Source organism: Copadichromis virginalis, linkage group LG1 (assembly GCF_057382275.1).
Source record: "Copadichromis virginalis isolate Kocher_CV1m ecotype Utaka linkage group LG1, C_Virginalis_male_GT1.1, whole genome shotgun sequence".
Lineage (NCBI taxonomy): Eukaryota > Metazoa > Chordata > Actinopteri > Cichliformes > Cichlidae > Copadichromis > Copadichromis virginalis.
This window is the reverse complement of record NC_140618.1, coordinates 10,521,556-10,593,644: the sequence shown is the minus strand read 5'-3', so window position 1 is coordinate 10,593,644 and position 72,089 is coordinate 10,521,556.

Sequence of the window (72,089 nt, the reverse complement as noted above, 5' to 3'; positions counted from 1 at the left end):
AAATGCTTTGCTTGTGTGTGCATAAATCACAGTTTATTCTGATGTTGTTGTGTCTTTTATGTTCTAGTCTAAACCAAGACCAAATTCCTAGGTTCTGTTGCCATTTACAGTCCAGCTTCTATGTGATTCAGTATACCACTTTGGCTCTACAATGAAAAGATATACACAAACAGCATTCTATGATTGTAGGTCAGAATAAAACAGACCATAACATTTTCCACTAGCAGATCAGTGCTGAGCTGTGGCCATCATAGGTTAAACATCTGTGTTTATTTAACCAACTCTTTCACTATTATTGCTCAGGAATTTTAGTCACAGTTGTACACTTTGTGCTTTTGTGTCAAATAAATAAATTACTAGTCGGGAAGAGACTGCTTAGCAAAAAACTAAACAAACAAATGAACACAAATTTGCTCATCATGAATCAAGGACATTTTCTGGTTACTTTATATCTCCCAGTACAGTTTTGTTTTTGTTTTTTTGAAAACAGAACAAATGTAGTCATTTGTGACCTTAGAGAATGCCTTGGCTTGGCCTGTTAGATCTTGGTGGAGATGAGGTCTACAACAGTGTCCCATTAGCTCTATCTTTTCTCTGCCCTCCCTCTCTGGGTGATGTTGGCTGTGTTCCAAATTGACTGGTTTTGATCTCTATGATAAAGTCTGGCCCAGTGATGGGCCTAATGACGTCTGCACTGTCCGTCTGTGCTCCCAGACAAATACAACCCATGAAGGGTCTTCTGCTCCTTATCAATCAATTACATTTAGCTTTGTCAGATTAATTGCATGCTTTGTTTGCTGTAGCTAGGAACCAGGATAGATTATAGATGGGGTTTGGCCAGGATGCTTGTGTGGCTGTTGGTAGGTCGCTTGTTACCCTTTACTCTTGTTACTCTTATCCACTTGTGTGTGTTTGGTTGGGGAGGGTGATAAAGAATTATCAGTAAGATGCAGAATTATCAGTTGTGTCATATACAAGTGAATGCACCTTCTTTGCTTATGAAAGGCTGGATTAATTATGTAATGTTCAGCTCACTGTAGCTAATAGCTGATAATGATGTGTGAGAGTTGTGTCAGACTGGAGAGCATACTGGACTGCCAAGTGCTGTTGGACCCAGGTCAGGCTGTGTTCATCTTACTAATGAGATGTCACATGGAGAAGATGGAGTGACCAGAGTGACTAAGCATCATTACAAACTACTTCCCCTCCCCCAGATTTGAATTGTGCAAACAGCCTGAATTCAGAGAGGAGCTTGTGTAGCTGGCCAACTGACGACATCACTCTAAGGGTTCATTTTTCAGATGGGTATTTGGCTGTAGAGAGACAACTAGGTCCGGTTTGGCTCAGCAGCTATGTTATTTGCAGTGCAGAGGAGCTAAACATGAGCCTGTGGTCCTTATTAGTCCAGTGACTGCAGTCAGTGATCCAGTGTCCCATCTACTCTTTAGCTCCACTCTGAGGAGATGAGATGAGGTTAAATCAACACTTGTCTCCTCCTTCTGAACATCTAAATCTGCAGTGGAGAAAAGTAAGATATTGCTCCTCCCTTTATCCACCCCCTCAGGCTAGCCTCACTTCTCTTAAGTTCTCTGCTGTACTGCCAGTGGGTCAGGTTGATCCCCCCGTCATTGAAACTCATTCGGGGGGCATTAAAGTGTAAACCAGATGAAAAAACAAAGGGCTTAGGCAAATCAGATGGCTCAAACAACAACAACAAACGCACACTCTGTAATCTGCTTAGGGAAATTAATGAGGGGGAGCCCCTTGGCCAAGGTGGATAATGATCCTGGACCACGGGGATGAGAGGCTGCAGTGGATCAGGCAGAAGGTGAGAACGGGAAGGGGGGATTATAGATGGACTCCCACCAGAATCAAACAGGACTCTGCCAAAGGGATCCCACCCCTCCTATGCCCAACTTCAAAAACTCCAGCCTAAGCTGGAAGTAGGTGTCTGTAATCCCCTCTGTGGCTGTAGATCTATGCGGCCGACTCAGACCCAGCTTTCATCCTGCAGCTTGTTCGGCATGCTCTCCCTCCCTGTCCTGGGAACGTAAACTTTTGCACTGTGGCCCCCTTACAGATCGCAGGGATCCGCTGGCTCATTACCTCTTCATTAGCGTGCTGCATCTTTGGCTACCAAGAGGATCAAGGGCATAGATAGAGTCAGGCTGCACAGACTGCTTGTGGGGGCCAGAGACCTGGACACGGCAGCCAGATGGACAAATGCATGCCACTGGAAACACGAGTTAGCAACTTATACATCTTTGCACCGTTCAGAGATTCCATGTAACCTGTCAATAAAACACATTTTAAAGAACCCAATTGTCCTTAACAATGTCAAGCAGTACTGTGCTTCAATAGATCCCACAAAAAATACCCCTTGATTGTCATTATACCTGTTTATTTCTCCTACATGGTTGTCTGATCTGATCATCTCAAATATGTGGAAGGATTTTTCTTAAATGTATATATACCCTCCTATTTATTAGGTTCTTAGAAACAGTGTCAGAACTGTCACTTACATCTTCTCAATATGTTTGAGATACCTTTGAAATGTGATTTCAGATTGAATTTATCTGCCTGTGCTTTTCTTTCTTGCAATTCATAGAATGCGGAATGATTTAAAGGGAGGTGTGGAATTGAGAAAATAAGCAGGCTTTGTAGTGCTTAATGGGGCCCAAAGCTCACTGTTGTAGCCCTCCCCTGCATCCAAAGCAGCCACAGGCAGGAACCAAGCTCCATGAAGCCAAGTCTCATCAACCACTCTGCCATCCTCTGGTGTGATGGTGGCAATACACACACACACACACACACATGCACATGCACACACTTGCAGGCACACACACACATGTATGTGCATGTGCATGCTCCATCTGCCTGTCAATTTGCTGCTGGAACATGTGAATTTCCCCAATGAGGGACAATAAAGAATATTTCTATTCAGAATTCAGAATTATTTTGAACTTGGCACTTTTCTAAATTTGTCAGAGAGAAATATCTTGTTTTATATATGTAGACTGTTACCGTGTAAGTTATTCAGTGCCTTATCTGACAGTCATTTCCAGGGCCATGCATGCAGCATGGCTCCACGTGGTTATGGTCAAGTGTAAGAGCTTGACCTCTCTGTAGGACAACAGAGTGACTTTCATTAGAGCACCCAATGGTTGCCTCCCACTCTTCTCATGCGTAGAGTAAACACTGTGTCTGCACCTCAAGTTGAGAGTAGTAGTGGATTTATGCTTCTGTGTTAAATCGACACCTAATGCAAGTGGCCACTTGCCCTGACTATGTTGCAGACTCTACATAGATTCAGTGCAGAAGTATAAATTAAGAGTTTGTAAAATCCAGTAATAATCACTAAGTTTATATATTGATTATTGATGATATAAACATCAATATCAAAGTTATCGAAACTTCAAAGTTACATAGTGAAAAATGCAAGATTTACCTTTTTAGCCTGACATAACTGACAGGGATCACCCTACAAATGAACAATGTCACACTTGGCCACAAATATTTCAACTGACAGGAGAGATTCAGTTTTAAAATAAGACTAATTTATTTATACGTGATTTACACCCGATTATTTATACATGATTCAAAACTCTATACTAACCTTGAAACAATTGCATCAGAATTCATCTATAATTTAATAACTGCAGAACAGAAATTCCAGTTCAGTTAAGACTTGTATGAACTAGCAAGTGTCCCACTGAACTTTAACTATGTGTATCAGATACCATCCAAACTTTGCAAAATTGGACAGTTTGTTAACAAATATATTTGTGTCTAAAAGCTAAGGTCACATTTCAGCTTTATTCCTCCAGGTCTGATTTGACTTATATCTGCTGAAATAGATTTTAGGTCCACCCGTGTGGGTCAAACCATGTAAAAAGGTTTTATGGAAACTTAAAACTATGAAACTGTACATGCCAAATCTATTTGTACTTTTTATGGGACAGTGCTGACAGAGTTCAAGGGGGACCTGTCTGTGATCCCACCACATTCGCCCAGGTTCCTGCAGAGACAGGCTTTTTCAGAGCAAGACTGAATGTCTTTGAAGGATCATGGGGAGTCTCAAAATAGTGAAACAGTAAAACAGCATAGGGGAAGTAAAATATGATGCACGTGAGCAAAAGAAGTCAGAGTTCAGAAGGTGCCTTGGCATAGACATGAGATCTGAACTGACTAGCATGGTGGTACAATGGTTAGGTCCCTGCTTCCAAACCTGGCTGTCTTTCTGTGTAAAGTTGTTGTCCTTGGGCCTGCATGGGTTTCCTTTGGGGACTCTGGCTTTCTCCAACAGTCCAAAGACATGCATACTAGGTTAACTGGTGATTCTAAATTGGTCATGAATGTGAAGTAGATAAAGTGCTTGAAGTGTTCAGAATAAAGCATATGAATGTATTGTTGAAGTGTGAATTGCAGTTAAAAGCTCAGTACATCTAGAAGAGTGTTACATAAAATACAGTACTTTTGCCACTACAAGCACAAACACTTGCAATGTAATATAAAATAAAGAAATCAAAATTAATTCAATCTAAGCTAACTGAGAGCAAAACAGGTCATACGATCATATAATAAGATCATAAGAGGGTATTGTGGCTGTTAGATTTTCATGTCTTAGGTAAAACAGAACATGGTGTTACTTGTTTTTCTTATAAACAAGTGTTAGTGTTACATTTTTTTCATAAACAAGTGGTGTAAATCGTAAACCCCAAACTTATTTTCTTTTTTTCTTTTACATTGGGCTCATTGGTTGTCCCTAATTCAGAGCTTCATGAAGACATATGGGCCTAAAGAGGAGTTGATGGGGTTGCCACCGCCTTGCTTGTCATCCAGAATTTTGCCTGCCTTAATCCCTGCTTTAATTTACTCCACTCTACACAGCAAGAGGTGACTAACACCGTCCTCAGGGGGCCTTTCCCTTATACCACGGGTGACAAGGAATATGCAAAGGCACAATTTCTCACCAGGAACAGTGACAGAGAGCAGTTACACTGGGGAGCACACCTCCCGTTTCGGAGCATCTTTTAATGTCACTCATAAGAGCACTCTGCAGTTGCAAACTATTCTTCAGAGAGCCCTTTATTACCATGTTGATCCAAGGGGTCATTAGGTGAAGATTGTTTGGTGCAGAGGATGCAGCTATTGATTTGCTGAGCGATAGACTTTGGTGGAAAGTTTGTGACAGTGCAAAAAGTCCATAGAGACTATTTTTTCAGACACAATCTAAACTGTTTTCAGCCTCTTTATCCTCTTCTCCTGCCTTATTTTTCCCACTAGTCTAATTTTCCACTGGAATGCCGGGTGAGAGAGAGGCCGTTGACGGGCACAAGTAATTGCTATCAGTCTGTCATTAGGTTCTCTATCTTGCTCCCTCCCCCTTTTTTTCTCTGTCTCCCTACACAGGCCTGTGCTCAGCATTGCTTACAAATAAGACACTTAGGAGACGAGTGGAATTTGCTCCCCAAAAGCTGTGATGTATTGGATTTTTTACGGTCAGAGCAGCTCCTCCAACTGCCTTTTCATTCTCTGTTGTCCTGAGAACCATTTTCTCTGTGTCTGCAATATTCACCCTCTCTCCCACTCTGTCCTCTCCTCTCCGCCTTTCAGGGTATCATTTGCAATTTAATGCTTACCTGGGGTGAGCCTTGACAATAGCTTCCACCATGAAATGGTCCAGGCCCTGCCTGCATGCCTAATGAGGTTGATGTTGAGCTATTTAGGTCATTGTCCCTTTACAATATCTACTTAATGCAACTCCATGGGAGTGGATTGTTGGAACGGTTAAAGATTCTATTAAGTCTTTACAAAAGCTATTCCATTCCGCTGTCCACCACATACTACTGGGGCACTGCTCTACTTCACTTTTGCTTTGTGAGAGGATGTTGCAACAAAGCAAAGCAAGGTGGTGCAATGTTAGTCTTGAGGGTCACTCGACTAATATCACTTGAATATTGGGAAGTGTTTTTGGAGGTGAAAAGGCAAACATCCAGTCAGTCAGCAGCCTATTTAGTAACATATGAAATCTGGATTGAGCTGGCAAATTCATATTAATCATCGCACAAAATGATATGCCAAAACAGACGGCCAACACCAACTATTAATCAGAGCAGAACCCGTGACAGCCTTTGGAATCGAAAGGGAAGGAGTCAGAGGGGGGGCCTCTTTGAGAGAGTACTTGATATGAAAACTGTGTTGTTGTGCTTTGTACCAGCCTGTGGGAGTTTTTAAACAAGCCCATATGGTGGTAGCCACCAGCTTTGGAGAAGGTGGGTGGGTTGGGGGGTTAGCCAGGGCCAGGATTTCACACAGTCAGTATTGAGTGGGATTGAGGAGGCGAGCTCTTAAGCTGTCTTTTCAGGCACAGCAAAAGCCCTCCATCTGGCCTCCTCTAAAACTCAGGGCGAGTTTACTCAGCTCCCTGTTGGCTGATTGGGCCTCCTGAAGCAGAAGTAACAGCATCAATAGTGTAAACCCTTGCCACTTGAGAGTATTACATTTCTTTTCATGCTTGACTTAATCAAAAGTGGGGAAGTGAAATTTACACCTTTTTGATGTTCTTTTTTCCCCGCTCACTAAGAAGGGCGATCTTAACCCATTTGATCTTCACAAGCGCCCACTAAATGGCCAAATATGCCAAGCAGACGGAAGCAGACGGTTGGCAGTTGCCAGTTTGCGCAGGGTCACTGTTGGAGCACTCCATGTGGTGGGGCAGGCAACCTCACAGAAGGCTCCAGTCTTAACAGAGTCCAGCCAAGCTTCTGTCTGGAGGCCCACTGTCTCTGTCCGCACTCAGCCAAAAATCAATCCACCCTCATGCTGATTCTCGCTGCTCTGCCTGAGCCAGTGTGAGACTTGTGTTGACTGTGCAGCATCAAATGAACACTGTAACTGGGGCTGTACAACAAAACGGAGAGACAAAAAGCACTAGCCAAGTGTCAATGGTATGATGTTTATATTTGATGGCAAAAGCGAAGCTGTACAGAGTCAAAGTCCAGCTTGCAACATGGGCTTCATGTACACATTGGTAAACTGAAATTTTACTAAGCGATAAGCAATTTAAAATTTGCTTCTTAGCGCAGATATAGTTTAGTGAGCAACGGGCTAACTAGCCTTTTCTGTTGAATAAATGTTTTGACTATAGTGACCTCTCTAATCCAAGCTGTTGACTGGTGCTGGAGCAGAGGGAGCCAACCTGGGAATGTGTGAAGATTCTCCTCAACAGGAATCTGGAGAGAGAGCAGTTGCCGGAGAGCTGCTAGCCAGTGACAGTTGCTCCAGGAGCCTGGCTTAATGAGTGTGTGATGTCTGGAGTCTTTAGCTCATGTTAAGCCCAGGCTATGGCCAGGATCTGACTGATGGAGCTCTAGGCCACAGTACTGTAGAGTTTTGTTTGCACCTCTTAATGAAGCTGGGGGCAAGCGACACTGCCTGGCCCTCAGCCTGCCCTTCCTCTCTCCCCAGGACCAGCGTTGTGCCAGCCAAGACTGCAGCGTAGACCCACTCCATTAGTTCCTGTTTATTTCCCAGGCTTCCAAGCCCTACTCCCTTAGTCATTGTGTACAAGCATTTTCCCCCTCCCCTTTCTTAAACTGTTGTTGGTTGTTCATTTTAGTCCAGTTTTCTCACTCACTCTCATACACAAGACGGGAGAAAAAAAACTAGATAATTGAATGCTTGTGCCCTGTGGAAAACAGTGTTTTGCCCCTCTTTGCGTTTAATATAAATTACCATTACAGTGTCTGGGCTGCAAAAAATGGTCTGTGTGTGTGTGTGCATGTGTGTCTTTGTGTGTAGAACGAGTTTACTTGGTGTCAGCATGAAAAGAAGGGGCCCCCATCCAGGCAGCCAAAATCCTGCCGAGGAACTTGTCTGGGATCGTGATGTTCCGACAGCTCCACTGTGACAAGATACATAGTTTCCATTCAGCAACAAGCTTCTTATTGGTTACTATAGTTTCACTAATGCCCAATTGAAGGAGATGCCTAATCTCGACAGAATGGGTTAAAAGGTGCCGATGTTCAGAGCCACAAAACCACATGTTGAGAGTCAAGGGACCAAGGCCCCACAAAGCACAGCTCCTCCAGCTTTGATGTGGCCCTATCAGGGGCAGGAGATTGAAGAGAATAGGGAAGAATACACAGCGACCCCCGCAGCATACAAACCCCTCGAAGGACTCATTGACAATGACAAGTCCTGAAGAGCGGGTCAGGGACTTGATAAAGGTGGGCCATCTCTTTTTTATGATCACTGTCATTATAATCGCCATTTCTCTTATTTACATAATCATCAACACCACCCCAATGATCAGAACTGCCCCCAAATGTGTTTAGTCATTGCAAAATATTATTGCATCACATGATTATCTCACTTAACCCAGCCTGCTACATCGCAAAAAATGTCTGTGCACTTGGCTATATTGCTATTTAGAATAGAAAATAAGAGACGGAGTAGTGAAAAAACGGCATATAATCAGGGAGATACACAGAAGATGATCAGTACTGAGGAGCTGCTAGTGTGTATGGTGAAATGGTAAGTCTCTCACAGCTCAAGTACTTTTCCGGAGTAGCCTGTGGAGGACAACGTGTATGCATTGGGGGTTGCTCTCTGTTTCAATAGACTGTTGCTCAGTGGCTCTGAGGAGTAATTGAAAAGCTAATATTGTTCAGCATATCCCAGGGATTACGCCTTATTGTAGTAACAAGTATGCAATACTGCAATGTTTATTTTTGGTCAGGCTTTGTTGCAGCCACTAATTGGTGCTGAGTGTAAAAATGTGGGGTGCACATTATCGTGGCTGAGTCATGACAGCAAAAGCAGTTCCAAACTAATCGCTTGCCCTGTGTTATCTTTGGAACGCATTTGGATTAAATTCAGACCCATGGCCAAAGACACAACTGATGGGCATCGTTTTACAAATGTCTTGAAAATGAATGTCTGAATATGTTATTATGTGGTTGATTCTGGGCTGATAGGAAAAGCATCTGCGTTTGATGTTTATCACACAGACACAGGGACAGCTGTTTGCGAGTCCATTTATTTATTACACAGACGTTAACGTTACTGTTTAAAAAAATCTCACACTGCATTGCTCTATCACTGAGCATTGCCATATCTCCACTCATTGTGTGGTTTATGGCAGATTTTAAATCAATTAAGTCTGTAATTTGTAACAACTGCTGAGACTGGTTCAGGCCTAAACAATGGCAATGGGATAACTGCCCTTTAGTGAAGCATCAATGGGCTTACAATGTGCTGAATTAGCTGGCATATTAATGACCAGCCGCAATACCCCTCCATTCTCCTCACCCAAATCTGCTTATGCAAATGGCCCATGAATCTAGTTCAAAGGAGTCTCTTTTAAGTGAGGCCTATACCCATCCACACTTGGGGCTGTGAGAGAAAGTGACGTGAGAAAAGTTAGGGACATTTTTTTTTCTTTTTTTACTTCTCATAGAACATGATCCAGTTAGCATGCATCTCTGCTGGTTACTAGCATGGTAGGGGTTGCTGAGTCCATAGGATTGGTCCGCACAAGGGGGGACAGTGAGTGGGTTAATCCAGCCAATTGTGACTGTGTGTTTAAAATGTGGTGTTCAGCAGGAGGGAAAGCAGGGCCCATCCAAGTTCATGCCCCTGTGTGAAAGAGAAGAGAAAGGCTGTGGGGTTTGACGTTGAAGAAATAGAATAATCCCCTTCACATTTGTTAAAGGGCCACTGGTCTTTTGTGTTGGCCAAGACAAATTTAAAAGGCGATGTCATAATGGTTCAATTGGAATGATATCTTTGAACACAATAGATGTGGCTTCTTTCCACGAACAACTTAAAGCCCCATTGTTCCTATTATTGGGTGAGATGTTTGGATACATGCGTATACTCTGAATGAGAATAAGTTGTTGTATTACAACCTGTAATAAAATATTGAGCATGATTACACATGTTGTGGTCTCATGAATGATACAGACACAGTGAGACAGGAAGGGGGGTGGTATCTCTTTATGGTGCCTGCAATTTATTTCCTCATACAATTTGCCAACAGCCAATGAGTAGAATTAGTTCACAGAAAAAATGAGAGATTACTAGTTTGAGTGGACATGAAAATGTGAAATGTATTCATATGGAATTTAGTTTTGTAACTTGAGTGAAAAGAAAATTGTTGTGGTTGAAAGCTGCAGTAAAATGTTCTTATGAAAAAATATTTCAATAAACTCATTCTTGTTCTTCAAAAAAAAAAACAAAAAAAAAAAACTTTTTAGATGAAACGTCTTTGAACTTGTTTGGTTTTCATGTTTGTTTTCTTTGGAGCTTTCGGTTACTTTGTACCTGAGATTAGTGATGATCTATATGTTGGATCTAGGAGTGGACATTTTTGCTAAAGTTAAAAGGGCCCTTGTTCTCACATTTCCATTTGGGGTGAAAGTACAAGCCCTACAGTAAGCACTTTAATATTCCAAATAAATAGGACATTTATCACCACTAGCTGCACTCCTGTTGTAACAGCCTTTCTTTACAATTCCTGACATCATGTGTTTGCCTGCATTTCCCAACAACTGTTGCCTGTGTATTTTGCGGCTTAATGCTAAGTTTATCCATGAAGTGCACATTCAACACACTGTTAACTCTCACAGGGAGTTGCCAATTAAACACAAAGCCTTAATTTATAAATCTAACTCTCTTAAGTACACATAATACCCATTTGAGAGGTATTATTTATTATTGTAGGATTTTTCATGTGCTTGCTGGGAACAGTCCAAGTTTTGAGAGGCTGTGTGCCAGCAACAGAAGCAGTGACAAGACTGACATCCTGATGCTCACTGCTAGAGAGGGAGGTCATTCAAGAAAACATGAGCAGCAAAAATGCAAACAGCTGTTAAGAAGCAGCCAAAATGTCTATAAAGAAAATTGTAGGTAAAAAAAAGAAAGGTCATATTTTGACATTTTAGGTAAAGACATAAGTTAAACATATTTTACCCAATAAATGTGTAAAGCACCTTCTATAAACTGACTTAAAAATAGCATCTATTTATTGATTGGTAATGTCATTAATTATTTTTGATCATGGTTCTTCTGGAATGTTCAGAAAATATGGTAGCAACTTAAAAAAAATAAAGTTTTAAGGGTATACATAAAACAATATAAAAAGTAAAAGCAAAACGACTCCCTTCTGACTTATGACCCACACCTCCTCTTCCCCATCCATCTTGGCATTAGGGGTGTTGGATGTGGGCCTCTCAGTGAATTTTCCCTCCTTAAAGAAGCTCATAATGGCTGTGTGAAGTCCCTAGGAGGGAGGGTTCCACTACGTGACAGATTCTTCCTGTCCGTGAAATTCCCCCTGCGATAATTTGTCTTTGTGCTGATGGGTCCGTAGCTCCACGCGACATGGGTTATGGCAGCGAGGGCGGGACCGTCCTCATCACCTGCCATCTCCGTGGCCCTCTTGACACCCCACACACATAACCCCCCACCCACACTCACACACTCTCCATTCTTCTGTCCTCTCTATCCCACACCCCCCACTTTCATCTCTCCAGCAGGAGCTGTCTGCTAACTGGCAGAGCAACCAAATAATGGAGCTTGTCACAGGCCTTGTTCTTTGTGTTTTTCAGGACTCAAGAAAAATGCAAACACTCTATTGTAGTCATTAGTTTTCCCATCCTTTCTGCCTCGGGTTGTGGATGGGGGATTTGACCTGGTTCAAAAGGGACTCAGAGAGGAATTTGGCTTTTTAGAGAAAGTGAATTCTTGATGTCGCATGCTTGGTGTGTGTGCGTTAGGTATTGTGAGTGTACATGCTTGTGTATGTCCCTACATTAATATGCTCTTTAGTGCATTTTTCTATATTTGGTATACACTGCACGTTTGCTGATCAATCATTTGTTTTGATAGAAAATCTCACCATGCCTTGATTTAGCTGGACAGACTCCTGTGACATGGAACAATAGAAACAACGTTTTCAGGGAAGCAGAAGACCAACAGAGGCATGGTTGAGGTAAAGATGTTTGAACCTTGCTGAATGATTTCTGGAAGAACTAAGGAGGTGCTTAGAGGTAGAAAATGTATCATCTATAAAGTTAAACAACAACAACAACACTGCTAAAAATGTATTTTATGACTAAACTTTGCTTTTGAGCACTGGCATTTCAATGTGTAAAAGCAACTAATACAAGAAGCTGGAAATAGCACTAGCAGCTGTGTGTACCTGTACATACTGAATAAATGGTATTTGCTGACAAGCACAGTTGGATTTTAATCTCTTTGTCAAAATCCATTATCCTGTTTTGTGCATTTAGTATTCGGTGTAATACAGAAGCCTTGAAAGGCCGAACAGGTCTAAACAGGAATCAGAGACAGTGCTTGCTATTCTCTGCCAGTGCTGTTATCATATTGTGTGAATGCATGTAAAAACAAATCAGTTGGGTCCGATTGAGAAGCTCATCAATAGGCAAGGATGGACAAATAGGAAGACCGTGCTTGCTGCCTTTGTACTCGCTTTAGATTCAGCTGTTATCTGGAATGTACCAGCTGTCCACTGTACACAAAAAACTGCTGCTTTTCCCAAACCTGATCCTGGCATCGCACTGAGTGGAAACGAAGCACAGGCCCCAGGTCCCTGGGGTACTGCTGAAGGCCTCTGGGAAGAAACTGATGGACAGGAGTGGAGGTGTATAGCAACAGGCTGGCACTCACACTGAGCCCTGTATGCATCTGAAAAGAACTTAGGTACATTTTAGCGTATGCAGGTGCAGTCTATGTGTGTATCTCTGTTTATGCATGTGTGTGTGTGTGTGTGTGTGTGTGTGTGTGTGTGTGTGTGTGTGTGTGTAGGTGTGTGTGTGTGTGTGTGTGTGTGTGTGTGTGTGTGTGTGTGTGTGTGTGTGTGTGTAGGTGTGTGTGTGTGTGTGTGCATTCTTGCAATAGGCTGTAAATGTGTGTCAAATTTCTGAGTGGAGCTTCCAGACATTCAAGGAAGTACTTTAAGAAGCGTGTGTAAATATAGCCATGAAAAAAACAGTGTCATATTTACACACATGTACACACATTCAGGCTGCTCACCAATCAGGCTGTTAGTCCAATGCAAGAGGCCTTATAACCTCAGCATAATAGATAATGGCATGCCCTTTGAAGTTAAGCTTATTTAAATATGGAATAAGGAATTGGCCTTTGACATACAAGCTACCCATTCAGGAACAAAGTCTTTAACACATACCTGAACGGCCACGTACGATTAATGTGTGTCAATACCGGCTCTGGCGGCACACCCATAGCTGTCTGAGCTCTAATTCTCAGCATGTTTAAACTCATATAATATGAAAGGGCATTTGTGCATGTAGGTGTTGATGTGTTGTCTTTGTCATTTGCTGATCATTTTCAGAGAAACCCAGCCACTCTGGCTCATGGCTCCATATGTATTTTTTCACAGTTCATTTAATGTTGTTATCTTGCATTATCCATGGTATTTCTCCTCGTCTACAGCTAGTGCTCGGCACAGCCCTCAGGTTATAGGCCCCCATCTCACCCATCTTACTAAATGACTTAACCAAACTAATGAATTACCCAATTAATCAGAGCAGGACCCTCTCTCTGCCCTTAAGTGCTCATTTATAGAAGAAGACTGCCCCTTTGACCTATGTCCCTCTAGGGCTGTTTCAACCAGCTTCACTGCGTAACATCAAATAAATATAATTTCAAGGCCATATTAATTTCTCACTTACCCATCCATAAGTAATTAGTCACAGTTACTGTATGCATCCCAGGTTGTCAATACATGCGTGTCTCAGCTGCACTGCATGCTTGCACAAAGTAGGCCTATGTTTGTTGGCCTCTATGTGCTTTTAATCCATTTAAACCAAGTCCAATTCAGCCACTTCCTTTCACCGCCAACCTTATCTGTAGCTGCTGGGGACAAAAATCATTTGCGGTAGAGTAAAATGACTAAAAATAATGGGGAAATATCAAGTGCATCTTTTTGCGCCCCCATTTATTCCACCCATTCTGAGTGAGCTTTATCGGGCTGAACACATCGCAACATGCCCCCTCCGTTTTTTATTTTACTTAGATTTTATTTTGCCCACTCAAACTTTTCATTTTCTGACAGATTGAGGCACCCTATTTAACAGTTTTATTCATCTGTGCCTGCAGGCAGGGACTGACGTTACAGTCAATAAAAATGGGAGAGCTTTGCAGGCACCTCTTCTTCCCTTTCCCTTTGTGTGCAAAGTGGCAGCCGTGAATTTAATCGAGGGAGAATGTTGTGATTACTTAATGGTTTCCCAGGCAGCCATGGACTGGAGAATTAAATTCCGCATCTGCTTTCCAAGGCGTTAATCTCCTCTCCTCACATTCCGCCTGTTATGATGTGCACACAAGAGATAATGTTTAAACCGACTAAGGCAGGGTAAACCAGCGCAGGCTGTTATTGGCTTTATAATTACATAATTAACTTTTTGTTTCTAATCGTTACGGAGGTAATGGCTCCGCTGAAATGGGGGGCATCTGCCGAGCAGAAAAACCAAATCAAAAATCAATAATCCATAGAATGCCATTACAGTAAGTGCTTAGTCTTGAATCATGAGAGAGAGAGACAGAAAGATGGTGCAAGAAAGGAGGGCAGGTTTGTCTCCCTTTTCCTTTCCTTCTTTTCCTGTGCAGTAAATGAATCTCATTTGAAGACAAGAGTGTTATCTGTGGGAGAGAAGGCCCAGCAGCTGTGGGGAGCAGCAGGGTATCAGGCTCTGCCAGGTGTATGGCAGGAGAGAGAGAGGGCCAAGAGCCACCGTAAATTACACCTGGCCTCCCAGCACCGCTATTGTAGGGCGATTGACCCGCTCCAAATGAATTCCATTTTCTGCAGGTCCCTCCTTATTTCTAATTTACATTGTGATCATATATGTCTGAAAAATGATATCATAAAAAAGATGAATGTACTAATTACCTCTCCTCTTATCTCTCCCTCGCTCAGTGCTCACCCCTTTGGACTTACTCCTCGCAGCATGTAAGTATGTCACTTATTTCATTGTGACAGGCGTAATGTATTCACAAAAGTGCACCATAAATACAGGCGTTCAGGTTGGCCACCTTGCACTCACATCGGGGGCCTCACAATGCCATGCCTGCTCAAATGAATGGCGAATTGACAAACATTTCTAGAGCCAAATTACCTCTGGTGTCACTGTGAAATTAGGTTCTTGACCCGGCCTCTGATGCATGCTTATATTTCTACATATTTTCATGCATGGCATCTAGCCATTGCGGTGTGAGACGAGGCTTCCTATGAGAAAGGGGTTAGGGGTATTTTAATACACCTGTGAAATGAGACTCTACTCGTCATGAATATGCTAAAGTAGAGCTGTCACAGCAGTCAGAGTGATATCCCCTCACCTCTACCAGATGAGCTGAGGGCGGGATAACTGACTCCTACTCTGAGGAATAGGGGAACCAAGCTTATGCTGCCTGCCAGTGTCATTTTAACAAATAGGCTTATTAACAGTTCAGAGGCCAAGGACAACAGCAAGGTTATGCAACTGTATAGGTATAAATGGGGAATATGAGAGAATTATTGAGTTTTCTTGTAGGTGTGTACCTGTTTCATTACTTGTCTGAATGTCAAAAATTACTTAAGTTTTTTTTTTTTTTTAATTTCTCCTCACCTTGGGATGAACTTGTACTCCCCCTGACAACATCTGTTTGCTTAAGATTTCACCTTAAAAATGACTTTGACTCTGTGTGTCTGGCATTTCTTCTCTGCATCTGCTAGACTGTTCACCAACACGTGCTCCATCATTTGACTGTATTCCTTGACACTTTGGCACTTGACCTCATGACCTCATGACCTCATTCCCAGACTGCTATAACCGTCTATCAGAACCCAGCATGGCCAGCAATATAATGGCTATTTAGTGTTAGTAACTTATATTAAGGGCAAACTTCCCAAAAATCAAAGTTAGCAGGGTCACATTTAAAGGCAGCATCAATTTCCTAAAGTTGTATACTTCAAGTTTTTAATTTATTCATTTTTTAAAATATTGTTTTCTATATACCCTGTTAACTGTATTATACTTTGCACTTGGAATGAGCTATCTATGTCTTTTACCCCAAGGTTTAACAATGTCTCAGATAAGTACCTTTATTCACTATTACCAGTATTTCCAAAATACTCTTTGTCGCTCATGTGTTTCTGGTTAATATTGTTTATAAACTAAACATATCATTTAATATTAACACAGAGACTCTAAAAAAAGTTCTTTTTGGGTATTTTACATTTGAAACTTTTGAAGGACAATATATTCTGGTTTGACAAAACAAGGCTTTCCTTAGAAACACCTCATTTTGTGGGTAGCCATTACCCTTTGGTGTCACATTTGGCATTTGTTTTAAGTTGAGTCTTTCTAAGGCACAAAAGCACTATCTCTAGCTGTAAAAGCCCGTGTGAAACGTTTTGCTTAACCTGCTGACACAAAGGAACCACTTAAGCCGTTTTCCCCTTGATCGTCTACGAACCCAATGACTCACTTTCCATTTGAAATCAATAATAGGGAATGCCGGTGACTGAAAGCAACCACAGCAAAAGGACACATGTTCTGAAGGATATTAAAACCATAAGGCAACCAAACGCATTCTTCATTTGACACGTGCACATTTCTGAACAATTTTATTTTATTATACCTCAAATAGTGTATGTTCACTGTTGTATCAGCTTTATATATATGTATAAGTAATTCTTGCATTTGCCATATTTGTCTTATTAACCCATTTAATTCAAGGGAAAGTTTTGTGACCTGGTGAAAAAACACCAGAAGCAGGTGGGCAAAGCTATCCTGGAGTGGCTTAGGGTTAGTGGTGTGTACACCCTTAGGACTTGGTTCGGACGTATGGAGGGCATAAGGCCACCTGGCCAAAGAAGGGAGCGGCAGTGATTAATGCACCTTGTTTAGGGTGCCGTCATCAGAATGAGACAGATGAAGGCTCAGAATGATGGATGAGGGCCGGAGCAAGGGCTGATAAGACATGGCCCATGAATCTGTTCTACATCATCGGCTCCTTTGATCACTGACAGAAGTTCAGAGATGGGTCTGTGCATCTGTCCAAACAAACAAAAGCCTCTTCCCTCCCAGACGCCTCCCTCGCTCGGCATTGCCGCAACTATCCCCCCCACCCCCCGAAACCTCAATACCCTGCCTCTCAGGTTAGCTCTCACTTGTAAACAAACGGCAGAGACAAAAATGGAATGACAGAGAGGGTGTGCATCTTTGAGCAAGACTGAGTCAAGAAAGAGAAGAAAGAGAGTGAAACATGGATCAGAATAGATAGCGAGACAGAAAGAGAGAGAGCAAAGTATCCATAAAGGGGCTTGGAGCCTGTGAACCATGGCAGCATGGTTTAAAGCCCCCCAAAAGGAACCCTTCTCTGCAATGACAGATTCGGCAGATAAGAGATGATCCATGAAAGCCGATCGGTGTGCTGACAGCAGGAGAGAGGCCTTGGCCCCGGCCGGCAGGGTGCATTACTGTGGGCAAACGCAGCTGTCAGGGCCAAACAGGCCCTTAACTTTCTGCCATGCCACCACACTGACGTCACAGAGCAAGGGTCTGTTTACCCCCTACTGCACTCTCTTCAGCCACCGAACACTGCATTCCAGCATTGAAATATTCCCAGGCAAGTCCATTGGACAACTTCATTTCTGGGTGTATATCAGCTGGCAGGTGATGAAATTAACCTATCTCAGCAATTCTCGGACATATTAGCAGTGTGTAAAGGAATGCAAGCGCATAGTGAGTGAAGGATTTTTGACAGGTAAAGCATAAAAGATTAGTCTTGGATTTATTCCTGAGAATCATACTGAGCCATAGTTACGAGGCCTCTTTTACTCTTCTAACGCTATTAGACTAAAGAGCTTTAACACTATTCTCAAGATAGACAGACAGAAATATGGACAGCATGGAGAATGAGATCCACTGTGTAAAACAGAAGACTTTCATGTACTTTCCCTGCTGAACATGCGGCCGCTTGGTGCTTATTCCACCAGCTTCCAAAGAAAATTACCCCATTTACCAAGGGGGTTGAGAAAAAGGAGTGCAGAGGATTCCCTGAAGGAAATGAAAGGCAGTAATAAGCTATTTAATTTATACTTGAAATTATTTTATGCTCAATAGATACACTCTGGGTCCTTATTGCTATTTAAATGATTATTCTCGCCAAATTATTTTAATCCATTTTCAGAGGAAAATTTCTACATCCTCATTTAAACAGCTAAATGGGGGCATCTTTTAACTTCATGCAGTCGACATAGTAAATTAGAGAACTAAAAGGCCTCCTTTTATTTTGGCATTCATTTCAAAGTAGTAGCTCTGTAAAGGATATCCTCACATACTAATGCCGCATTATTTTACATATAAATGCTGATTAAAGTGCACAGTCTTATGGATCCTTGGCTTACCATTTAAATGTTTGTTTGAGTGTGTTCTCTTATAGGGAGTATTTGAAACAACCTTGAAGTAAACAACACTGTTAAGCAACTTTGGATACATCTCTTTTTATTTAATTTTTAATTCAACACAATCTAATCTGAGCAACAGTAAAGACAGTTGGGCATTATCCACACTACATAGTGTAAGGCGAGCTTTTAGGGGTGTCACCTAAAAGACTATTCTCCTATGTAGCTATTCAAAGCTATGTATCTGTATAAGATAAGAGCTCGGGAAATGTACTTCATAGCTTTGACCTTGGTCTGAGAGCTGATCGAGTCGGTATTTTTTTTCTCTTTTTGATCTTGTATCTCTCAGAGTCCTGCTTCTCTTCTGGCCACGTCTAAATCTGGTGTCTTTTTCATCTGTTCCTCTCTCTCCCTTTTCTTCTTTTCATTCTCTTGCTCACCTTTCTACTCACATTAAAAGCTGAGGTGAATACATGAAAAGATTGGTGACCTTTTAATGAAAATGTCAGTATTCCTGTAGTGGGGGTAGGGGCAAGCACTATGTTACAGAGACCAAGTACAGTCTCCATGACACTTGAGCTTTCAAAAACTCAGCTACATGTTCCATGACACATCCTAAATGTCTCGTTTTCTTTGGCTCACTGGTTCAAAGTATTTTTTTTTCTCTGACATAAGAATAAAACCATCTTTGGCTATTTGCACTTTGATTTTCAGTAGAAATACTGATATGCAGAATCAGTCTATTCCCTATTAGCACCTATTAGCTTACGTTAAAACGAAGAGCCCCATTAAAAAAGTGTGGACAAATTGTATATGTTCCTAATTTAAACCACATGATTTGGATAAAAGTCAGCTGTAAAGAAGAGACTGCATAAACAATTCCTTGGTGATTTCCACAGCAGTATTTCAGCCACAACTGGGCTTGACAGATGTACACCTGAGAAAAAGTCACTAGGGCTAATGCTACTTTGATGTCTTCCTTTCTAACACTCAAAACGTTGTCTCTTTTTTTTTCTTACCTCTGTGTGTCGGATTATGAGTCCACCTTATGAAACTGACATGTAGATCTTTGTGAGTGGCTCACAGTAGCAGGAGCCACAAAGAGCAGTCATGATCATTTGTCGATTGTACCTCTGCCTTTTGTCACGTTTTGTCTTCCATCTCTATTTTTAGTGTGGCGAAAAGACGTCAAGGCGAAGGTGTACTTTAAGTAAGTGACAGCCTGACGCCCAGCTTTATTTGATGCTTGCCAGATCAAAGCCTCACTGCAGGGCACGCTAATTTGAAGTCCACCGCAGTGATGATCGCTGTGCATGATTACCCCACAATGGCACTCCTATTAATCACATCACTCTGATTATTCTAATTTGATTTGACTTAGTGATGCCTCTCCTCAGTTTTACCTCTCTCTCTCTCTCTTTCTCTCTCTCGCTTGCTCGCTCGCTCTCGCTCATCACCGTCATCACAACGTCTCCCAATAAAACTGTCAAGTGGGGCGACTGCTCTCCGCAGTAAGTGGATGACATTTAAAAGGCTACAACATGACTGACAGTGTACTCACAGAGGGAGGGAGTGAGAGTGCAGAGGGGGGAGGAAGACAAGAACAGGGAGAGACAGGAAAGATGAGGGAAGGAGGGGATGCCCATGTTAATACTTACAAATGACTAATGTCTCCCTCAGCAGGTGCCACGGCCAGACAAACTGGATAAATATTGAGATTCCTCCAAGCGCAGCAGCACACAAAATGAAACCCAACTGTTTCTAATACACCTCTTGAAGTGACTGGCCCCGTAGCTTAGTTCTGTCTTTCCATATCACTATCCACGGCTAATTGTTCTGTGTGTTTGGTAAATGTTTTCACTACACGTAATATTGTATTGTGTGGATAAATATTGTCTGGCTTTTGCTGTCAGTATTTATCAATATATACAGTAGAAACATGAACAGTTCCTACTGTATGTGGACTATGGTGTTTTTTCCCCACTGCAATAAAGTGTTTTACAAATATAGTTGTGGTAATGCCATACTTACATGGCATTAAAAAAAACTTCCAATGCAAACATGTGTACAGTTTAAAAAAATAGGCCAACTCCTGTTGTTGAAAGCTCAATTTGAAAGCAATACATCGCCAAGTTGTCACTTTCAGAGGTAACAAAAAATAGCTTTACTTTTGATTGACAGCTGGCAGCATATTAGCAGTACTTTCACTGTTTGATTGTTTTTGATATGAGGAAATTTTAAATTACAATATCTTGTCCTGTCCTTCCTAGACTAACGTAATCAAACAAGCTGCAAGTGAAGATTTTGAATCTTGGCAACCTAATACTGTTATTACTTGTTTTGTTTTTTGTTTTTTTTTATGTCAGTCCTTCAGTATGTAAAATGTCATGAGACTTTTGTCAAATGTACGGGGATGGTCTGTTGCAGGACTGTGATAACAAAGAAAACATAATAATATCATAACATAATAATGTGGTTTATGTTTATATTGTAATATGTTACTAAAAATTCAAATCAGATATAAAGATGCGTTCTCAGTAACATTCAGAATTTCCCAAAATCTCTTTAACTTCTACTTCCTCAACATCCCAACATCAAGAGCTCCACCCTGACTCCATGGGTCTATGGGTCTAGCCTGTGACTGTTTTTGTGCGTCATATGCTCTATGTTCTGGTCCAAAGCCTAGACAACACCAAATCACATCCTCTTTCCAGACAATAGACCTGGCCTACCATGATGTACCAACACAGCAGGCATCCACCACTCTGTAGTGGACAGGAAGCTGCTCCAGCTGACCCACTGCCTCCTCACATATACAGTCACAGGAAGTTCCCTCAGCCAGCCAGCGTTCACATGTTGCTGCTGACACATACTGTTCCAACAGAGGCGCACATCAATCAGGCAGGAAATAATTTGTACTATTCTCAGAACATAAGGGTGTATTTTAATGTGCACCCAGTTTATCCTGTACAGCATTCAAATGGACAGCAAGTTTTAACAATGATATAATTACAAATAAAGGAAATATACTGACATACACAGAACAAACATCACTGAGTTTTCTGCCTAAAATTATCAGCAGTTTCCTTTACAGATAAAAAAAAATCAGTATCACCATGTCTGTGATGATTCCTAATGTCAACTGTAATGATAAAAGCCTGCCAAAGTCTGTTTCACTTCCTCTTGTGTTGTTGTAGGACATTGTAAGCACAGGCATTGTCAATAGAGTCTTAGACATTTACACAGTGACTTGATAAAAGCCATTTGCTTCAGTAAAACATACATTCGCATTATTTGTGTTGGTTTAGGAATGAAACATTCTTTAAATTATCCCTGGCTTTCCATGTTGTTGGAAGTTCAAAAAGATTAGATACGGGATAGTTTTCTTTGTCTTTATTCGCTTTTGTTTCTGTGGGTGATGGTGATCCACAAAGCGGGAATATAAAAGCTGCTGTTTATATTTAATATTACATTTTTATTTCTATTATAGACTAGTAAAGACAAGCACATTTACATAAAGAGGGGAAAAAGCATGCAGACATGCACAAATATACTAGATCCCTGCTGTCTTTAATACATTCTTAAGGGTGTAAAATTCACACTTACTGAACCAAAACTCAAATACAAAGTGGCCCATTTGGCATACAGATGGCACTTCTGGTAAAACGTAGTGTAACCGGGGGTATAAACCATGGCACTGTGTGGCCTAGCAGCTAGGGGCAACACATTTTCTGGACAAAGGGCTAAGATGTTTTTGGCTCAGTGGTGGGTTGCGGCCGAACCGTGGGCCATAAAGCTGTAGCCATATGTTGTGCAACTCTTATAGAAGCTGTGTGTCTTTGTGCATGGAGCTGGAGGGTCACACGTCTTTGTGTGCTATGTGTTATGCTGTGACACTGCCATTATGGATGAGTGCTGACAGCCGGTGGAATGGCCACAGACAGAGGGCTTGTACTCGTTGTGTTAACACTGGCGGGACACAATAATCTGCTACTTGTAAAGCAGGTATCGTCTTGACAAAACCATTATTGTCTCCACATGGTAATGAGGGCTAGGGAGGGACTGGGAAATAGATTTAGAGGAGACTGGTTCTGGGCCTTGGCCTGCCTGAAATAGTGGTGTGCTTGGGGTGGGGTGGGGGGGAAAGGGAGGCAGGGGAGTGGGACATTAGGTTTGTTCTTTTGCATCACTGAGCACTGGAGAGTTGTCTTAAATTGGCACAATACAAATTAGCTGGGCTAAAGAATGGAAGCCACAGAAGAGGGGGAAAACAGATGACAAGCCTGAAGATTTAAGTCAAACATACAATAGCATGCTGTAATGCCCCCCTCTTTCTGCCCACATCTTCCTCTCTGAGCACAGGATCAGGGTGGAATGAAAAGAAGGGGAAAAAAGAAAACAGGGAGTGTTGTTGGTGTCTTCTAATGATGCAACCAAAGATGCAAGTCAATAGAGCAATTCATTAACAAATCAAAGTCCCAAGGGCCCGCCTGGCAGCATGGCTGTGTTCGTGAAAAACCCTTCTTCAGAATGGAGACCCATATGCTGGGGTCAGGGTGACACCCCTCTCCACACTGTTTACCATTCAGCATACACACACTGTCGTCGGGGTCATCACTAACACATCCACTGCACACACAACAGAATTTCCATATGGTTCATGAAAATAGATACGCCGTTGGACCTCTTTTACTTCCCACGCCCCGGCCTTTAGTGTCTTTGGCTGCTGTGTGGTTTGTCCGTGTCCACACGCTTTAGGTGGGTTAGAGAGACAGGTTTGAGGTCAGAAGGAGTTCTGCTGTTGATGAGTTTAGACATCCAGGCTAGTCAAGAGCTTAAAGTACAGTGCTCATCATTCTAATCCAACCAAAAATGTTCCTTTCCATTACTTTTACTCTTTACCCTTCCTACTGTGGGCTGTTATGGCCCTCCCTGTTTGTCTCCCGTTCTTTATCACTCCCAGCCCCCTGCCTGTAGTGCACCTTTCAGAGGACTTTCAGAACTCTTGCAGCAGTGGCGTTGATGTTGTTTCATAAGAACGTGAGGGCAGTACTGATGGCCGCCTGTGAGTGTGAAGCCCATTGAGACACTGGTGACCCGCTGAAGAGGATTCCAGCCTGAGGGCACTTCACATGACTCTTTCAAATCCACACAAATAAAGCTCTTTATGGCCTGAAAGTGGCCCCACAGAATGGGTGCTACAGAGCCCCCTGAAAAGCCCAACACGATTGTCATGGATATTACAAGAAGCGAGCAACAACGGACTGAGGAGACAAGTGTTGATCAGGAACAAAACTCGAGCAGACTTTTCCGTGAGGCGGGCCAGGGAATGTTGACAGGCCGGTGAATGGTCTGTTTAACCCTTTGAAAGTGAATGGGGGCTCCCTGAAACAAATGCATTCTGATAGACTTTGTACGCACTGGGACACAAAAAGTACACTAAGCCCCTGCAAGGGAACCAGGCAGAAGGCAAGAGACGAAAATAAGATTGGAAAGGTGGGAATGTGTTTGCGCCAGATTCCATCAGCCCGGCTCTTCTATTTTCTGGCTTCAACGCTTCTCTTTTGAGCTCAACAGAGAGATGATTTAAGCCTTGACTGGGCTCTAGCATCCATTCTGACTGAGCCCATTTAGAGTTTTAGACAGACTGTTTGTTCACAAGAGTATGCTGTGGTTTGATGGAGAATGTCATGCCTGAAGTGAATGATATTCCACTGGCACTGGCAGTCATTCATTCAGTCACCTAAAAACTTTATTTCTCTAACACCACTTGGGGCAAGCCAAGCTTAGATTGCATTCTTATCAGATTTAGTTTCATTTATCCATATAGGTGTTACACCTACACCTGCCAAAAGGCATATCTTGCCATCAGGAAATGACATGGCTGAAGAAGTTGTAGTATTTAAAAAAAGAAGGTAATAATAATGTAATTTTAAAATGGTAATTGCAAAACCGAAAATGCTTTACTTTGTAATTAAACTTTGCTCTAAAACAGATATTAGTCCTGCTGATTTAAAATTGGGGCATGTGACAGTTATGTGCCTGTTAATTGCAAAACTGCTCAGCATTGCTAATTGTTCCACGGGTGAATGAAACAAGGCTCTGGCAGGGGTACTCTATCAATTGAATGGGGTGAATGCAGGCCACTCTAGCACTCTGCTATGTCACCTGTGGGCAGCCACACATATATGTTAGGCGGTCAGTGATTTATTTAACTATGTAGCAATATATATTTTTTATAACTGATGAACATTAAAACTGAGGACAGTGGAAGTAATGAGCTGGCCGTATTTTTATTTTTATTTAACATACATGTAACTCATTTCTGCAATACATTCCACCTGACAAGAGTTCAGGATTCACTCCAGTATGCATATAAATGTGCCACTTATAAGTTGCCGCATGTTCAAATGTGCCTACATATCCAAACTCAACATGAGTTTTCTCCAGCAAACTGCTACAACTGTCAGCCTCCTAACTCTCACACAGCCTTCTCAGAGAGCAAAAAACTTCTCCAGCAGAGCTCCTGCATGCTGACGGTAATCCAGAACTTTGGAAACTGCAAGGGGGAAGAGAAATGTGCTTAGTTCAGCTCCTTCTTGTCACAGGGTGTAGCTTGAGTGGGAGCAGACATGGCTGCCATTGTGGGAGCATTCTGTGTTGCTGTGTTTGTGTCAGGAAGGCTCTCAGCAGCGAGCCTTGTGACAGTGAGGACGTGTGAGGTGCATTGAGATGTCCTCGTTCTAGGAATACTGCCACTGCCACCATGAGACCAGCCAATTATGCCTCAAGCATGCAAATGTCTTGCAGAGAGAGAGAGACAGAAACAGAGAAAAAGAGAGCACGCTAAGACAAAGACACAATAGGGTCTATGAAGGTTCTGTGTGTGCCCTAGTCAGTCTGAGACTGTTGTTTAATTGCCATGTTTACCCAGTGACTACATCCCATGTCATTAGCACACAGTGTAGTGTCATTTGTGTTGTCACACCACTCTATAGCACCATGGGGTCATTAATGCTCGACTGGCATGAGCGAGGAAAATTGACATATTTTATGTGAGAAATCCTGGTATACTCCATGGAGTTGTTTTCTCTACTCTTTCAAACAGCCGTGGGGCCAATTAATTTTTGACCAGTCCATTTCCCAGGGACTGCTGTTGCTTTTAATGGTCTGGTTAGCTAGCTCTCACATGTCACTGTGTATCTGATGAGACAGATAACTGTAGTCTTTCATAAGAGGGTTACAATGAATGCAAAAAGAATCTAAAATAAGTCTGAGGCTGCACCCATGCCATACATTCATGCCTGTAAACTTCAAAAAATAACATCGAAATTTACAAGTTAAGAAAAATTGCTTTGCATAAATATAAGTCTGTGAATTATTTTCCAATTTGTGTTTACTATGGTGCATTATCCCCCTTTGACTCTCAAACACAGTGATGGGAGGAGGGAGAGAATAAACAGAAAACACAGAGTGGGTGGCAAAAAAAATCTCCTGAATCCCTGACTGCCTGGTCAACACAGGTGGCAGATTCACAGGAAACAGATTTAATTATGCTCCGGGTAACAATGCTTTGTCCTTACAGCGGCTGACATCCCTGTTGACAAAGGCCGCCGCTGCATTCTAATCAGGAAACAAAATGCCGTGGAGCGCCCCAAAGCTCTGTTGGCAAATCATTAGGCAACCACCTCCCAGGATCCAGGGAAAGCAATAGAAAGTACAGCCCTGACATGCAGTACAATGCCATAAGGCAGACAGAGCTTGCTTTCTACCCAGGAGACTAAGGTCCACCAAGGGGAGAGGAGAGGAGATAATATGAGCAACTGACAGACAGACAGACAGACAGCCGCGTTGCCCTGCCTGGCCATCCCACCACGGCTGAGCTTAACAAGGAGGCTGACAGGCTACAGCTGGGCCCTGCCTAACGAAGGCGGGGACATTAGCGGGGCTCTACGTCTGTCTCATTAAAAGACGTCAGCCCACCTTGATTTCCACACACACTGCCCACTGGTGTGACAGCTCGGCATGCCACCAGCCAGTGAGGGAGCAGCGTAGGGACACTGCACGGTAGGTGACGGGTGGAGCTGTTGACATTACAGCATGGGGAGGGATGGGGGTCAAATGTAAGGGTGACCTCTGTCTCAGGGACAGTGATGACCTCGTTAGGGGTCCTTGACAAAAGCAGGACTGGCTGGGTGTCACCACTGTCATGGTATACACATGGTGGCTGACATCGCAGTCTCTCATAGCTGCAGCTCCCACCACCTCTCAAGTAGTGCTGACACAGGGACATTCACTAATGAGCATCAAAGGGCCTGTCCTTCAACTAGTAATGAGGACAGGTGACGACAATATCACATAATAACAGTGACTAGAACATGAGTCCGGACAGCAGAGGCCAGAGCAGTATGAAAAAGATAAAAATAACATTTTAAAGAGCTGTCTCTTTTAAAATGTCCACTGTTTCCCCCTTACTGCAAACAGAATGATGCAGATGAATGAGAAGTGGTTTCATATTACAACATGCCCCACTCCCAAATGAGGATTTTCTCTAGTGTGAAACAAAATTCATAATGCCGGTAAAGATATACCACATAGAGTGCAAGTAAAGGTTTATAATTATGCAAAAAGGTCCCAGTACAGCAGTATTATGGCCCCCTGGTATAAACCCAGCACTATATATTCAGTTCCAGCAGCCTTCTCTGCAAGTCTCCAGAGCTCAGTTTAAGAGCAGGATGAATAGACTGATGAAGTGCAGGTCACAAGTCTGTTTGATCCAGTGATAACGAGGGGGCTGAAGAAATAATCTATCAGCAATAATCCCTGACTCAGGAGACACCGCTACAACACACACACACACACACAGATGCATGCATGCAGATGACAGATGCACATATCCGACACACACTGATCACCATATTCAGCAGGCCTTCATTATCACTATAATGTGAAGCAGGGGAGCCTGCAACCAAAATGACCAATTATCCAGCATCAAGTATATCGCCGTTCTTTCACTGCTTGGGATTTATTACCATAAGATACCACATCAGTGTAAATGGCTGAAAACTGAACACAGTGCAGGAGACAGATAATGCTGTTTATTGTTTAGAAAGGTACAGGGAGAAAACACTGTACCGTTGGGACCTTGCTGAGCCTCTGTTGAAAAGGGAGCACATAAAACACGCAGGAGAGTTTATCAAGGAAAAGATGCCATACTCTATACGCATATATCATTTATAATGTGTACCATAACATTCCCCTCTTTTCTTTAGTCACAGTGAAGGGTGCGATCCCATTTCCTGCTTGAGCCCATGTTAAGATAATCATGTATCCATTTACATTTCCCATAAAGGAATATGGAGATGAGGTGGAATGTCAGCAGGGGGTTCCTGACACACACACACACACACACATTTATAGCCAGGTACAGACGCACGTGCACACAGACACAGTCACAAATGTATTTGCCTTGCTATGCTGTCACAATCAGGACATTCTGAACTATCACAGATGTAGATTAGAAGCTGTCAGTGTTTTCGTTGCAGCCACTGTTCGCAAATGAAAGGCTGAGGCAAAGCGAATGAACAAAACAACATCCTAATGATTGTTTATACGGTGGAAACATGAAGCAATTTTGGCTGATTATCAGGACAATGTCTGCCAATGACGCCATTGTTAGTGTACAGGCCAGAGGAAAAAAAGACTGATTGAGAACAAAGCAGCTGAACCCATCATCTTTTATTCATTACATAAATGACATTTTAACAAGAGAAAATTCCTCATTATTGCTTCATTATACTGTATTAGATCTCTGTCTAGCAGATTGATAGAGTAACAGTGCTTTTATGAATATCAATATGTTTAGACAGAGGGTTTGTGAAAAATCTAGCCAAGGTCAAAGCTATATGTTATAACAACAGTAACCCCAGCAACACAATAATGTCATTAAAGGAAGATGTTGTTGAAACATGTAAAATATCATTTCAAGTTTTGCTAAAGGTTTGGTTTAAATCAGATTGTTACCTGATTTTTGTGCTTATTTTGATAACATGGCAATGATAAATTCATGTAGTGTAGAATGATATATGTTTAATATGACTTTGATGTTCTACATAGAAAGTGTAATGTTGTCCGAGCTATAATAATTCTCCTTGCCACGGCTGCATTTCTTGGCTATGCAAAAACGTGCAGCGTAATAATTTATTGCATGACAATACATTTATTTTTTTAAAGCCCTGAAGTTTTATATTCATTTTTGCTTGTTTGTATGCAAAGAAAAATATTCTGCACATGCAAATCAAAGGGAGGCAAGTGCTCCCTGGCAAGCAAGAATAGTTTATTCAATTTAGTCTGGTGACTGAGAGCAGAGTACAGTAAATGTCTGAATGCACAATAAGGTATTTATATAAGATATGGCTACACTGTCCTCCATTCGAAAAAAGCATTATGCTCACTCAAGAAGGAAGGTGGAAATGTTGACCTTTATGCTCTGGAGTATATGCAAACACATCCAGAAACTGAAAAAAAAACAAACCAGGCACAGTGCTGCACATAGTTTTTCTTCTCTCTCACATATCCCACCTCAACTCAGGGGATGTTATCTCAAATAATTACCGGTGGCCTCTCCCTGTCCCTAGTGGCTGTTGCTTGTGAGCTAGTAGAGACAACAGTAGGTCACAGTGGAGGGTCTGCTGTAGGAAGAAGTTAGAGCGTTAGCAGAGATAGTGGCAGTGGTGGTCGGGGATGTGGAAGATCTGAGACTGCCCTCCTATGGCCCTGGCAACAGCTCTTAATTAACCACCCAGGTATTGCTGAGCCTCACGGCCCACTGCCCGGCTGGCCATATGGCTGGAGCTGCGCCACAGCCATAATTGCCAGGGGAAACACTGCATCAAAAAGAACTCAGCCAACATAAAGCTTGTGTAAATTATTTTTAATGGTTCCCTTCTGGCAGGAGCACGTGTTTGTCATCTCAAAAAGAGCGGCCGAGCGAATTATTCGCCCTTGACCCCTCTTTTCCATGCACTTGCTCCATGCTTGACAGTTTGACCTGTCTACCTTATCCTAGCTGGTGTCTCACACATTGCGTACAACGCACGCACACACACACATGCACACACAGCCATTAGTGCTGTTACACTGTTAAGCAATCCTCTCCCCTACTGTTTGAGTGAGTGCTTATAATGCACAGACGAAAAGACATTTTTCCTCTGCCCTGGGCCACTTCAGAATGACTCATTGCTGTTGTATTTAATTATTGGTCATTACATTGCCTTAAATCTAACACATTAAATTCTAACATGCAGGGTAAATATTCCCTCTTTTATGAATGTAATATTAAAGAACAGATGGTGCAAAACATGATTAATTAATTACTTTAAAAAGTGCAGCGCATGTATTTCATATTTCATTGAAAGCCAGTTTCAGTCCCTCATCAAAATCTCACCTCGCATGCTCTTCAAACTGGCCGCCATCTTGACTTTGGGACGAAAAAACCCCCAAAAGATTATAGGTTGGCCTTCAGTATGTAATTACCTAATCTGTTGTTCTTATGGTCTTTCATGAACAAGCATCTCTAAAGGGATGAAAATTGTAGTGAAATTGGTTCCATGCCTGTCCTTTTTTCTCTCCTTTGCCCACCTTCGCTCCCTCCCTCTCCCTCTGTCTTTTTCTCTTTCAGTTTAATCGTCCCAGGAGGGGTCCAGGAGGGATGAAGTAGCACCTCATTGCAGTTTTCCTCTTGTGTTATTTTTGACCATAGTTCTTGTACAAGGATGTTGTTGTGAAGAGGCGGGAGGGAAGCGGGGGGAAAGCTCAGTGGCCTCTGAGGTGGGTTAAGACTGCTGGCCTTCCCCTGTCTGGTGGCTACTCACAATATGTCAGGAACACAGGACATTTCCATGCCCCAGCTCCCCCTCTGTAAGTCTCACGCCAGGCCATTGGTGAACTGTTTTTTTAAGGAAGTGGCTTGCAATCTGGTCAGAGCGACCTCACATCTGCCCTGCTAATGAGAATGCTGGCCCCCTCCCAATTTGCCTCCCTTAACACTGTCCTTACCCACACAGGTCACGTCCTCCAAGGAGCTCAACGAACACAACACAATGCACACACACACAAGAATACGCATAGACATAAAGACACATGCATTTAAGCACAAAACACTGATGTTCATGTACACAAAAATGGCATAAAAACAGCACTTTTGCACAAACACAATATGCTACAAGTATACACATACAGTCACCTACTCAAGCACAAAGACATCAGCTTGTTGAAGTGTGCATTAGGACATGAGCATACAATACGTACACGCTTATATATACAGACATATTTATGTTTATTTTAATACTCATGAGTGCTGATTTTCTAATAACTAATAAAGATCATTTACAGTCTTAATAAAAACACATTGTTATAGTAAACCTGGAAACAGCTTCTTCTTTTTTGCATTATAACTAACATGTCCTCACAAAGAAAGTCTGAAACTGATCCTCTCAAGTGCAGTTCAAACACACACACTCTCAGTGTGACCTAACTGTCTTTTTGAAATACAGACCATAAACCTTAGAACAAAAACAATCACAAACAAACACATAATACGCAGCTACTCCTTAGTCCAAACTCCAACTTAATGACTTGGTTGACACTTAGTACCACACACAGTGCAGTTGAGTGGAAATGAAAGCATAATTGCCACCATAGATCCAACACATACTGAAAATAATACAAGCAAGCATTCATGCATTTAACCACACCATCAGCCCACTCTCTTGACGATATCTGAGTCATTACCAGAATATATTTTTATGGTGTTTTCTAAAAGCCATCAGAGATGAATCACACTATCGTGCCAGCGTTGGCAAACAGACTCTGTGTATTAACTTGATGCAAAGCCCGTTTAATGTACCTGCATTCTGAAATAGCTCCAAATCGACTGATTGGAGGTTATTGCGTCTTAGGCCAATGAGAGGGCAACAGCGGCTGGTTCACAGCTTTAATGAGCCTCACACAGTGAGACATGGAATGAGATATCCCCAGTACAGACTAATCTAAAATGCCCTAAAACAGCAGGACCATAAATTAAGCAAAAGACACACATGCCTGAAACACAAAACGCTTTGTAAAGCAACCTTTTGTGCTGTCACTTTGACTTGGACTTACTGAGAGTGTGTCTGGCTGCCTCTCCACCAGACTGCTTGAGCAGTTTTGCTGTGTTCTGATCCTAAGACGTCCAGCAGAATAAACGTTTAGCCCAATTTCTACTCTAGTTACAAAGCAAAAGAAGACTGATAACCCCCCAGCCACCACCACATATACACATATATATCATCAGCCTGTCTTCCTTGAGCTTTATTCACAAAAGTTCCACTTGTGTAAGAATTCACAGCACAAAAAATTAAAGCCCACTAATCACCTGCTCACTGTTGTTTTTTTGCAATCTTTGCACATATGTAGTTATGTAGGCTGTGTTGATTGCCAGTTATATGTTATATTTAGCACCATGGTCTTGGAGGAATGTTGTCTCGTTACACTGTGGACTGTACCACTGCACATGGTTGGAATGACACTAAAGGCACTTGACTTGACATTATATGTCCACAATATTGGTTCTTATGATTTTTAATTAGCTATGCATGTCATACAGTGCAAATGGACATTGGTGTAGGGTCTGAACTTTGCAGTAGGTTTACCTACAAGTCATTGGCTGTGTTGCCACTTTAATCATTATTATGGTCATTAAATCCACATGCACAATACTCCTTATCAGTTCCTCATCTTACCAGCATTCCTCTAATCATGAAGCGACTAGTATCCCAGGTAATTTATTATGAGATCTACTTGAGGAATCCAGATAAAAAAGGAAGATACTTTAATTTCACTAAAATGGACTGGAACGTTATAGTGACAGAAAAGTGGAAAGCATAGTCAAACAAAAAAGTTGTGGTGTCCATCTGGAAAGCCCTGCATAATTTCTTCAACCGACCAGTAAAGTCTTGACATCACATACCTCTCCAGCTAAACAGAGTGAAACAGAGGTCTCATTCTGAGGTCTGAGAGGTGACAGTGTGGTCATGGTAATTCTAGGCCGCGTGTTTTCATCTTACCGGCATTTATCCAGCATCTCAGTTCTTCCTCGGAGACAGCTTCAATTACAGCTTACTGTCAGAAATCCAAAGCATTGTTTTATGCTAGCCAGTCAATCCATCTTAGACAAATGACTGGAGATTGTGACCTGGGAGAAAACAATTTTCTTTTCAAACTGCTTCTTATAACACAATAGCTTGGAAAAAGGACCAAGCACATGGAATTATGCAAATGCCATGGTTTGATGAGGGAAGCAAAAACAGAGTAGTCTAAATGGACTCTGAAGATTTATATATTTTTTCCTAAACTTTGTTTTGTCAAAGAGTTTCCAGCTTGTAAGGTTTTTAGTGCAGCAGTGGTTGCATTAAATCTGAGAAGAGGCAGGGAAGGGAGAAACAGTCGCCACATTAGGACAGCTGTGGGGTAACTTCACACACATGCACAATTACTGTTGGAGCCATGACATTCTTCTGATTGCTAATTAGTACTTGAATCGACTGATTCTCAGTAGAACAACTTGAGGATTTCAAGCATGAACAAAATGTCAAAGGCTTTAGTGGCCCTTTTCCTCTGTTCTCCACTGTTGCCTGCTTCTTTCCATCCTTCCTCCCACTGACATTATGGTAAGTCCCCTCTATCCAGTGTTAAGGATGGGTTGTCCAGCACCTCTCTAGTATGTCAGATGTTAAGTTTGTGGAATGCCAACTGCAGACAGCACAAACTGACAGCTTTGGTCAAGTGTAAAGTATATGAAATGAACCACTAGACATCAACTATGTATTGTGCAGTCTGCCTTTACCTGTGAGAAACATCAGATTCCCAGTCAGACTTTGCTAGTGAACACACTATGAAGTGTGAATATGTTCAGTATGTGCATGTGTGAGAAAGTACTTGTCCATAGGCTTCATTTTTACATGCAACCTGGCCTAATTAGGAAATATGGAAAATGTTTAAGGACTGTGAAGACTACTTTATCGACCTTCTCATCACAATGGGGAGAGATGAAATGTGAGGTGGGTTGGCTATGGGGATGGCCAACTCTGACAAGGGAAGGAGGAACATTTATAACAAGAACAATCAGATGGCAAGATACTCCCAATAATTGGTTCCATTAAAGCCCTTTTAAAGTGCAACTCTCTCATATAAGGCCAGGCACTGTCCATTTGCTCATCTCCTTGTCATGGTAATTTAGTCCAGCTAAATGATGCTAGCAGAAGCCCTCAGACCTCTATTCTTGGAGCAGACAGAAAAAATATAATTTTACCCATAGGTTTTAAGTAATCTAGAGTTAGGCACCATTTAGAGTGGTTTGCAAGGAGTAGGTCCATTGGTGCTGTAAATGGTCACTGATGAGGCTGAGATGGTGAACAGAGGGGAACTAAGATGGTAATATTTGATAAATGTTACATCAAAATGCATTTTTCGTGCTATAATATTACCAATGATGTTTTAGAATTTAGAATATGTAACTTATCTTTAGAAGTTGGGGTAAGTAAATCCCAATCACGAGACCTATTAGAATAAATGAATCATATATAAACAGAAAGCTTGCATATTACGTGATATTACATCATTTTTAAGTCATTATTTGGTACAGAATTGAATCTGTGCTTCTACCTACATCAAACTGTTAATTTAATTTATGATGTTGTGTTGACATCATTATCACTGTCATTCTCAACAGAGCCATGATCATAATTGATTCAGCCAGATTTTATGCAATCACGTTTTAGCTGATTAACTCACAAATTTACCCTGTAAACAAAATCAAAAAACGAACAGAAATGTACAATTCACAATATCAGTGAAGTCATCCTATGCACTGTCTTTGATTTGTCCTCTTTATTTTTGTACAACAGTTTTGGCTGGTTTATCATTTTAAGCATGCTGTAAAATAAGGGAAATAAGTCTTAAATTGAGTAGCATTTTTCTTTTAAATCAGTGTTTCAACAAAACTCTGTACAGCAGTGCTCCAAAATCATGTGTGAAATTACCACAAATAACACAAAAGCTGCTGCTGCTGCTGCTGCTGCTTTGATTACGTTGTTTTTGACACTCCAGCTGTTCATCCAGAAAGTAACTGCGTTGATTTGTAAATGTGTTTAACTACGAAGATGACATGAAAAGAAATATGCCAACGCATCAAAGCATCCCAAATACATCATGGTGTCCAAAACTAATTTCTAAACAACAAAAAAAAAGCAGCTGACATGTTTTGAAGAGACATTTTTCCCTCATAGACAACTGAGAGCTGTTTTAGCAGACAAACACTGGCATATTTTCACTGTAACTTCATACCAAAGCAACAACTGATCACAACGACAACAAGAGAGTGGCCGTGTAAACATTTCAACACAAAAGGAAGAAGGCAAAATCACCATGGGTTTGTGATGACGGGTGATCGATGCTTTGAAACACAGCAGCGGGTATTGTCATATGCCAGAGAGCTCTGAGCTTTGCAAAACTAACTACTCACTGCTTCTCTGATATCTCTTTTGCTAACAGGCTCATTTTGGATAAATCAGTGTGAATAAATATTGGCCCCAATAATGCTTGTTGTGTTTTTTGTTTTGTTTTTTTTCTTCCTCGGCTTATGTTGCCAGTGGCCATTATGAAAAATTTTGCTCTCTCTGCACTAAAAGCTAGGAAAATGAGGCTCTTTTAAATGTCGCACATTTAATATTTATCAGTTTTCTATTAGAATATATGCACACTCAAATCGTCAGCCTATGTGATCTATCACTCTGCTAAATTATGTTGCCACGTAGCGCGGAGGGGGGAAATTCATTACTGCTCAGGGCAATTTCCTCCCAAAACAAAAACATTTCATTCCTACGGAAAAGCCAAATTAATACTGGCTTTGCATGAACCCGATTTTATTTGCCAAAGAACTGCCACTTTCTCACTCACTTCATCCGCTGGATGAAGGATGTAAGTTGATAGCCGGGTAAAATGAGTTTTATGCGTGCACACACACATCTAATTTCACTCACTCACTCTCAGTCAAACAGAAACACAGATTTCCCACTTATTTTTTCCCTTTGTCTTGTTGTCTTATACATATGCACACAAAGACAGTATGTACCACTGCACATGGTTTAAAGTGCATACACATGCAAGCATTTCATCCTACCTCACCAAAAGCCCTTTTGTTTTTCCACATTGGCATGCATTTCTGACATCAAAGGGGCATCTACTCTCACAGTTGACTCTGGATGAGCCTGTTTGAGGTCACCACATTGGAGTGTCAAGTTTTCACATCAGTGCTCGGTTTACCTTGTTTGACAAGCCGAACCGAGACGCTCTAACAGCTGTGAAAGGACAATAATAAATAACTAAAGAAAGCATTGAAAACAAGCGGCTTAGACAGGGCGCATATGTAGATATTAGGGCATAAAGGGAAAAGCTGTCTTTTGGCTTTCATAGGTTTTTACAATTGTTCATTACATAAGGAAAGTTATACTTTTACATTATTTGACTCATAGCTCTTCTCGTAACTATTATTAGTGGCCTTTCATCCTCAAAGTGCATTCGTCTGTATGTGTTAGGACGAGCAATCTAAAATGACTGTTTCACTGGCTGGGTTGCCTTCTCATACAATGTCACTTGATTTATTACCTTTTCGCATCATCAAGTGTTTGTTTATGGTTTAAATATAAAAACAATCGGGGTTATAATGAGTCACATGCTGCTATTTATTTGACCATAAAGCCTTGGTGGAAAGTAAAGAGGCAGCATGCCCGGATGCCAGGAAGGTCAGGGACATGGGAGGCAGAAACATGCAAAGAGAGATGACAGCTGATTTGTTCAGTAGGTTTGAATAGCTGATAAAGCTGTGAAGCCTAGAGTCCTGTTAAAATTTTAATAAACACGGTGGAGGCCTATTGACTGGAAGTGAAATATGCACGTTCTTCCCAGTGCTGGCTGGTCCAGAATGAGGCAATCATGTTTGACAATGTGAAGTGCAAACCTTTCAATCAGAGTGAAGTCTTATTTTGCTGAATATTAAATACGGGCTGCATTCTGCGTGCGTCGAGTGAATTTATAAAGCTAAGGAATATTATTTCCACCATTTGACTTGCAACTCTGATCTCCATAAATATGATTCACTAATACCTCTTAATATAATAAAATTATGGAAATGAAAAGTGATGCTTATGTATCCACGTGTGTGCACGTATTACATGTCAGAGTGTACTTAAGCCCCTTTATGTCGACAAGTAACCTAAATAATACAATTTTTTCCTTTACAATATCGTTCAACACAAACATAAGTTATAATTTGCTTCATAGGAAAATCAAATTGGACATGACTGTCAGAAAAATCAATTCAATTTAAAATTCAACTCAAAATTTGCACTTTTTCTCCCACAGTTGCTTTTTATGGACACTGCTGTTAAAAACTGAAAATTATCATTTCTTGGTTTTCTACCTTCTTCAAAAGCACATGTAAATGCATATAAAAGAAATCTATTTTTATTTACTGCTTTAAGGAACATAAAAGCAGTGTAATGTATAGCTGCGAAGACAACTCCATCTGAGGATGACTGGAAACTCTTGTGATTGATGAAAGCAATGGAAAAGGACTGGGATTTGTTGGGTGGTGTGATGATTTATTTGCTTAACTGCCACAGCAAATAAAGATGACATCAAATCAAATCAAACACTTGTAAATCATTGGCGTCTTTAAAAATATAATACATATACAACCTGAAATTTCTTTAGTGTTGTTGTTGTTGTTAGTAGTAGGTTTCAAGTATCAAGCACATCATTCAGAATTCTGTGTGTTGTGCACTTTGATTACAGAGGCGTGTTAACATTAGCCACAGTCCTGTACAACAGTAAAAGGGGAAATGTTTTTAATTCATAATGCGCCTCTTTTACTTCACCGTTTTGCAATATGAACCACATTTTTAAAGATACTCTACCTCAAGATTCTTCATCACTGACATTTCCCCCGACGAGGCAATGAGGCAGGCACTATATGCATTTGCATATATTTAACCCCCCACTGATACCCAGACACATGTGTTAACATACACACGCATATGTATAGCACTAGACACACACAGTTACAGACTTCCATGTGCATGTATGAACACAAACAGTTTGAGACAGACCTAAACACAGTTACTGCACCCCCACTCCATATGTGCCAGACATAATATTGCAAGTAGCCTTCAAAATGCAATGTTTGGGTCAAGCCGACTTGCACTTCTAAGTAATTTATAATATGCTTTACTCCAAGGTATTGCACAATCTCATTATCATTAGATTTTTGCATATTTAACAACAGTTTTTAATTAGAAGGTATTTTATTATTCATGCACATAATTTGAGGCGAGCTCAGGCTGCCTGCTTTTCACGATAAAGATGGAAAGAGATGAGGTGGGGAAGAAACAAACATGCAGACTTTTTTCTAAAATGGAAAATCTGGGTTTGTAGTCTTTAACTGGCAAGTGATTCCGCACACTACTCTGGTAATGGCTCTTTTAATTTAGCTAATAGCTATCATGTTGTGTACCTTTATGCATTTGCTAAATTCTTAGCTGTGGGAGTTGTCTCCTGATGCTTTAGCTGTAAGTAGTTTGGTATGCTTTGGCTCTCAACGTAGTAGCATTTGCTGCGGCTAGGCTCCTTGATGTATTATTAAAATTGGAAATGGACTCCAGGGACAGCATCTAGTTATGTGCTTTCATTTGCCGAATAAACCAAGCGTTGTTTTCATCTTTGCTCATGATTGTTAATGGCGCAGCTGATGAGAGGGGTGTGCGTGTTTTCTCCCACTCCCTTTATCAGCACAGGACTGTTATTATGCAGGCCAAATAGCCAAGCTGCTGATTTTGTTTTAGGTTTTCAATTAGTCATTTGACTAAGCACATCTGTTACTGGCAGAGGCCCAGAGCATAGACGAGTCGCTGTCACCTGCTTGGGGGCCGATGGAGCACAGAAGCAGCAGGGCTATCAGGGCCCCTTGGTGGCTACAACTACTTCAGAGCTCCTCAGGGGTGTGTCCTTGGTCCCTTCACATTTTACAGCCAAGTCTTTAGAGGAAAGGTGCTTCCAGAAACACCCAGGGCCTGTCTCTCCACTTGTTTATCTGCTCTGTTAAAGCCGCAGCCTGTGGAGAATTTTGTGTTTAAAGACCTCTTTTCCAACTATAAGTTATAACCACTATTGCAGCTTTGGTTTGAGGTTTCGAGACCACATTCACAACTCAGCACACAGCTGATGACTGTCTCTGTCTCCGTCAAGTTTGCACACATTGTGTCTTCTCTTTATTGCGTATTTTTATTTACATTCTTTTAATCATTTATGTAGTGCAGTCTGCTTGTTTTTTCACTCCCTATGACTAAAACCAATGAATATACTCTGTGCTATTCTCTGAAGGGCTGTGAGTGCATTGTGGACTAGTGCAAATAAACAGCCTACTTCCTGCACTGTCTCCTCCGCAAATGAAAGAGATGTGCTATTTAACCCTGGGCACACTGGGATGTGCACACAAATCTCTATGGCATATTACATTATATGCAGTGTACATGCAAGTCCTTTCCTCTGGTACATATTATTAACAACACCAACCACTTCTTAATATGGCTCAGGGTGTGGAAAATGTCATTAAAAAGCAATATAATGTTGCATATCGTACTCTGACAGTAGATAAAATGGTTAATGATTTCACGTATTATCATTTCATATTGTGCTATTAGTATTTGCTCTATGGTAATTAGAAGTAACAGCATAAAAGGCCTGCGTATATAGCCACTATGTAATAAGCCTTTGTGAAACAACAGCAGGGCGAGATTTACTCTGTTGTACAGAACAAAAGCACTGCGTCACTTCAAAAGTCAGCAAAGCTCTGTTTCATTATGGTCAGCGATTTCCTGAAGGACTGAGGCGTCCAATACCTCAATCACATTAAGTCCCAGCCCATTTTGGAAAGCGAGACAGTAGTCAGGCCCCAAAAGAGCTGCAACCAATCTTTGATTGTCAGAGTTCAGGGAGGGTTCAGTCAGTAGCACCGTCGTCTCTGCCTGATCCAAGAGGGACTCCCATGGGGCTTTAATAAAACATTTTGCTCAGTGTGGAAAGTAATGACCAACAATGTAAACTTGTGACTCGACAACAGATGTTGGCATGCTTAGTGGAAACAAGGTGCTGTAAAATTAATTTCATTTGAATTATTTACTGCATGTATTACGTGCTTGAGGAAGTAGATGGGGGTGGATGTGGGGTGGAGGTGGCGGTTGGCAACAACAACAGAAACGTATTCAATTAAAGGTGAAATAGTGGGATAGAGGGTGGGGGAAAAATGGAAAAGAGAGTGATCACATGTGTTCTCGCTCGAAAATCAAATCGGAATCATAGCAACATGGCATCGCCCCTGTGATTTATATTTAATAGGGTTTATTATTTCATATTGTCACTTCAAAGGTTGTGCCAGGAAAACTTGCTGGAGATGTTTTCCAAATTAAATTATGCCAAATTAATAGCTAGAGAACAAGTAAGAGGGCACTGTTGTTTTCTTTTAAGTGAGTGGAGAGAGAGAAGAGAAAAAAGTCAAATCAAATCAAATCATAATGAGTCAGAATAGAAATATGTCATAGGAGCACGAACCTCATTTAAAGATATCACCATGCATGGATAGACAAACAGAAAGAGATAAAGAGTAAAACGTTGTTTAGGGTGATCCAAGCGCAGCAGAGCTTGCAGAGGGTTAAAGACAAGATCACTAACTAGAAGTAGAGTGGAACAAAACTTTCAGAGAATCTGAAAACAGATGCATTATCACTGGAAGACAACTAACTTTATTCAGCAGTGTGCATAACCCCAATCAGCTGTACAAATGGGTATAGGCCTTAAGAAGGTCATAATGATATTGTGTCTTAAGAATGTGTGGACAAGACCAAGGATCTGTTTTTTACTGACCAACCACAAGTTAAGTGGCCACTTATCAGGAATTATATTTTTATTTTCAGTTTGTAAATTAACGTATGCTGCAGTGTTCATCATGCATTTTGAAAAGTTTCACCTTATGACATGACATTGCGACCTGCATAAGGGGCTGTTTTGACACACATTGGAGCCTATGTAGTGCAATCTGGACCTCCTGCATCACAGGAGGGTGGTGTGGTGGCAGGCCAAAGGAGAGAAAAAGTCACAGATTGCATCAAAGAAAACATAGACTTTAGGTACAACACTCTGTTTGTTTACTTGTACTTTTGTTCTTCACTCTGATCCCTTTTCTTTAGTTTGAAGAGCACTTATTTTCTCATAATTCAGAGTTTCCATTTATCCATTTATATGAGTTTCCATTTATTACACATGTATTTTTTTCATATCTGTGTTGCATCTATGTAGAGCTATATGAAGTAAATAACAGAATAAAGGAGATTTGACCACAGATCAGTTATCCTGTTTGCATGCCTTGTTGTGGCCATAACTTTTTTATCTTATTTTTGTGCACTAATAACGTCTGGTCTGTTAGTGCTTGGCAATTTTACCATCTATGTTATTTGAGGGGCTCTATAACCAATAGACTTGTAAAATAAAGAATTTTGGAGTGAAACACAATAATAATAATTTTTAAATTAGTTTGTAGCACTTAAATCTTATGCATTATATGTAATAAGAGCTAGACTTTTAAAGACTATCTTAATTTGGTGTATATTTTGGTATTTGGTAAAAACAGGCGTTATTTCGTGAAAGTGAGTCTGCGAAGATCAGCAACTCTTTTAGAGAGAGGTAAAATTAACCTGTGCAGTGACATTAGTTAACCAGGACTATAGTGCACACAAACACTTTCTGTTCCTTCAGCAATTCTGTATTAAGCACTTTTTTAATGAACAAAAATGTTGAAGAACCTATATAATGTTCTAGGGAGAAGTTTTTTTGCTTTCATGTATGACCTAATAACTTGTCACCAGCCCGTCTGGCCACAGCACAGTGCCAAGTAGAGAGTACTTCATAACATTATCAGCAGGCAGCCAGTGGTGTGACGCCATCAGCGCAGGGGAGATGCTTCACCTGGATTTCCTTCATCACCCTAACCCCTCAGGCAGCAGCTACAACAGCACGTAGCTACTGTTAGCGCGCTGCAGTGTGGAAAAATAACAGCAGGCACTATTGATATAAATATATTTCCTCTTGTAGTTGCTCCCCCCAAGTTATTCATCTGTGTGTTTATTTTCTCTTTGGAGCCCCAGTCTTTGCTGTGCAAAGGTTGCCTTTGTTTGTGATAGTCCTGCAGAACAGCTCAGCTGAGTGTGAAGTGCTGGGATACGGGAAGTAGGGTTGCTCTTTAACCTAAGTCTTGTGATAAATGGAGATACTTAACAATAGTGTATCCTGCAACCTGGACCTGGCTCTGCTGACTGCTGACACTGTGCATGTTCTTTTCTTGTCTTGTTATAAAGACGACCCCAACCCTCTCAGCTCTATTAATAGCATGGTGATTAATTGTCTGAAGGTTAGTTTTTGCCATATGATTTAGGTTTAAAATTTGTGGCACTTGATTGTGGTTACAGTGGACACTTAGCTGGACCTTTAGCATGGGCTCACAGTGTCTTTTGATGCTTTAAAAACATCCTTTTTTGTACCTTAAAACCAGATAACATCTCTTATTCAGAATCAAGGTCATGTATCAATAATGTCCATTTCACCTCTTTTTTCCCTGCTTGCCCCAGAGAGACTGGTTTTTTATACATACACATGTCCAGGAATGTGCTTATTGTGCTCTTTATATGCAATTAGCACTACATGTCAAGTACAAGTGCACTTTACACAGTAGAATTCTTCTGAAGTTCACAGTTCATATTTAGCAAGAGAAAAAGCCACACGTGCCCCCAAAAATAACCAACTGTAGCACTGCAGTGTTGAATGCTGAATCAGCACTCTTAATAACAGACACACACACACAGAAAGAACTGATTATCCAATTACCGAAACCCAAACCGTTTTAAGTTTCCCTCACAAACACTTACGGGATTATTACTAAAAATATGACAAGACACAGTTTGTTTTAGGGATCCAGATTTCACCACAACATACATCTGTCGGCAAACCATCTCCATCACCCTTTGATTCGCAAATATGACTCAGACTAGCACAATGCCAGATGTTCTTAACACTACAAAAGGCTACTGCCCAAACCACTTTACACTCTTTGTAGATTGGAAGTGTTCAAAAGTTTGAAAACTTTGTCAGCTTATTTGTGGTTTGCCACAAGCATCACATCAATTCCAGTTCCTCATAGGGGAACATAATGACTAATGTCGCCCCCTCTGCAGTCACTGTTGAGATGACACATGTGTCGAATAGAAGCACTGCTTTTTGGACCCATAATGTGGGGTAATATCCTTTCCAAAAGCTCATCTGGGGAACATATGACAAAAGAATGATTAAAATTAAACCATTCGCGAAAGTGTTTTTCCCTTTTTCTAATAGGATTATCTTTTTTATAAAACGTTATCACGATCAAGATTAACTAACATAAAACCTGCATTGTGGAGACTCCATTTGTTTCAAAGAAAATTTTCAAGAAATACGTTGACACATGATACTATTTTATCACTAGTATAGCCTAAAATAAATAAAATAAATAAACACAGAGTAATGGTGCACATCACTTAAAAAAAAAATCCCACATTAATTCCCCTAATCACCATATGGATCAGAGAGATTTCCCCTCACACAAGTTGGGACAGCCGTGCCTATTCAGAACACATTAGACAGAGTGTGACATCGTCACGGTAGCAGATGTTCTTTACATTTCTCCCCATTCCTAACCTATTTCCTAGTCACTAAACCACCAAACCTCACTCTCTCCTTTCACTCTTCCTTCTCCCCAGCAGCACACAAACCAGCACAAAACAAAGAGAAACAAGATGAATTAATACCAAGAGGGGTCCCAGTGGTATTGAAAGGGGATTGTTTTTTTGTTCTAGTTGAAAATATTTCTCACTTTTTAGTGGAGCATGCTCAGCTCCCACATGTATTGTCTGGCTGTGATCATGTGTCAGAGCTGTACAAGTGGGATGTGGGGCCGGGTGCCCGGCAGGCTTGTCTGAAGCAGACGGCTTGTTTGCGTGTACTTAACAGCTCCTCACAGCTGTGTTCTCTCCAAATGTAACAGGAGAAGACCTCATCCATCAGAAAAAGGCATTCTCCCGTTTCCCCCTCCTCTTTTCATACTCCTCTCTTCTTCGTTCTCCTCCCCCAATTTTTCGTTCAAGTGCCTCAATTGCAAAAATGTCAGCAAACAGGCAAGAGGTCACGTCAGAGGTCAGTCAGTGATTCGCCGTGTTAGCCCAGCTTTTCTCTCTTTTCAAGAGGGTGTGCATTTCTCAAGAAGTTGCTTATGAGCAAGTCATCCTGGTTCAACACATGTTGGGGGGAGTCAAATTGGATTGTGCCTGTGATAACACAGATGCAACCTGTCTAAAACTAAATTGTCTAACAACCTTTCTAAAGTAAACTTTTCCATTAAATGGTTTGGATTTTAAATGTGCTTCACAGCTCATTCGATTTCCTTTTGATCTAACATTCCTGTCTGACTCGGGGAATGTAAAATAAAATTAGCATTTTTCAAGGGACAGCTTGTCAGAATTCAAAACAGTGTGGATGTAGGCAAAAATAAGTCTCATCCTGTGCTGTATTAAACCTGACCTGTCTTCCTTTAAAAAATGAGCTATGTCTTGCTCTCAGGTTAATGGCTGCAAACTGCCATGTCGTTTCCGTGCACATCATATTGTCGTTAGTCACTAGCCTTACATCGTAACCTTTATGCCTCTGATTAACCCTGAGGGCTTGAGAGGAGGTGGGAGCTAAACTTTCCAAAGACAAGAAGTTTAACTTGGGGCTATGCTAACTTTTTCCAAAGAAGCCCCATATGTGGTCTGAGTTGGTGCACAGCCTGTAAATGTTTTGCTTTGAATCTTCATACCTTACAATAAATTTAGGCACATTTAACAAGCCACATTATGCATAAATTTTACTGCAAAGAACAATTGCTTTTAACTAATGTCCATAACATTTGAAGTTGGCAACAAGGATTTATTGAGTGTAAAAAATTGGGGGGGGGGGGGAGAGAGATTAGGTGCAGCCTTTTTACAATTTAAGCATTAGGTTGATGCTGTTGTACAACATCAGTGTAAAAGCACTAGAAAATATGCTTTTTTCTACATCTCCATCATCAATCCTAAGGACAGGATGATTTTATAGTAAAGTTGCTATGTAAGATTAGCAAAATTTAAAAATTTCTTTGTGTTTATTATGATGTGACATCTGCAAAAACACAATAGAGGCAATAGAAGTTAGAAAGATGTGCAATGCAAAAAAAATATGGTTTGCTGTGATGTATATATTATCATGCAGAATTAAAGAAAACTCCTTTTGTTAAAGAGTAGTAGTGGAATTATGGTGAACTGTATCTAATGTTAAAGCAAAGTTATAATTTTTTTTGCTATATCCACAAACCCAAAGATCATGGAAATATGTTGATATATAGTTGAAGAGGAATGATTTAATTCAATTCATAAAGCAAGTTTGAAGAAAAAAACATACACATTTGAAACTCATACTAGAGAACTCATGGGGTGACATGCCAACAAGCGTATAATCATGTATTGCCTCTCCTTAGTCTTGTCTTCTGGGAACAGACTAATTGCACTAGAACAGAAATAGAGCTGAGAAGTGTGAATGTGCTCCTGGAGAGACGCCCCCAACCCACAACCCACCTACCAACCTCCCGCTGGTTCTACTTTTCTGATTTTCTTTATGCCTGTTGTAACAAAAGTGCAGATGCAGAGTGAAAATGTCACATTTTGAACTCTCCAGAGAGTCCTAAGTCAATTCAGCTGTGAAATCTGAAATGTCTGTGACTGCAAGCGCACGCGAGTGTGCATGTGTGTGTGTGCGTGTGTGTGTGTGTGTGTGTGTGAGAGAGAGAGCGAGAGAGAAAGTGATATTCCATTTATTTATATAATGCCTGTGACATCCGCTCTTCCAAACAAGTCACAATCATGTGTAGGGAGTGATATCACCAACTTTGGAAAACAGAAACTGCATCTGGCTATGCACAATCTTTTTGGTTATAACACTGATATTAGAGAAGCTTTTACAGCATGCCAGGGGAGTGCTCGATTTCCAGCAGCCACGCGAGAACCACACCCCTGTTTTCTCTTCCTGGTGTGTTTGTGTGTTTTGTGTGCTCCACATGCCTCGCAGATCTAGACAAGGGAAAGTAAGAAGAAAGACCTTCCATCCACTCGGCCTAACATGCGCCGTCATTGCCTGCAAACAGAGAACTATAAGACAAACCAAAGTTATCTGTCTGTCTGTTTGACCCAGTACAAAGCTGAGTTCTGCTATTTTGGCTGAATGTACCAAAAAAAGTGGACGGGAAGGAGAGGGAGGGGGATGATGAGAAGGACATCGTCTGGGTAGGGTAGCTCTGTAACTTTGGTTCGTTATTTCAAGGAGGCTGCAGAGGTGCCCGACTCACTGTGGTCGACGCACACTCCAAGAAGTGACACCCTTGCAGCAAGGACGGCATTTGCATCAGGGAAAGGGAGAGAGAAACTCACACAGATGCACAATTACCACTCTTCAGCAATCGGTAATGGGAGGGAAAGAAAAAGTAAAAAAAAAAAAAAAAGAGCACTGCTTTGTGGGTGACAGGCCAAAAACTTTTGGGAGTCAGAGAGTTAGCACCAAAGTTCCTTGTCAGCCCATTAAAGATGTGAAACTGGCATCTTGGGCCTATTGAAACCATATGTGCAAAGGAATTTCTCTGCTGGTAAGACATTCCAAATACTGTCCCAGAGCCAAAGACTTTGGTGTTAGTCTAATTTAAGCAGTATGTTGGGGAGAGCTTGCCGTGCTTTGATCATGTGGAGATCGTTTGGTACAAATTGAACTAACCCTAGCTCTGTTTCTGGTGGATCACAACCATGGATTTGTTGAATTAAACGCTTCGTTGAATGCAGTCTGCACATGAAAAGAAAGTTGCTCTTAGGAATCCGATAGTGGTTTTTTCACCTAGCCAGCAGGTCCGCTTCTTTTATTACTTTTAAACTCAATCCACACCGGGTCCACGCCGCTTTAACGAGACACGGGCCCTGGCCTGGAGGAGATCATGTTCTGAGAAGAGACAGCCAGAAATCACCTGGACTATGTAATAGAGAACATATTGCACACAACCCCCTAAGCATGGACTATCATGGATAAGACTGTACATGTACATATCGGTTTCTTTGATACACATTTTTTTCAGCGTTTTCATGAAACCTTTGACCTTAAGCTACAAACCTGTACGCATACTCACTTACTCACAGCTGCAATCAAACATACACTAGTCCTCTCGCACATTATTTTTTCTTGAAAGTAGTAAATTCTCCATCCGCAGTTGTAGCAATCTTGAGGTATGAAGCTTACTAATAATCGCACAATAGCCTTTTGTTTGTGGAGCAGAGCAGAAACATTTGGTTGAGGCTGGAACCTTTCCTCCTAGCGACATGTTTCGCCACAGCACCCTGCTGTGTCCATATGGGTTCACCGTCACACATTGAGGGCAGAGGGGCTTCTTATCTGTGCTATTGATTTTCTCATTGGCTCTGCTCCTTGTTTGGTAAATGAAAACATGCTGTGTGCAGGAAACAGGACTTGCAGCATTCTCTCCGAGATGTCTACATATCCAAAAATGTGCTAGTACATACAAAAGAACTTATTTACTCAGTTGCATAATGTGTTTAAGTGTTGTAAAAGCTGGCCTGTTATTTTGCAATCATTAAAAAAGTTGTTGTTTTTTATTATTGACATGGACAATGAGACATTTTTATGAAAAGACCAGTGAAATTATGTATAGATAATAATACTTAACAAATCACAAAAAAAGAAGTAGCTTCTCTTAATTAACTTTGAAGCCATCAAGCAGTTTGGTATTATAGCAGTGCTGTCAGAAGCCTGTCTTATTCTTTTACAAAGCTAAAACGATAAAAAGAACAACAAGGCTGAGGGTTGGAGGTAGTGTTGGTGCTTAGAATGGGGGGTGGGGGCCATGTGCAGCCCTCTGGTGCACATTTGCAGCCCTCTCATGGCATCAAGTCAAAGCTGACTGATTACACTTTAGAGGCAGGAAGTATTTGATAATTAAAACTACAGTTTAAATAGATAGCATTGCCTATACGCTTCCTTGGCTTACATGTTTATTAGAAAAAAAAGAGTTATCCTTGTGTTGATGCTGGACTTTGCTCTGTCCTGAGAATCATACATTGACATGCCCTCTGAGAGAAGAATCAAAGAACAAAGAACACCAAACTACAAATAATTAAACAAATGCTTGGTGTACAAACAAGCTTATTGTAAATTAATAATTTACAACAGAAGTTCTGTAAATTATAAAGAAGTTGTATCTGGGAAATTTGAGTCTGCAACCCATAGCTTAGAGAGCCACAAAATTGTTTGCTATCAATAACAAAACTGTGCTTTAAAATTTAAAAGGGGGATAGTACCATTTATGGTAACAATTTGTGTGCCAAAAAAGGACATTGAGACTAATAGTATAGTATTTTGTCAGGTAATAAGATACATGCCCAATTTGTACTAAAATAAAAAATAACATACAAAGAACATACAAAGAATGACAAAGGGTGAACAAAAGAAATAGATACCCTGGGTTGCAGAACCCTCACACGCACCCAGTACACAAATGGTGACATCAATTTTTTATGCAACTCACAAACAAACATGCCTCTGCACCTATTATATATTAAACAATTTTACGCAACTGAGCAATACTGCTTATTAGACAAAAAGTTTAAAATATTACAAGGAATCCTTTTATACAAGTAAACTGGCATGAAACATGAAAGGCATATAAAAACTGGCTCTGTATTAAACACTAACTAAACACAATTTGAAGAAAACAAAGGAATGTTTTCATAAAAGTCATCATAAAACCCAAATGTGATCTACTTGAAAATGTTTGGTTTTGTTGTATTTGTTCCACAACCTTGGTTTCAAAGATTCCCACTAAAAGCTGTGCTAATTGAAGGGTACAGTAGCCTTGACGCTAAGTAGACATAAAACCTAGCCAAATACATGCAGAGTGACTGTCACAGTTAAAAACACAATACTGTTGGTGCAAGACAGGCAGTACAGTGGCTTCATGCGGGATAGATGTGGAAAGACGAAGAGACAAATCTCCCACTTGTGGTTGGTATACACAAGCGCTGTCTTTTAGAGCTGCACAAACAACGCTGTACCACAAACAATAGAGTAGTCTGCCACCATTCACTATAGGTTGTTAATCCACCCTCTCTGTGGCTGACGGCCACCGCCTACCTCCCATACAGGCGTCATCCATTTGGCTCAGCTGAAGGCAGCACTCAAGAGCAAGACAAGAGCTGTAAGGTCATGCAGAATAGTTAGTCAAATGCCTGGTGGTGAGGCGATAGTTCTTTTAGTGCTAATGACCATGGGTTCCAAGCCACTTGAAACATTGATATATTATCTAGAAATAATGTGATGCAAAGCAGCATGTAGTCATTTTTCACTGTGTCCGTATTCTTATGATTGTTGTATGCATTTCATTTCTTGTTGGGACCTGTTGAGGCATGGGTGACAGGTCAGATTGAAACTGCAACTGATGTAAGAATAGGGAGCAACGCCGTGGTTTAGGGTTGTGGCTCTAACCAAGGTACTGGGACTCCAGGCTGGGGCTATAAGGTCTTGTGACTGAATCTGGATTGTGTGGTTAAAGTAGTAGGCTGGCTTTAATGGATTTGTGATGATGTATTTCTGAATTCTTGCCTAAGACCTCTGACTGGGAGTGGGCTCAGGATGCTTATCTCTGGCCCAGCTTCGGGGTTTGGGATCTGGTTTCACCTGCCCATGGGAGAAATCCAACAGGCTTGTAGTAACTAGGGATTACTTGTGATGACCCTGGGAGCAGCATAGCAACATTTGAGAACACTAAAGAGAGAAAAGTTGTTTGACCTTGAGGCATGGACAAGGTGAAAATTAAGAGAGATTATTAGGTTAGTTGAGTGCAACTTAACACCTGGATGTATCCATGCTTATAAGGATTTGGGGAAACACTTTACTTTAGAAAGCAAACATTTTTTGGCTCTTTATATAAAAAACTCACACAAGTTACTCACAATAATACCATGCTTCTACGCACATCATAATATGTGGCTAACACAAGTAACCAACTACATCGTGTGTTACCCAAACCCAAACTAAGTGACTCATCTAGGTTACATGAGTAAGCGGCTGCCCTGGAGCAAACCAGCCACAGTGATACTACTTGAGACAACTCAAGGTCACAGCCCAGCTTCTCTCATGACTGGCCAACGTGTCTTTAGGCCTAAGCCTAACAGACAGATTACAACAACGTTCCCAACAAAGGCTGGCGCCTGTGCTCCCCGTGCTTCTACCCTCTTCAAAATCCTGCAACCAGAGAGCTCCTAAAGGAATCATCACCTTGTCTTTAGACTGGAGCACCAGAGCAGGGAAGGCCGCCACTTCAATCATCTAAGGGTCAAAGGTCATATAGGTCAAATACCTTGCCTGAGATCCCCAACCCCCATGTCACAGTGACAGGCAGTGGTCAGTGTCATGGGCTGGTTCCTGAGTACACCCAACTGGGTTTTTGTTGAGACCACAGGAAGTGGGTCTACATTGTGATAATAATACCATGGTTCAGTGGTGAGGCTATTGAAAAACTCTTATAAAGGAACTCTGAGTGATATGTCAATTACTGTGCAGTGTTAAAAAGTTATACTTCTCTTATCATTCTCTTATGCTCTCTCCATTAAGGTGCCAAGATTGCAGTTTTACTGTTGTATGAACCTATTTTATTACTTTATTTAAATTCAAATTCATGCAGGTTGGAGAAGGATGGGCAATAGCAAAATTTAGCAAAAAAAAATTAAAAAATCTGTCTCACAAAAGTGATTTGCCCTTTTGTGCACACTCCAAAAAAAACAGTTAAATTGGCCCAGTTTGTATGACTGTGTTAACAAGACATTCTTGAAGTCAGGAGGGTGTTTTCTTTAACAAGGGTGTTTTTATGATCTCCGTTACAATAAAATGAACAGGTAAAACACCGAGTGATTAAAGATAATGAAGAACAGATATGGCTGACATCGTCTTCGGGATCCCTAATGAAAGATTACACTGCACTTTGAAGAGTTTTACTGCCTCTGTAAATCAAGACTAAATACTTATTATTTGAAGAGGTATTAAGGGTGCAGTGGCCATACTGTGTGCTAGCCTGTTTACGATTAAGAAGGGGGCGAGAAGGAGCATTGGGGATTTCGTTGGGGATTTTATAAGGGAGCCCCTGTATGCCCTGGAATTCCAACACTTAAAGAGTAGCCCCTGCAAGCATGTTGTGTGAACATGTGCGTCTTGTGCAACAACTGTGTGACATGACACAGTCTGAGTGAAAGCAGATTATGTTGAACTGGTGTATAAGTCGTTCAGTTCTACTGACATCCCAGTACTGTGCTTTGGGCAAGAGAACAAAAGAGGAGAATAAGGTAAGCATGTGCTAACAGCTAGCCTGTTATTTGTCTGCCTTGCTTAGTTTTTACTTTTGACAGCCATATGTCTTTCACTGCTTGTCTACGTGCATATGACTCATGTACAAAATTAGCAAAAATCTTGCTCTGAACTACATTTTTCTCACGGACACCAAGAATCAATCACTTAGTATCAGAGTGCTGCATCAGATCAGTGGTGATCATGACTATATGGTTCCTTTTTGCTGATGGCTGTTGACCCTACTTCCATGGCTGACAGGAACCAGACCTGAGAACCAGTAATCAGGGTCAGAAGCTTTACTACAGGCTCAGGAAGGCCTTCAGAAAAGGTGGTGGATCTCCCCAGTGATTAAAACGCATTCACACTGAGGACATCTCTTTTACAACATCCTCTAAATGTCAACTCTGAGAGGATTACAACAGTGTTATAAATCACACACAAGTTGGGTAAGCTGGGAACCCTGGCCCAATATGGAACAAGCTAAAAGACATTACTGTGTTTTTTTAGGTCTTGAGTCCTTTCAAAAGCAGAGGTCAGTCAATATAGGCTGAGGTCATATGCTATACCCCTGTAAAAATACTGCAGAGCGAGTGGTTTCAATTTGCTCAAGTGATTAAGTTCACGCCAGCCCTCAGTGCACTGGCAAGGGTCATTTGTGCTTGGCCGAGTCACTGATGATGGTAGGGAGGAGTGATGCTAACCGTGAGCATTGGTACTGACATGGCATTAGGGAGGCATAACAAGATTCTGAATCATGGGGTGTGCTACAAGGTCTAGTTGAGGTTACAAGAAAGCTATAAGTGTTTTATGTCTCCACCTACGCAGACATGCCTTTGCTCAAAATGTGCCAAAAGCTCAAAGTCACACACATTAAATCCAGACTTTCATCTTTGTCTTAGAATTGATTTACACTGTGCAATAGGACTTTCATATTAGCTGACTAAAAACCGAATAAAAACTCACAATAGTATTTCAATTACCAGTTAAGACACATTTTCCTTTAATAGGTGCAGCAGATACGTTGTAACTACATATACCTTCTATGAGAAAAACCCAATTTCACAAGGCACTGTAACCTGGACCTGACACAGTCTGTGATAACTATTCATCTTTACAGATGACTGACAGTGTTGCAGTCGTTTTGCAAAGGGCATTGCTGCGCACTGTTGTCGTGGTGTAACGCCATATGTGAGCTGCGCACTGTGGCATCAATAATAAAAAAGTCTTCCTAATCTTAACTCTTTTCTCAGACGCATCAAACCTTATGGTGAACAAAAACACCGTGTCTCTGGGAGTTAAATTATTGATAAAACCACCATTTAAAATCTTCCCACTGCAATTTTTTTTCGCAATGTTTCCCTTCTAAACTGCAGCTTCTATTGTTGATTTATTTATTTATGTATTTGTTTTCACTCCGTTTTAGGGGTTTTTTTTCTCTCCTGAAGGGGGAGGGTGTTTTTCTCCATTTTTCACCTTTCACATCTTGTGGAATTCAACGCTCTCATTTCCTCTCTGTGATATGGAGTACAGCGTTTCAGAAACAACTGTCAGGTTCAAATCAAAAAATGGGTGGAGTGGGTGTTATATTGAACTACTGAACACAAGCCGAGACTTGAGCGATGGATATGGCACCCGATTTTCCTCCCCTCCACTTCTTCCTTTGCCTTTGTCAGCTCCAGGGGTTTCTCTCTGTAGTCAGAACAATGCGTGGGTGATGCTGGTACTTGGAAGGAGATGTTCTGTACAGCGATTTAGTACAAATGCATCCCATAATGATCATGTTTTGTTACCTTTATGTACCTTCAGCACCATTTCCACTCCTTTGGAAATCTGAGCGCCATAAACAGCTACAGAGGTTGCTCCCTTTTAACCAGGTATTTACTACTGCTACTTTGCTGTCCTATCATACTGCTGGAAGATCTTCTTTATCTCTCTGCAGTACCTTACAGCCAGCATATGTGGAGAAGAAGAACTGCACATACAAACTCCCTACACATGCTTGCACACATACACATAAATGTTAACACTGACTTTTTTTGGGGCGATTGTGGCTCAAGAGTTGGGAGTTCGCCTTGTAATTGGAAGGTTGCCAGTTCGAGCACGGCTTGGACAGTCTCGGTCGTTGTGTCCTTGGGCAAGACACTTCACCTGTTGCCTACTGGTGGTGGTCAGAGGGCCCGGTGGCGCCAGTGTCCGGCAGCCTCGCCTCTGTCAGTGCGCCCCAGGGTGGCTGTGGCTACAATGTAGCTTGCCATCACCAGTGTGTGAATGTGTGTGTGACTGGGTGGATGACTGGATATGTAAAGCGCTTTGAGGTCCTTAGGGACTAGTAAAGCGCTATATAAATACAGGCCATTTACCATTTACCATTTTTGTATCATCTATGTAGAATTCCATAGCAGTGTGAATATATTTATGCTGTGGGGGTGAAAAGTGTTTTGGCTGTGACTCGCAAACATGTTCAGTCGTTCCACTGTTGTGGGCAATTAAAACAAACTCATGTCATGTCACACCAAAGGCTCCTTAGCTTTACAATAACAGAACAGGTTGACAAAATGAAAACTCATTCCTCCCCCATTTACGCGTCATTTCAACCCTGACCCTGGCAGTAAAAGATCAAAGAGCTTCTGAGGCCTGCTCTAATTTCAGTCTGCTTTAGAAGGACAGCTACGGAGTTTGACAGTCCAACATGAGCAGCCGTGAGATTTTTTTTCAAGCCCGTATCTGTTGACAATGAAAATCTTGACTAATGCAACCAAACTGCATATTTGTTATGGGTTAAAGTAATAGTTTTAGGCTCACAGATGGTTATCTGCAGTGAAATACACATATCGGAAATGCGCCAACTGTTAGTCTCTGTATTCAGTCCCATAAATTAGAGGTAAATGATGAGCTGTCAGGCTTAGAGCAAGCAAAAGTGAAAAGAGGAGTATTTAAATGTGGTCATAAAAATTTCATTTTAATTCCAAATGATAATGGTTACATCATTCTCACTGTGTCAGATTCATGCTCCTACCCGGCTCCCCTGGCTATAGCCACGGTAACAGAAGAAGCACCAGGGGTGGTGAATCAATAGCAATATGCCAATCTTTATCTAAGCAACCCCCACTCCCCATCCTTGTGTAGCGCTGTCACTTTAGATCTAATGATCTAACCTATGAAGCATTGATGAGCAGTTGGCTACTGCGTCACTCTTCATTCCCTGGTTTTTTGAAACAATAACAATTGAATTCCCTCCGTCGTGTCACTGATATTAGTTTGTGTTACATCGTCTCTGAATCCACTGTAATTATGAAAAAAATTACTGGACCCATGAAGGATAAAATAAAGAGTAGTCAGAATTGAGGTCGGCCATTTTGGTTGAAGTGACCACAGCACTGGCTATAACACAAATGGATCAGTATCGATTGGTGTCATTGACCTCAGAGACCTCTGCTCTCCAGCCAATCTGCACCAGACCTTAGGGGCGATTATGACATTTACACACACAGATTATAATTTCAAATGACTGTTTAAAAAAATTCCCCAGTGGAGCAGATAGAGGAGAGCAATGGTTAGAAGGAAGAGAAAGCAGTCGATAAGAATAGACTTGAAATAATCAATAGGAAATGGACACACAACAGAGGCCCTGTAGGCTGTGCAGATCAATAAGCTGTGTTAAGTGGCAGTGATGCCCTCCATTGATGAGCAAATGGTTGTACAGCCTGTCCTTGCTCTCTCACTCTCTTTTCCTCTCTGTCTCTTTCACACACACACATACACTGCAGTGGGTCAAACAGCAGGGCCAGGTGGTGAACCACATGTCACCCCTAGACATTGCGCACCAGGGCTCAGTCTCTGATACGCCAATACTGGTCAGCTGGTTTGCTCTTTGCCCTGCCCTCCACCCTCAAAAGGCATCCATGCTACATGTATACAGCTGAGGGGCATTGTGGGAGGTCAAAAGTCTTACTCCTTCATGTACAACGGTTAATTTGTTTTTTTTGTTTTTTTCTCTAGTGTTAACATTTGCCTAGGATGAATGCAAATTCAGTGACCGTAAGGTCACTACACAGGAAATGAGATTAAAAGACAGCTGCATATCAGTATACAATGCAAGGGGCATGAAGGAATAAAAAGAAAAACAATTAAAGAAAAAATGTCAAACTTTTCTGATACACCAGTTTTAAGTGTGGTCCATGTCCAAGAAATATAAAATATATTACTCAATGGAATAGTCTCTGTTCTTTTAACACAGCAGTCCTATTTTGGGACATCCATTACAGGATAAATCAAAGCTGTGCCAACATACAAAGTAAAGAGAGATATGCAAGGCAACAAGAGAGAGAGGTTTGTGTCCCTCATGCCAGTGCTGTGTTCATCATCTCCTCACCAGTACTCCATCTTATTACTTCTGCCATATGACACGCGCCTCAGATCGCACAATCCATGAATAATATACGACCACGCCACCTCAGCACAGATGAAAGCACACGCAGTGCACTGTGGGACAGACACAGTGGGCTCAGGTATAAAGGTAGTAAGGGAAAAAAGGAGGCTATAGAAGAATACTGTACTGTATATACATATACTATGCACTTCAGATTCTCTCGATTGATTACGTTGATCATTAATGAAATAAACTGGCTCCATTTATATTTAAAAAAAAGTTTTTAAAATGTGTAGATATTGTTAAATCACCCACAGAACCTTGCCATTTTCCAGCACTGTGATCAATATCTGTTGTCTTTAAATGTTCTATATAAATAGCCTGACTTGACTTGATTTGACTGGACTTGTTACCTGATGCCTACAAGTAAATCTGGCCCTTTGACTGTGGCATGATCATTAAATTTCCAGGAGAGAAATCCATCCATTGCTTTGTGTCATCCTCTTATGTCATGCGCAGACAGTTAGGCTACACTCCATCCCCACCCTACCCTACCAATGTGGTGCAGTTATGCTTGTAATTTGTTTTAAATCAGTGGTTTATACGAAATGTGTTATACCTTTTAGAGTCCAGAGCAAATAATGGAGGGTTAAATAAAAAATTCTCCTTTTGGTTTTTATTTTTTTAAGTTATTTTGTGCTTTCTAAATACATTGTAATTGCATACATTGTGTCGCTCCCCAACACTGTATATAGTTATGTGTACAGTATGTGTATATGTGAGCATGTTTCATGTCTACCACTTGCTGCAGCAGAGCTGACAGCACACATCAGTGTCAGCTTAAGGTGGCAGCCAACAGCACCTAAAAAGAGTGAAGAAGGGGGAAAAAAGAGTCTAAGGGGGAAAGAACAATGAAACAGTAGCACACACTATGCACACTCACAGTGCATACTGTATATACACACACAAGAGAAAGTATTCTTCTCAGGAGAGCTCATCCATGTGAGGCAGTTTGCCTGTCTGCGCTCTGTAGGGACATGGCGTTTCTCCCTCTCGGGGTCGGAAAGAAAAAACAAACACTACTTTTGATCATCAGACCCTACTGCTCACCTAGGAGCTTTTGTTGAAGAGACACAGATTCTAAACACAGCATCGCCCTGTCTGGTGCTTGACTAAACATACACAGGTGATAACACAGAGTATGTGAGACATACTGACACACAAATAAGAAACTCTAAATGGAGACAAACATACACACACACAGGGCGGATACGCAGAGGTGTATCAAGCAGCAGAGCAAGGGATTAGATGTAACAACGTGTAATCCCGGATACAACTTTCAGCAACACCCAATAAAAAAACAATGTTCCCACAAGCCTCAAGTTGTCCATTCAAGGAGCAAGTCTGTTACGTCACACCGACAGCTGTTAAATGATACGAGCTTATACTTAATTTTTTATAGTCACCCACTGCATATGTTTCACATCCAACAGTGATGCGTGCAGTGTTGGGTTCCCATTGTGAATTGCAAGCATTGTGTCACTGTAAAAAAAAACCTATTCAGTGGCAAATCCTACTAGGAGCCAGCAAGCAGGCAACAAAGGGCACGTCGTGGAGAGCAGGCTAGCACCGACATTATGCTTTAGTCAGTGGCAGGAGGAGACAATAGGGAAGAGCGTTTTGGGATCTTGACCTGAACTACCTTAACTTCACCTCAGGTAGACAAGGTTAAGATGGATGGCTCTAATTAAAAGAAAGGGGCTCTTTTCTTCTCAATAGCATCAGGTTTATTTTACAGGAACTTTAACGGGGCCTTTTGTAGCGGTAATTATAGGGTAAAGTGATTAGAGCTCCCTGAAGGCATGGAGGTGACAGACAGACTCCACGGAGTAACCCAAGTAACCTTTTAATATGACATCTCTTCCTATTGTCATTCACACCGCACAATAATTTCAATGATGCAGACTACATTTACACTTTTCTCTCACACGTTCTCGTTCACATTCATATTACTGTGTTTGAGAATAATACAGATATTCCCAATTGTGGCTCAGAAGAACTCCAGACAAAAGGTTATGGAGATCATTTTCCAATGAGGAGGGGGTCAGCTTGGCATAAGGGCACAGACAAGTGAGTTCCCTCCACAACAATGGCTGCAGGGTGACCTAGCAAATCTTGGGAGCAGAGGGGCTGGATGAGAGCAGATGACATCCCTTATCCCAACCATTTAACATGGCTGGTTATGCCAACAACAAGATCTGCCCCCTTGGGACTTTCTGAAGCGGAAATGTGTGTTGGGCATAGCAAAGAATGCACTAATCTGCTGTTTATTAAGTGTGGGGTAACTTGAGAATGGCGATTAAATGGAGATTTGAGCATGATACAGCTACTCCATAGGCGCAGTCACATGAAGCTGTGGCTTTTTTTGATTCGGCATATGGGCCTTGCTAAATGTGTGAAAGACTGTGACTAGCTTTTGCACTGCTTGCCAATCAAGGACCAGCCTGACAGTGACCTGCTTAACAGGGCTGTTGTGTCCCTATATCACAGATTTTTCTTTAAACAAAGGAAGGTAGTTGATAGCAGTTAGATGGTAGTTGGTAATTAATATCTTTGCAATGAAAAAAATAAAAATAAAAGAGGACATAGAGCAATAGCTCAGCAATAGGCCAACACCAGCTCTTGTCATTCAAGGGCTGTGTTTTGGAGTTAGGGAAACTGGATAATGCTCGCGTTAAAAATTTAGAGTCATGTTTCAAATGCCTGAACACAGTCCTCTGTGGCTCCTGTAATCCTACAGAGAACTTCCTTCCACCCCACTTATGTATAACCTTTATGTCTGCGTTTGACTTCATTTGTCATTGTGTTATGGGTGTATTGGTCAGTATCACCGTCTGTGCGCATACAGAAAGTGATCTCTCAGGCAAGCCTGTTTGGGTGTACTTGAGAACCACTGCCACATACTTAGATGTCACTATCAAAGCTATTCAGAGAAGCAATTAAAATCTGTTTAGCTCCCTGCATGCATGAATGCACCCACCCTTACCAGCCTGTCTGAGGACTCAGGGAAGTCAGATACTATTATTATGCCCCAGTCTCTGTGGCAAATGCTACATAAGTTAGTGTCAAACTTAAGCTTAGATATGCAAACAAATGGTATAAAGTTCTATGTCAGAATGAATAATTCCTGCCATAGGGGCCTAAATGAAGACACACTCTTATTATTATCTGTGCTCACGGAATGAAATTGGAGGTCTAGGATTCTACCTTTTATATCAAAATTAGAGTAAACATACTGATTAAAAACTCATAAATATATTTTAGAATAGATTAGCTTTTATTGTCATTGTACATGTACAACAGAATTGTCCAAATTGAAGAAACTTTATGTGATAAAGTTCCTGTGGAAAATGGTTGCTGTAGACTCATGGATATTTCAGCCCATTTTCATTCCCCAGATTTTTAATACTGTTTTTTTTTTTTCAAAACCTCTGGTACCTCCAACTAAAAACTAAAACAAAGTTCAAAACATAAAGCTCCTAAATGTGAACCACCAGTCAACCATTCCGGTTTAACTTATGCCACTGCAATCCATACAGTCTTTATATGTGAGCTTTTTAGCTCTGTTATCTCTTAAGTTTGATTTAGACTTCAGTATCGAGTCTTTGTGGTGGTTACGAAATAACCTAGGTAAGTGGCCAACATTGTTGCCCCCATCTAAGCTCGGGCATGCATATGTGCATGACAGCCACTGCAATGTTGCCACCAAAACATATATAGCACTATCAACTAATGTTTACTTCCTACTTGTACTTCCTGTGGAATATTGCACTGAACAAAAGGGATTGGCCAGCTCTTGGATTTAGGTAAGCATCTTGCGTGTATTTAACACAATTGCCTCATGCTTTAAAGTTAAGTCTAACTATATAGTGTAGAAACTACATGATATGCAGAGCGGCTAGATTAAATTGTTCATATCATGTTCAAGTGAAGTAAGTCAATAATATAGCAATGTTAAATCCCGCAACACTGCACGGGTTTCAGTCTCGCGCTCTTTGGATCGTGGTTTCAGGAAGGCATCTATCTCAGTCAAGTCGAACAGCCGCCTCTACTTTTTTAGTATACCGAAAAAAGTAAATTGGGTGGTTGTTACATTAAAAAAGTCTAACTTGTAATTTGAACACAATAATTTCATGTTTCTATGAACGTAATTAAATCATGAAGGATCTGTACGATATTCAACAACTTAATTTGTTCTTGTTGAGATGACATGATACAATCTAGTAAGAGTGGTTAGTTGCTGAACTCATGAAATTCACAAGATTGCACAAGATTTGAAACTGCAGGAAAATCACTGGAGTTATAAGAGGCAGACGACTACACACGCACCACGTGCATGCTATTGCTATTTATTGTGGATTAAACTGTGAAAGACAAAAACAAAAAAATTCTGCATCAAATGCAGGAAATCATAGCTTTCCTGTGTTTCCTAGATTGTTGGAATGGTGGTTAGTGCAGTTGCTTCACAGTAAGAAAGTCCTGGATTCAAATCCACATTCTGGCTAGTTTGCATTGGTTTCTCTCTGGGTATTCTGGTTTCCTCCCACAGTTAACTGGTGATTCTAAATTACCCGTGAGTGTAAATGGTTGTTTTGTTTCTATGTGATAGACTGGCGAGCTGTCCAGGGTGTACCCTGTCTCGTAACCTATCACTTCAGGGTTGTTTCCCAGCCCTCCTGCAACCAGGATAAAGATAGGAGGATGGTAGTTGTTTTAGACCCATTGAATTTTTATGGTAACCAGGATCTAGACTTTGTTGAACATTATGTAATATGAAGACAACATGTAGTATTTAAGTGACCAAATAGTATTGGGGTAAAAGTTATTGAATAGTGTTGAAATAAAATGACAAAATTGTGAAGGATTAAAATATTCCAAGAGCTCAACTTACTTCATCTGAACATGCTTCAATCGCATTTTATGAACACAAAATGCACAGATTTATTGAATATGAAAAAGTTGTGTTGATTTAACTCAGTTGTTTACGTTTCTCCCAAAGCAAAACATTTGTGTGCAACCAATGTCCACTGTTGAATCAAGTAAATCCAACATGGCCTTTTTTTTCAGTGTGGGTAGATACTTACAAACTTTGTCTCTTGTCGCTCATTGAGCGACGAGGACTGAAGGCATTGGATTCCTCACATTATTAACATAAATGCTAAATGAATTTGTGAGTGTCTTTACTTAACAAATACCAGGCAAAAAATATTTTTTTAAATATTAACTGGTACATATGCAAACACAATAACCAATATATTATTTATTGTAGTATAATATTTTTTGAGTACAAGTCATCATCCGAACCATATCATGCATCACCATAGAACAGAGCTATAGCCAGCAAACGATCTCCTGTGCAATCCCTACACACTAAGTGATAAAAGCAGACACATGCTGTCTGTAACATGAGTTATATGGGCCCATTACAACATCTTGTAGCCCTTGTTGATTCTGACCCTGGGCGTAGCAGTAAGTCCATATTCAGTGTGTCAACTACACACAAGCATGCCACATCTTTTCAAAGCCCAACCAAAAGACATTTTAAGTCGCTCATATAAATCACTTAACGCTCATATAAATCACTTAGGTGGTGGCTTTATTGCAGGCATTGGACAGGACCTCTTTTGTCAGCTAACGTTCTTTTGATAGTTTTGCCAATCAGAGCTAATAATGCATCTGATAAGATAAGCTTTAGTGGGCCTCTCTCTCACGGAGCAACGGATTTTGCAGGAACCCTCCTAGTCATGTCAATACTCCTTTGTTAAGAGTGTATTCAAGTCAACGCACCTGAGCACTTCAGAGACCAACAAACTCATCTCGGGTCAAAATGTTCACTCCAGTCATTGTGTATATTTGTGTGAGGGTGGAAGCAACATAGAACAACAGACCAGGCTTTGTGCCTGCTATACTAGCTGCACTAATAACAGCCTTCTCAACAAGCTTGCTTGACAGCTGGGTGGGACTTTGAAGAATTCATAATGAAGCGATGCCTCAGATTAGCACAGGAGCGGCTGCCTTTGAAGAAACAGCTCAGGTTATGAGGTCCTAATTAGGAGTGGCCTATTTTAGTTTGAACGCATGCGTGTGTATGTTTATCATCATTTGTGTAGACAAGGCCACCATTTGAATTACTATCTGTATGGGAGAGTATGTGTGATTCAGTATGCATGTTCATGTGTAATGCATATCAGAATTGTTTGTGTATTTTTATACGTGTGGATGGACTCTTGGACAACAATAGTCAACTATAGATGGACAACTATACAAGCTGTATACATGCTGTATACAAGCATACAGCTAATAAACCTAACAGCCAGCAGGGAAGTACCTCTGCATGTGTGTGTGTGTGCTCTACTAATGAACATGCATGTGTACATATATGTGCATAAACAGTCACATATTTCTCTACTACATGCCCCCTCTTAGCACTTTTTCAGTCAGCAGCACTGCAAAACAATTACAGAATGTTCCAGCCTGTTACCATTCCTCAGTGGCTATCTGATGAAGGAGAACTAGGGATAATCTCCACTGTCCTTATCAGTGGCAGGGATCCCATTTCCATATTCAGTCCCTGCTGGCTGATAAGAGCAGCTCCTGATAAATGTGTAGTGATGGAGTGATACCTGTGGTCTGAGGTTGATGAGATCCTTATGAATGGCTGAAACAGAGAGGTGATGAAGGGGGACTGGGGGTGGAAGCTGGACAGTAGCTTTCAGTGTGGCTGATAAAGGAAAGAGGGAGAGGGCTGTGATTAATGTGCCTAAGTGTCCAAGGGTCACAGGCAGGCCCTCACCGGTGACTGCTCTTAAGAGAGGTCACCTCCAAAACCATCCGTCACATACGCACACACAGACACATGATTACACACTCCCTATCAGTGTTTATATGTATGTTCACATGTTAGTGAACTAACCAAAAGAATAGATATTAATTATTACACAGATGCATAAGTACACATCTACATGTGCGCTTAAGCTTGCCTTCATATTACGATGCATGGCCTAATTCTCTGTGGTTTTTGTTACAGTTGATGGTTGGAACTGAATACCTTGTGCAAGTGTGCCTTTTTAGAACTTGTACTGCTGGACACTGAACACTTGGTGTGTGGTACATGGGATCACTGGCCATGTGACCTCCACTGACACAATCCTTGGGCCAACAGTCAAACATAAATGTGTTATTTACTGGTTTCTGGTTCATTGTATCCATAGTTAATTTGACAATGTGCTTGGAAAAGGCAAAAAAATTATTATTGTAAGTGATGTAACACTTAGATGTCTTAATTTATGTGTTGAAAGTGCATTCATGTTAGGATTTGCTTTGCTTAGAATTTGCTATTTCGAGCTATTGTTTAGTTACCATGAAACGACCATGTCTATTTTTGTAATCTGAGTTTTTTAACTTTAGGATATGGACGGAAATAGCGAAATGTTAGGGAAGGAGATGCTTTTCACTGCATTGCACACATTATACAGCATAAAATGAGCCAATAATGTTTAAAACTAAAACTACATTATTTTACTATTTAATGGGTGAATTCTTTGTTAGCTTAGATTTAAGTTAGTAAAATCCTTTAAAATACTATAAACACCTTCAACAACACTGAACCCACATGGCACCTTGCAAGGGACTTAGTACATAATGAAAATAGCTTTAGGAAAAAGAGAGAGATGATGGGTCTTTTTTACAATAACTTTTTAGCATTTGTGGATGCTGTTTGTTGTGTCCATGGGGACTGTTACAGAGGTCCCCTTGTCCCTAGAGAAGACCTTTACCACAGGGACACCTTAAAAGCACATATTAAAAATACACTGCCTGCTCCCCCCCATTTCCACATGTCCCCAGGCCCCAACACACACTGTAAACAGCTGGCTTCACTGATATTTTATTAATGGTGTTCTTTAATTAGTTTAATTACATAGGATCACGTCTTTGTGCATAATTTCCATTTAATTAAAAAAAAATTTGAAAAATCCCAGATGTCATTTATGTATACATAGAAATCTCTGCCCTCTGGCTGAGAGGAGTATAATTGTGTGGCTTTCTTTTGAGAAGTCCGTGTGCTATGAGGTGCTGTAAGTGTGAGTCAGAATCACTGGGCAGGTTTCCTTCACATGCTTTTTGTTGTCATTCAGGCTTTGTTTGCTGATGAAAGCAGGGTGGTGCTGTGAGCCAAGCAAGAGCTTACTCGCACAGTGTATCATGTTTGATTTGATTATGCCATTCTTGCTTAGATTGAAAAAAAGTATCTTTTCTTAAGCTTGATGGCTTGTCCATTCTTGATTTGTACATGCCCCTGGGAAAATAAAATTTAATTGATACCTATTATTTCGTGACTCAATAGTGTATTAAATAATCTGTCACTGAAGATTGTGAAGTAAGAGAACTTGGACAGCGGTTTGTTAACTGCTCAAAGAGCTCTGGGCATAGGAGTGGCATGTTCCACTGTGACCCACATGCCAAGATGGCAGGGCCACCTGGGACATTCCACTATATTTGCACTGTAACTTAGTAAGAGCAGATCTGTGCTTAAACACGGGGTTTTATTTAGACAGCACAATGGTTAGTCAGCAGCAACATTATCTGACCTCCTACATCTTATCATGCAAGATTTCTGTCAACAGCTTTACTGGAAGCGGACGGCTCTAATGCTCACACACATTAGCATCCCTCAACAGTTTCCAAGATGGCTGTCTGGATAGCTATAGGGGGGAAGTGCAGCATGTCAAACACTGATGTTCCACCGTGATGACAACGGGAGTAAATGAGGTTTCAGAGACCTCATCTAAGACAAAATCAATATGCTGCCTCCTCAGCTCAGGAGAGAAGCTTTCTGCATTATGTGCTTTAAGTAACACGTGGGGAGAGAGAAAATGAATGGGTGAAGATGCTCCTGTTTTGAGGGGGCTGGGAGACGCCTGTCTCCACTTCCCATCAACAGTGGGTCTTCATCTCTTGCACCATCACATCGACAAGCGCAGAGAAATGATAGATACATTTCTGTCCAGCCCACGTGGTCTGTAGTATCACTCCACAGCCCAGACTGCTTTAGAAGTCAATTACCAAGCTAAATGACTTGAGGAATATCTCTCAAGAATGATATTTCACACATTTTATCGATGGCAATAGCATTACAGCTGATTAGCAGAACCAAATGTGCTCTTTTTGTAATGCAACACACAGAAGGGTAACTGGATCGCTGCGTTGGCTCCAGCAGTCCCAGGACGAGCCCTGCTGGCAGCTAGACTGGAAACATCCCAGAAAGCCTCAGCCTTAAGAGGGGCTAATGTTTCAGATGGGGTAAAGCAACTTGGAGTGACAATGTCAGTTCGCTAAATAGATGACTTAGGGGTCAACTGCTTTTCACACACCACAAAGACATGTTTCTAAATCTATTACAAGCACAAGTAATAACTGATTGATAACAAAGTTTTTCACAAAGGAGACACTGCCACAATCACAATAGTAGTATATACTAGTGGTTATGTGTGAAGCTCAATGCTTCGGTCTGCAGCCATGAAAAGTACCGCAATAGTTGTTTATTCACTTTCCTATTCCAGCCAATTTAAATTCCCATAATCTTTCTCTTCGCGTAGTTAAGCTGTGCTAAAGGACATCATGGTGGTTCATCAGTCCAGCTGAATTCTGGAGATGGCAATAAGCAATCACACAGCTGAGCTTCCTGTTGATGGTTGTAAGTTGTAGCGTGACTGCTTTGCATAATGTCTGTGTTTTGTATATCGTGTTACATACAGAATATGAGGCATATGATTTGGAGATTTAACTAATATCTAATTTACTGCTGAGTATTAAATACAGCAAGATAAAACCCCTTTTAAAAATGACAGATTTTTGTCAGACATATTTTATTTGACTTTTTCACATCCTGTTTCGCAATAATACTAGTCGATATTCAAAATTTGGGGGAAAAAATATTGCTCCAGTGGTGTAGGGACTATAAATAATTAACTGTAATTAAGACTATGTACACATTCAAGATAAATTATTTAGATCAGCGCTGATGCATTGACCTACCCTCCCTGTTCTTGGATGTGATCTATCAAAATGATGGTATAGATTCAGGGCAGAAGGAGTTGAGGAGAGATCCATGTGTCTATACATAATGAGTTAGGGTGAAGGTGAGGAACATCGGGAAAACATAGGGATAGACACAGAGAGGTTGTCTTTCTATCAGATACCCTGCCCTGGCATCAGAGGTGCTCCAGGGCATACATCAGCCTCTGCCCTGCTAGCATCCTACGCTATAGCTTGGCTCTAGGGATATACTCCTACTCAGCTTCGGTTGCTACAGCACTGAGATTTCAATCCCTCAAAACAGTTTTGGAAAACATTTATAATTCTTTTTTTGTGAGTTTGTAAAGCTCATTTTCACCCTTCTTTCCTGTTGTTACTAGAACTAGAACCTTTCAAATCCAACCTTCTCCAAAATCACTCCAGTGTTCTATTTTTCCACAAATTATTTAATAATAAAAAAAAGGCCACTGTTAACATGGAAACTCCTCAAATGATTTTAAATTAATAACAATGTAACACTAACACATTAGAGTCTGTAATAATTGATGAATGAATAATCACCGTTGTGAAGTGTTATCAATAATTGTGTGAATAATGGACATGCATAATGCATGACACTTGCCCTAAGGCAGAATGTGGCATCTCTGTTCATGTCCAAAATGGTACATTGGCACTGCAAGGCAGTGAAGACAGGGCTGATCAAATGATGGCGCACACAACACTGGCCTTACATTTGTTAGCCTTTATTCTTGCAACAGAGCCAAAGCTGGCCATTTCACTTTTTTATAGAATCCACCCGGCAATGTGCCCTGGCCTTGTGTACAATGGTTTGCTTACAGCAAAAATGGGACTCTGCCTGCCTTTGAAACCAGTCTGGATGTGGAGAGTGGAATCTGGGTATTAGCATTCTACCCCTACCCTGCCTTCATCAGAGCTAATAAGGGAGGCTTGCACCGGGGTCTTTCATCTAGATTAGGGCTCTTATCTCATGCCACCTGCATGGAGCAGCCTGCCATTCATATGCAGATCTGGCCAAGGCAGGGTCTTTCCTAACTCTGTCACTTCTCATCACACAGTAGACATTTCCACTAGGATAAATAACCTTGTTGTTGGTGTTTGTTGGGATGTTTACTATCTCATCTCATTTCTTAAAATCCCAAAACATAGCATTCTTAGAGGCAAACATGAATGAACCGGTAACATATCCCAAACCTCTTTTAACATAGTCAAACTCTAGACATTAGGACTAAATTGCCAAAGACAGTAAAAAGGTACAAATTTTTAATTTTATTGAAGTATTGCCATAAATACCCCATTTTTAAGAAAGTATGCATGGCACATAGCTGAGGATGCTGATCTTCCTATAAGTAAGCATTCACTACTGACTACAATATTTAAAATATCATGATGTGCTCAAAAATATAAACACTTAATCCCAAACCACAGTCCTTACTATTCTTTGTTGCTTATCTAAAGCTACAATAAGTTAGTTACTGTTTTTATAGTTATGACCCAAAAATGACACAAGACGATAGCATTAGGAGGTGTCCTCCTAGACGTAGCCCTGTCTAGTTGTTTCAGGTGAACATAGTTGAAAAAATTGTCCACCTCAGTGGACCACAGTGAATGATCAAATTGGCTGTTGGGGGTGGGGTGGCAAGGATTATCTCCCTGAGACAGTGAAAAATTGGGAAGTGGGACATTGGGGGACACATTAATGAATAGATGGGGCAATTTTTTTTTTCCTTTTTTTCCCAGTACTTCCACTGGCCTGCCAAGGCCTCCCAGGTTTGTGCAATCTCTCAGTGTCAACGTCTTTCTGTAAGGCTGATTCAATTAAGATTACGCCAGTTGCAGAGAGAGAGAGTGACAGGGGTCAGTTTGATTTTTCCAATTGGCTTTGTGCCTTTTGTTTTTTTCAGCTCGGGTTTCTTCTTTGCTTGCCACTTGCTCTGGAAAGACTATAAACTGTCCGTGCCCTGACCAGCTCTTGGGAAAAGGCCACTGTGGTCCACCTATTTGAAGTCATAAGTAAATATAAAGCCCACTTCGGGATGACAAGTTATCCATGTGTGTGTGCATATGTGTCTGTAGAGGTTAAAGAGGATCTTGGTTAAGTTGTTGCATCAACATTTAATAACATATCACTTTACTGAAGAAGCAATAATTCAGATATGAAATTTATTAGTATTTAATTTTAGGAAATAACTATGGGCTTCCCAGTCACCAATCCTTGAACAAAATAAAGAAACTGCACTTGAAGGACTGTGGCAGTAGGAACGTTCAGTAGATCATGGCTGACCCAGATGATTTGAAACAGTTCTCTTCTTCTGTTGTCAACAAGGACAGCCTTTTCAAAACATCCTTGATTACTGTGTCAGGACATTATTCTGAAGTTACAAGAACAAGTGCTTCCTCACTTACTACTAAAGCAGAGGTTGTTGTTATCACTCTTGCTCATGCTGTCATTGCTGTCATTGGATGTACTCTGGTGTCATTTTGGAGCCTCAAGGACCTCCCAAACCTTTTATCCTGAACAGGTCTGTAAACCAGTATCTTTACCATCCATCAGGATGGGACGATAGATTACTCAAAGACACCGAACTCCAGACGGGAGATTGCTGCAACAGTTGGAAAAGATGAGATTTACATTATTGTCTTTATGTTTGGATGACATATTTCTTGTGTGAAAGCTTCTATTGCTAACCCACTGTATCGTTGTTTTTTTTCAGCAGGTACACCAATCATATAGGAGTGCAGTGATGCCTCTTCAAACCCAAGTATGAAAGGTTCATGGAGTGCCGTTAAGGTTTATACGCAGCGACCAATCCTATTAGGAAAACTACAACTTAAAGGCTCGGCCACTGCAGCTTTTCAGCCTTTTTACGTGCACAAATTGTATATTTTCAACCAATTAAGTAGCACTTTATGTTAAACTGAAGATGGTCCCATTCAAAAAAGCTCACCAGGGAGCATGTGTGTGTGTGTGTGTGTGTGTGTGTGTGTGTGTGTGTGTGTGTGTGTGTGTGTGTGTGTGTGTGTGTGTGTGAAACTTCTTATGGGTGTTGCTTCAGTATCCAATAGATTCAGAAAAATAACTTTTATTGCCTCTAATAGACCCTAGGGTTGGCACTAACACAATGTGTTGACCTCTGCTCCACTGGGTCACCAGCCTATGCCTGGGTTAACATTACACTTAGATTTTACCCCACAGCTGCACCTCGTTACAATGCCCCATAAAAAAACAAAAAAAAATTGTGGGCAGCCGAATGAGGGGTGCAAGCCACCATTAAGGAGGTGAAGGGGATGATTGTGGATGTGAATGGAGAAGTGGGTAGAAAGGGTGTAGGTGGGGGGGTGAGAGGTGGAGAATGAAAACAGAAGCGTTAAGTCATTAGGGTCCATTGTTGTGCTCAAACAGCCGCCACACAAGCTCCCTTTGAATGGGAAATGGAGCTTAATGACCTGAAAAGGAACTTCAAAAGCTGCAACAATAGATGAGAAGGGGTGGCCCCACTCGAATGTCACTCTGCCACTTATTGCTTAGTTGGAGAATGGCTTGGCTGTTTAGATTGGTAATGTGATGAAAGTAAAACTAGCTTGGTGCTTCCTATGGAAATGCTCTGTTTCCCGCCTTTTATCAATGGGTTCCTTAGAAATACATTTTTGTTGGAACAATTTATCCATGAATACCAATCCATCTGTATGCAATATGTTCTCACATTATTATTCAGTATGCTTGTATTCACAGAGGAACAATGAGTGTGTTTTGGTGTTAGTGTGTTGGTAGGTACTTACTTGTGCTTATCTGTGGCTGTACACACATAAAATTTCTTGTGTATCTTCTATAAATCTAATTAAGATTTAAATGAGCAAAATACAACTGATTTTTACTGTTTTTATCCATTGCCTATATATACATGTATACAAGATAAACAACACAACTCTGCAAACTCTGAAGAAGTGCCTTGAACATGCATTCTTTTTAAAGGCCAGGGGAGGCTGATGGCACTGCTGCTTTGTGAGTGGTTGTTCTGCCTCACAGACGGGACACAGCGCTCCTGATGATGTTTAAAAAATTTCAAAGCACAAGTGCAGCTTTTCAGAAGAACTGCAAAGGAAATTATCCTTGTACACTGGTAATTTTTCTTATACAGACGAGGCATTTCTGTACCATTATTTAATTCCAGAGGTTTTTAAGAAAAAAATTTTTGCACTTGTAAAAGCCTATATGACATTTTTTATTTCACCATTCATTAACCGCACAGAGAAGGCACAGTTTCAATATGTTAAAATTTTCAAACAGTATTATTAAAGTTCTTCATGACTAGGCCAAGTGTCCTCTTTTTTGGAAATCAAAATATGGTCACCCTGGGTACGACGTCAAACTCTCCATGCTGCATTCGTGAAAGGGGGCATGAGAAAAACGAAAATGAGTCTTGTTGTTAAACCAAAAGAAGTCATAGTGTATAGAATTCTATAGAAAAAAAAAGGGCCAGTCAGTTTACTTTATCTGTCAACTCAGTCAGCACTTTCCTGACCTGAGTAAATAATCCTAATCTTTAGTTTCAAGTCCTATTCAGAACAACATGATGCTTATTCTGTAAATCAAATCCTATTTGAGGATGAAAGAAGAACAAAGCAGGTAATGCTTTTGGGTGGTCTTACTTTTCAGTCTTACTTTTAAGTCTTTGCCATATTAGAGGTGTTCCTCGGTCTCTTAGTCAGATCTGCTCTTTGCTTGTTGCATCGGCTTTCAGGATGCTGGCACCCATAATCTGATCAGCCATAACATACTCCTGTTTTCTTCTATTTACTTATGTTACTGTTGCAAAGTTTATATAAGCTGTATATGGAAAAAATGTTGTTAAAACAAAATAAAAACAGCACAAATGTGCAATACCTAATATGGGGAAATTGCACAGACTTTTGGAAAATAAGGGTAGAGTAACAGTCAAAAGGTGGTTCTGTCCAAACCTTGAGTGGTACTGTGCGTCTACTTGTCGATGCAAGTGCATTGTGTTTGTATGAAACACCCCCTCCAAGTGGATAATGTATTATGATTACAACTTTTCATTCTTGACGTCCATGTCAATGTCTGTAAGGGAACACAATCCCAACTTTATGTACAAGTTGGCTTAGGCAGGACCATTTAGGTGGTGTGCGAAGTTGGCTGCGATAGCCAGGCAGGTATTGGTAGGACACAGAATCAGCTGGCATGTATCTTCTGAAACTGTCAGTGAGTAACCAGCATGTTCTCTGCCATGCTCCAGCTGCCAGTTAGCATAGCATACACATCAAATTACATGGGTTTTTAGCATCCACATTTACACTTGACCATCATCTTACAAATGAATGTAAAACAGATCATATAGATAATCGGTGGACCAAAATTTTCAGTTTCATTTTATTTCAACACATAACCACAGAAACAACTTAAAACAGGTGTTATAATACAAGTTTTGTCATAAAATATTCGCACTCATCATGAGTCATTTAAAAGTTAAAACAATACACTACTACTTGTAATTAGATTTTAGACTCGTACACAGCTTAATGCTTATTACACCTAATAGTTCCACTGTGAAATTTCCACTGTGAAACAACAAGCTTAATAAAAATAACTAGGTTAGTGTAACTGCAAATTTATTAAGGTGGCTCAAGTCCCAAAGTTTATTTCAGTTCTGTTGCCTTGGGCTGGCTACCATATTTTTGACTCATTCACTGCCCCAAATACATTGTCGCCTGCAACCAGCCAACAGGATTACAGCATTTCTTTTATGTGCTTTGCTTGATTTTTTTTCATATAGCCATAATAGTTTTAGGATATCTGTGTTTACTTCTTCTTTTAGGGGAACTTTTGAGTTGCATTTGTTCTTACCGTGACACACGGGCTCTTTCATCTGACATGGATGCCATTTAATGAAGACAAATGAAGTCGCATCGAGTATACTTGTATTTGCCTCCAGCACAATATTTGACAGCAGTATGAGAACATGCCAAACACAGTTTTGTTTCGAGTGTACAATTAACGTAAGCGCTGTGCTCAAGAAAATGTTTTTATTATTTTTTTTTTTTTTTAAAAGGATTCACACTGCCAAACTAAGATTCCTGGTCTTGTTTAGTCTTGTTTGTCTATAGCACATAAGCCACTTGAAAATTAGTTCCTGTAGAGTCATGGTAAAAAAAAAGAAAGAAAGAAAGAAAGAAGGAAAGAAAGAAAGAAAGGAAAGAAAAACTGGGAGGAGAGGCAACTTTCTTGCATGTTTTCCATTAGTATAATAATCTTTTTCAGTGTATAATGATGGACTTCCAACTGTTTGGAAATGGCTTTACAATCCTTCTCACATTGTTAGGAGCAACAGTTGGTTCTTAAAGGTCACATCTGATATATTTTCTTCTTGGTATTTTGTTGTCCTCTGGACCTGCAAACTAACTAAATGGTTTGCAATTTTGAATTGGACCAAACTACAAAAAATGTGCTTTTATTGAGGTGATCACACTTTCTCATGATCCGTCAATCAACTGCATTTGATTATCAACGCCTGG